At 40.7% G+C, this 72,089-nt stretch overlaps 2 protein-coding genes across 3 annotated transcripts; both read left to right on the top strand.

The window, feature by feature from the left end:
* Window positions 1–33,550: 33,550 nt before the first annotated feature.
* On the top strand, window positions 33,551–36,586 carry HMX2 (H6 family homeobox 2). Its single transcript, XM_070753997.1, has 2 exons — window positions 33,551–34,036; window positions 35,946–36,586. The coding sequence occupies exons 1-2, from the start codon at window positions 33,745–33,747 to the stop codon at window positions 36,491–36,493; spliced, it is 840 nt and encodes a 279-aa protein (XP_070610098.1). The 5' UTR covers window positions 33,551–33,744; the 3' UTR covers window positions 36,494–36,586.
* Window positions 36,587–42,082: 5,496 nt separating this feature from the next.
* BUB3 (BUB3 mitotic checkpoint protein) lies at window positions 42,083–57,606 on the top strand. Of its 2 annotated transcripts, XM_070752537.1 has the most exons (8): window positions 42,083–42,227; window positions 46,770–46,964; window positions 49,524–49,593; window positions 51,120–51,271; window positions 52,988–53,146; window positions 53,275–53,452; window positions 54,031–54,247; window positions 56,862–57,606. In XM_070752537.1, the coding sequence occupies exons 2-8, from the start codon at window positions 46,770–46,772 to the stop codon at window positions 56,869–56,871; spliced, it is 981 nt and encodes a 326-aa protein (XP_070608638.1). In that variant the 5' UTR covers window positions 42,083–42,227; the 3' UTR covers window positions 56,872–57,606. The 2 variants fall into 2 exon arrangements, with proteins under 2 accessions (XP_070608638.1, XP_070608639.1); XM_070752538.1 differs by lacking the exon at window positions 56,862–57,606 and having other exon boundaries at window positions 42,116–42,227; window positions 54,031–54,251.
* Window positions 57,607–72,089: the final 14,483 nt, after the last annotated feature.

Below are 72,089 nucleotides of genomic sequence, written 5' to 3'. Positions count from 1 at the left end.
TTTAGGATTTATCCAGCGTTAGTTCCAGGTAAACTCTTTCTCTTCCCTGTGATCTGTTCAAAAACCGAGATTAAATCCTCTCCCTCTCTCTCCACGCCTGCCAGATAAAAGTCTACCTAAACTTTTAAAGTCGAGGGTCTCTCTCTACCTTCCGAATCCACCCTACCCGAGACATGGAATTGGGAAACTGCGATCCAACCGATCGTCAGAAGATTCCGTTCCAGGAATTATTATCGATTAAATTTAATATAGCCGCCTATTGTATGGAACTGGGAGAGATGGGGATGGGGGGGGGGCGATGCTGGAATGCCTCCCGATTCCTCAGAAGAGAGGGCTGCTTTATAAGAAGGAGGGGGGGTCGTTGGCCCATCAAGGCTGCCTATTCTATTGCAGGTGCTTTGCGAAAGCCCCTTTTCTTACCCCCAAATGGTGGCGGGCGGATAGGTGAGCATTGGAGGAGAACAAGGGGTTAAAACCTTTCGCGCGTCACAGCTAAGAGACAGAGGAAGCCGGTCGCGGGGAGGGGGGGCAGGTAACAGGGGGCAAGAGCCATTCTGCGTCTGGTGGAAGGAAGGCGGGGTGCACCCTATGGAAGAGGGACAGCTTTCCTTCCGCTCCCTCCCCAGCTCAAGATTCGAACTCAGAACCTCAAATCCCCAGATTGGCCGAGATCTTCCGCACTGGATCTTTGGCAGAAACCACTGGGGGTGGGCGGTTTGCTTGTCCCTTTTCAGGAGGGATCCTAAAGCGCAGAGCCCAAACCCGCTGTGGGCTCCGGACGCTTGAAATTTTTGGGGCTCAGTCACAGCGCCCCAAAGTCACAAGCGCCACCTGAATTAGGAGCTTCGCCGCATTTGAAACCCGCTTTCACTGTCGTCTGAACGTGGTTTTAAGAGCGCAAAAACGAATTCTTTCTTCTGATCGCGGTAGAGTACCATCTCCGCCCCCCTCCCATTCTATAAGCCCTAAAAAATTACTTTTCGCTTTGTAAGGAACCTGGGACGTTCTGGTTTTGGGGAGAGGGGAAAGGGGGGCACGTCGCGTTCTCTCCAAAGCAAATCTTAATGGCCTTAGGAGGACCAACGTTGGCGATCCCTTTGCAGGCTTCTTCTTGTGAACTCAACTGGTTCTGGGCGTGGGCGATTGAGTACAATTCCTTTCGGGGCCTGCTTGGAGAGATAATATCGTTTTCCGTTTATAGAAAACTGGCATGAATCATTTTTGTGTGTACATGTATGTATACAGTTGAGGCAAGGTTTCATTAAAAAGAAAGGAAACGAGAAAAGAGAGAGAGAAAGAACCATTTATTTTCCTTTCGTTTGGGATTGAAACCTTTCGGCCTGCTGTGATAAATGGAAAGTAAACAGAAATTCGGAGTCAAAATACGATCTTCCTTGTGTCGCCTACAAACACCAGGATGCCTTTGGGCTGTTTGCAATACTAACTTTAGGCCAAGCCACCAGCAATCCATTAAAATAGCCTGTTGCAATAGCACTTGGCCCCCTTCTATTGGCCAGCGCCGGGACGCAATGTTATTAGACGCGGGGAAAAATAACTTCTCTATTTGTGGTTAGTGCCTTCAAAAACCGTTCCTGGCTCACTTTGCCTTTACTCGATCGGGAAAGGACCAGTTACAGGCGAGCGGAGCTTGTTGGGCAACTCGTACCCCCATCTTCATTATCTCGCTTTTTATATGTTTCACCTGCTGCCGCTGCTGCTGGCTACAAACTCCTCACACACCCCAGCATTGGAGTGGATTAAAACCATAACATGCCCCCCCCCATCAAGAACTTTTAAATTATGGGAGTGAGGGGGAGAGCAAAGGGAGATGGCTTTTGGGTCACTTGGACAATGAAGCAACCTTCCTCTACCTCTTCCTCTACCTCCTCCTCCTTCTCTCCTCTCACCTACATTTCCTTAAATCTGGTGGATTCGAATCTTGGTCCTGCTTTGGTAGGAAAACGTTTGTTCAAGTTTGGCTAAACTACACGGAGTTCTTGTTAGGGGTATCTGTAAAACTCAGCCTTGTTCCACCTTCCTCCTATCGAGCTCTTCTCCACCCCCTTCCCCACGCACACACTTTACAATCTGTGCCACAGGGGGAACTGAATCTATTGCACCAAGGGGCGGTGGGATGACCCCTATCAGCCTCGCAACTTAAACTTCCCTTTGGTCCAAAGCGCCCCAATTTTCCTGGCTTCTCCCCATCCCTTGGCCTGTTTTGAAAATGGACCCCCAAAATAGCCTCTCCAAGATCTGCTGAGATGTCCCTCCATGGCCCTTGTCCGAAATAACCTCTGCATCCTTTAAACAGCACTTTGTGGAGTATTTATTACAGAATGGACCATATTGAGTCCAAACGGTCTAGATGAGGTATCTCGGATCTTATGTAGGCAAGTGGTTCATCCTTGGCAGCAAGGGCAAAAAATTACTTCTTGCACGTTTTCCACGTAACTTGGTGCTGGTGTGGAGTTACAGGGGCTCAGCTGTGAAAGCCAGAATTACCCTCAAAACCACCCTTATGAAGAAAAGTTTAGTGAAATTTTCTTTTTCTTTCTTTCTTTCTTTCTTTCTTTCTTTCTTTCTTTCTTTCTTGTTCTCTCTCTCTCTCTCTCTCTCTCTCTCTTTCTTTCTTTCTTTTGGAGGAAAGGTAATGACTACAGTAGGGTTGGTTAACCTAAATATGAATGTTGGCTGCACTCTTGCCCTGTGCTAAGCCACAGAAAAAAATGTGGTATACATGGCAATAGAGTGATAGGAGAATTCAACTGAATTTTAATCAATGGAGTTGATTTAAGAGGTTGGTTTGAGAATCCAGAAAAAATGTGGTTCCTATAAAGGACATGGCTTGGTATGTGTGAGTAGAAATTGCTGAATCAAAATGGAAGAACAAATGGCAAATGAACAAATGAAACCAGAAGGATATTTGTATACCATAAGGGCTTTTTCCTGAAAGTGGAGAGAACCTGCTTGTAGTAACTCAAATCTTAGGAACCTCCCTCTATGACCATGCACTCTCCATAGAGCTGTCCTTGAATACCATCTGGATCCTGAGCTTGTCCAAAATGCAGTATACAAGGCATAGCCCTTGGCTCATTCATACAATACCACTATTTTTTATGGTGGCTTCCTATACGTTTTTGGGTGCAACTCCAGGTGCCAGCCATCACCCCAAAGGCCCTCCATAGCATATTGTTGAGTTATTTGTACCGTATTCCGTTATCTCTGCCAATACCTTAATAGTCGGTAGAATGGGCAATCATGAAAAATGATTATATAACATTTGATGGGACTCAAAAGATATGCCTTCTATGTCACTGAGTGCCTGATTGAATAACATCACCACCCATGCCGTCCAAGATTTGGATGGCCCAGAAGCTCTTGATCTTCGATATAAGGTTCTGTGATGCCTCACGTCCAGACATGAAAGATCTTGAATGGAAAAGTGACCTTGGTCATTCTGTTTTTCTGTCCCAGATATTTGTTGCATTTTGTTTTTCAAGCTTCCAGTCCAAGAAAGAAAATAAAACTCTTGGTGCATTTAAATTAATATGCTGCTCAAAAATAAATAAATAAAGGGAACACTTAAACAACACAATATAACTGCAAGTAAATCAAACTTCTGTGAAATCAAACTGTCCACTTAGGAAGCAACACTGGCAATCAATTTCACATGCTGTTGTGCACATTCAACTTTGTACAGAGCAAAGTATTGAAGGAGAATATTTCATTCATTCAGATCTAGGGTGTGTTATTGGAGAGTTACCTTTATTTATTTATTTATTTATTTATTTTTAAAGCAGTATATATTGTCCATCTTGGCCAGGTCACTGGAAATAAAATTCTGAAAACCTGAAAGTGCCGGGTGGTGGGGGTGGTGGAATGAACATACAAAATACCTACTGACCAACAGCATCTGCTTTAAACGACGGTGGTGATGGAGGGAGGGTGGGAGGGAGGAAGGAGGGAAGGAAGGCAGCGCTCATTCCAAGTGTATTTGTACCCTCAGAAACGGTTCAAAATATGCTCCTGGAAACGACCAAGACAAGGCTGTTTGGTCTCAATTCAAAGACTTTTGTTAACCTGCAGCCACTCTTCCGCCACTTCTGTTTATTGCTTGAAATGACAAATCTCTGCAAGAGAGAGATTCCATTTTTCACCCGCCCCTGCTCCATTCGGCCCCTCTCCTCTCTCTCTCTCTCTGGCCGCCTCCCTCGCCTCCTTCCTCCGGAGCCCCAGAGAACAGAACTGGCTCGGGCTGTTTGTATTAGCAACACACATGTATTTCTTTTATTTAGGCGTAAATAGAGAATCGCCGTGTTTAGCCAACAGCAGCGCCAAGTTATAAAACTTCCCGGCCCACCCGAGCTTGGCAAGGGGAAGAACCTTCTGAGCGGAGATTAGAACACAGGGCAGAGGCGGCCGGGCGAGCCACACGCGGCCCGCGCTCAGTTCTAAAGCAGCGGCGGCGGCAGCGGCAGCAGCAGCGGTTGGAGAGGTTGGTACTTGTTTGAAGCATTCTCTTCTCTCCTATCTTCTATTTTCTTCCCTTCTCCTTTCTCTTCTTCCTTCTCTCTTCTCTTCTTCTTTCTCTTCTATCTTCTCTTCTCCCTTCTCTTTTCTTCCCTTTTCCTTTTCTTTTCCCCTCCTTTCTATTCTCTCTTCCCTTTTCTTTCTTTCTCCCTTCTCTTTTTGTCTTCTTGTCTTCTTTCTCTCCTCCTTTCTCATCCCTTCCTTTCCCCTCCGCTCCCCCTCCTTACTCTGCTGCAAAGTGTCCCTTTCACAATCACTTTGCTCTATCGACGTAGCACTGACTGCTGCCCCCCCCTCACAAAAAAAAGGAGCGAGAAGCCCATTAAGAGTATTAACAGATCGCGCGCGGCATAATACAGCAGCTCGTATTGATCGCCAAACGTCTGTAAAATATGGTCTCGAATGAAGCTATTGTTCCTCGGCGCTCTTTTCGCCAGCGCTAATGACCTTGATAGGCTAGCAAAAGCGGGCAGGAAAAGTATCCCGGGTAAGGAGGTGTCTTCTCCCCCCCCCCCAACTGCTCGGCCTAGCGAGGGGGGGGGGGGGCTCGGGAGATGCGGCGGAGATATCCGGGCTGCGGTGGAAGAGCTCCTTTCCTCAGGCCAACTCCAAAATGATTTTCTTTGGCCTGCGGAAGGGGTCACCCCAGCTCACCAAACCGCGCTTTCATTCCGTCCGCATCTCAGCCCGGACGGGATCAAGGATTAACTCAACCCAAGCCCAGCCCACCGCGGGCTGTGCATCAAATTCCACCTCGGCACGACGCGATATAATGAGAACCCAGATTATTAAGGGCAATAGGCTTACTCTCTATAAACCGCTTAGAGGGGGCTGTAAAGCACTGCGAAGCGGTATATAAGTCTAAATGCCATTGCTGTGCTATTATGGGGTCCGAAAACAACACTCACTCTCCTCCACAACCCGGTGGGAAGTGGAGGTGAAAAATTGGGGGTGGATTTCAACTCGTTCCGAACTTGGGGGAGGGCACGTGAGTCGGGGATGGTGCCGATGCCCAGAGGTGGGCTGCTAAGGTGGAACGGTGACGTATGCTCGCCCCCCTGCTACATTTTGCTACTACACCTGGGTAGGTAGCGAAATCCTGTGATTTCGCTACCTGCCCAGGTGCAGTAGCAGAATTGAACTGGACTCTGTTAGCACTGTGTGTGTATGCCATTTGTGGCCAGCTTTTAAAGTGCCTAATACACCTTAGCTAATATACAGGACAAATGTGGCAACCTTGTTTATCCCTTTCCCTAATAGTATCAAACTGACTATAGACCTCACAGTTTATGGATTGTAATTTTAGTAGTATTGACCATGCGTGATTGATAGACTGGATTTTATCATGGATTTTATCTGTTATTTATCATTTTATCCTACATCCTTTGGTTGTGCATTTACTAAGTGTTTTTTATTTGTTTTGGTCTATGACTGTAATAATAAATTTGATTTGAATCTCACTCAGAGCCACAGGGGCGAGCACACACCACCGTTCCACCTTAGCAGCCCATTTCTGCTGATACCTTTTATACAAGACACCATCTGAAAAAGGAACAATCCGCCCTTGGACTCAGGGAAACTAGTAGGGGAGGGAGAAAGGTTTCCCCTGCTGATGTTTCGCTTTGCGTCGAGTTATCCCTGGAGGCGCAAGAAACGCAGCTCGGGCAGATGCCGGGCATCAACGCCCTCTTTCGGGTTGCAAAGAGCGTGGTGCCAGGAGGGCCCGATCTGGACAGAAGGAGGCATGCAATGTTTGTGAATCGACCCCTATACACACTACCTTCCAGCCTTCAGTCTTAGCCCAGCCTTAGCTAACCGCGCCACTGCATTGGAATCAATGGATAGAGAGAATTCTTTACTGGCCAAGTGGGATTGGACACACAAGGGATTTGTCTTTGGTGCATATGCTCTCAGTGTACATACAAGAAAAAAGATACAATGGGCATCTCTTTGACTACCAGGCAGAGTGGAGGCAACAGAGGGCCGAGATCAACATTGCCCAAGTTGGTTGCTTGCTCCCCTTCTGGGTGGTAACTACACAATCTAAAGAAAGTTGAATTCTGGGTATTGAAGTCCACAAGCCTCAAAGGTGCCGAGTTTGGGCACCCCTGTGTGTGTTTGGCAAACGGCCTCGAGACCGTTTCGCTTTTGATCGGAACTTGGTAGGGACGCGTTTAAAAGATGTACACTGCTCAAAAAAATAATAATAAATGGAGCACTTAAACAACACAATATAACTCCAAGTAAATCAAATGTCTGTGAAATCAAACTGTCCACTTAGGAAGCAACACTGATTGGCAATCAATTTCACGTGCTGCTGTGCACTTTCAACTTTATACAGAACAAAGTATTCAATGAGAATATTTCATTCATTCAGATCTAGGATGTGTCATTTGAATGTTCTCTTTATTTTTTTTTTGAGCAGTATATTTCCCAAGGTATTAAGTGGCGTTTAGCCCTAAGATCTAAGGCAAAATGCTAGGAATTCTGAGAATAAGCCTTGCTTATCTTGAAATAATGAACAAATATGCATGAGATTAAGCTGGCAAATATAAAGACAGTTTGAGTTAATCAGAGTTATTTATAGATATGCACAGAGGTTCCGCCACCTCCCCACACATTAGAAGAATAAGTGCACAATAATCAGGATATTAAATTAACTTGAACTTAAGCCATCTGATAACATTTCTGCTTGCTATACCTAACGTATCTATTTAAATACCCTGAGCTTGACAGGGCAATCCTCACCGAAATATTTATTCCAGCTCACAGTATTTCAAAGAGTTTGTCATTTAGCCACCAAATAGGATGCTGACCACTTCTTGCTATGAGTCCATGTTGAAAAATATTGAACAATTTTAAATATTGCATGAATTGGCCTTTTAAGAAAACCAAACAACTTTTTCCATTAGAGAGATACAATTTGTAGTATATTGACTAGACACAGCCTGGCTTGTGTACAAGGGCAACAGTTCTTCCAGTCATTCTCTTCGTTGGTGAATCTAGAGTCTTCTGGAGCAGATTTCAGCAACATAAACTGCAAGGGTTAATATTGCTTAAACTGCGAGGGTTGATATTCCCTCTCTGACACAATAGGAAGTGGAAAAAACCTCTCCCCTCTATCCCGGATGTTCTGGAACCAGAGCTTCCAGAGTGGCAGGATTTGTAGCTCAGTAACACCTGTGCTAGCTGAACTTGAGATGGAGGAATCTGAAGATGGGGTCGGTTTTCATTGGTACTTTAGAAAGGACATAGGTGAGATCAACCTGAGCTAATACAAAGCCTTCACTATGGCTGACCTTGTGCTTGGTTTTGGTTGTCAACACAAGACTTTTGCCCTTTGTCAGTTATTAAATGGTGGTAGAAATGAATTAAAGCAGTATTTACAATATTCTTGATTGCATATGTAAAAAAATCCTTCCTCATGATTTTAAATCAGAGAAAGACAAAACTGTTTGCAGACATAAACTTGACTCATCCAGAAAAAAAAGAAGTTTAGCGTACCTTTTTCTCCCAATGAACTACTTGCAGGGACAATTTTTAGGTACTGTGGTGTGGGCTGGAATTGAGAACAAAGTAGCATTACACTGTGCTTGCTCTGTTCTAACTACAGGTTGCCCTGAGCCACACCAATTCATATGTGACCAATTCACATGTGGACTCCGTTCAGTCCTGTAGCTCATTGGATATTCTTAAAACAATCACATACTGTCTGCTGGGAAAGATAAACGAAGGGTCCTGAAATCTTTGGGAAAGGATGGAAATGGGATCAACAGTCCCTGTATTTGCAGAACATATTAAGCTAATACAAATAAAGAATAATAGGTATGATTCCACTATTGCTGACGATGAGCATCCGAGCTCTTAATTATTTAAAAATATCTCTATAGCTTCCCTACTGAAACACTGTGATTCTGGGTAAAAACAGAAAGGGAGGGAGGGAGGGAAAGTAGAAAATAGAAAAAGAATTATAACTTCTATTATTGGGGAGTGGGTTGTATAATACACTGAATATTTTGAGATAAAATGTGGCCAACTCTTTTGTGATTCAGTGTATCACTGCAACCCATTCTAAATTCTAATGTGAAGTGTGGGCCAAGGCATCCTAACAAGTATCATGTGTTGGTTTCACATTAGCTATGGTTTGTAGACCGTGGTTTAACAATCAGCAATCTTGTTAAATGAGTTTTTTTTTATAGTTGCAAGATATCACTGTGCAAATGGTCATGGTCAGATAAATGTTAACAAATGTTAACAGATAACAAATGTTCTTTTGTTATATGGGACATTCTTTTCTTATCCTAACTTACTTGGAGAGCAAGTAGTCCAGTGACATTCAAACCTCTCAAGATAGTGAGCCTTTTATGGACAAAACCCATTGATACAAATAAGTGCACCACACTTTTAAATGCAAAGTCATGAGTATATTGAAGAAAAACGTCTTGGTAATGTAAATAATGGGAGCAAAGCAAGAACCTAACATGTGATTTCTAGCATCTTCTTGAGCCATCTAGTTTTTGGTGTGCTGAGTGGCATTGCATCTCCTCAACATTGTCTAGCTTATCCTTGAAGATGCTTTAAGAATTGCTCTGCTATACTGTAAAGGCCATGGCTAGTAGCTCTTTACAGCCACATTTTGAATCCAGTTACACACACACACACATAAATTATTTTTTAAAGGACCAAAGCAGATTTTTCCAGTTTGACCCCACAAGTTACACTTCACAGGAGTCCTAGATATGTATTGTCACTTTTTGATGAATAAAACACAGTATTAGGGGAAAGGGACATTTTTTCTACTTTACTCCAATAAGAATTTAACTGCATGGTGTTAGAATCTGAAATTCATAAATCAGCTATACAAATGTTTCAAATGAATAAGTAAATAGAATTTCCCCTGCTAATCCTCCTACGCTGAAATGGCCATGTGGTTTTGCCTATTTTGAAAGATATCATTGTTTTCCATTTATAGAAAAATAAAATGACATTTATGTGTGTACATAGATAATTATGTACCACTTAGATAAGATTTCATTAGAAACCAACTATTATTATGCTTACATTAATGAAAAGCAGTTTTACATTATCTGTACAATGGCCAGGTGGTGTTAAAAATGTTATATATTAACCCACCTCACAGGATCCTCGTGTGGAAAATAGGAGGATGGGACATTGGATATGTATGTTGCCTTGAGTTATTTATACAAATAATAAAGGCAGAAAAGAGCCTTCAGTATGATTGAAGTGTGAGTGAATATGGCTGTATGATTTTAAATGTGAAGTTTTAGCTTGCTTTAAATATTGGACTTTGATTTGGGTTTTGTATTTTTTTAATATGCCGTGAGCCGCCCTCAGTCCTTGGAGAAGGGCAGCATATAAATCCAATAAATAAATAAATAATAAAATAATAAAACAAACAAACAAGTCAAAACAGCCAACATCCCATGGAAGTTAATTATGGTTGTTTTGGGTGAAAACCACCTGTATTAGGTGAAGTAAAATCGCACCATTTCTTTTATCAGTCCTTTAGGCTGTTCTTTTAACCTCTAGAAAAACTACAGAAGAGACCTTTTGTGCCCAAGGGATTAGAGCAGTGCATGTTTTCCCCTCTAGGGATCTGTTTATTCAGAGAAAAACCTATATATGCAATGCTGGTATTGTCAGGAAATATGCAAGAAGCTGTGGATGTATTCATTGGTAAAGATTGTAATGTTATGACTAGCATGATAATGAACATTTGAACCTGTCTCCCAGTCAGTGGCTCTTCAGGATTTTCTCTCCCTCTCTGGAAGGCTGAAGTTGAGTGTCATTTTTGGTTGTCTTCTCTCTCAACACCCCCCCCCCCAATCAAACTTTCTAGATATGTTGGGCAACAACTCCCATTGGCACTATTCAGGTCCTGCCACAGATGCTGAGAGTTATAGACTAATACTCCATAAATAGGTTCAGGAAGACAAAGTAAACAACTGTTTATTGGAGCCTTCTTCAATCTCCATAATTCCTAGAGAGATTGCCAGTTGCCCCAGGACTTTTGAAGGGCTTTGGGAAGACCAGTTACTTCCAAATTAAATTTCACTGTGTTTGAAATGATGTGTATTAAGTGCGTCTAGATATAAAGCCCAGGAATACACGAGCTAAATCCCACCAAGTCCCATACCAGCCCCTTTCATTTCAGTTGAGTGCAAGAGTTTAGCTTTAACTGTGGACCACATTACCATAATTCCATATCCACTGCTATCATTAGTTCTTAAGCAACAACTATAGAAAGGATTGGAGTAATTCAAAGAGGATAGGTCTATTAATGGCTGTTCCCATGGCAGCACGCAAAGTGTGATTTCAGAGACATGTCACTGTTTCCAGAAACTGAAAGGGAGGGAGAAAGGGAGGGAGAAGCCAGGACAGCTCTGGAAAGCTTGCTAGTCCAATCAAAGTCATATGGGCACTAGCAAAGGATAAAAATGGACCTGCAGGTCAACCTTGACTTGTGGTTACTGCCTGGGCAAGTCTCTGCAGTTTTCTGCCATCTATTTCAGAAGTAGCTTGCAATTGCCTTCTTCCCTAGAACTGAGAAAGAGTTAGGGTGACTAGCCCAAGGATTGGAACTGACAAGTCTCCCAGTTTTCTAGCCTGGCAGTTTTACACATTTCCTGGAGTAAATGCATCTGATTAACCAGAGGTTATTTGGATTGCACTGATTTCTACAAATTGAGTTTGAAACATCGAAGCAGCCTTTTGTAGCCTCTAGAATTAGATCTGATGCCAGTTGCCCCAAAGTGGGGACATGGTTTTCTGTCATTGTTGAAATGGGAAACTATAAAGTGTATGCCCTAAAGTAGTGTTAACATACTTTATGTTAAGAGGGGGAGGTGGGGGGTGGAAATAGTGCAGCTGTCAGCCAGCACAATTCATTACATACAGCCTAGCCAACAAAAGGTTCTAAGAAGTGAATTAGGGTAAGCAAATCCAATGGCTAAAGGGCTAGTAGAGGAGAGGGTTAAACAAGATCTTCCTGTTTTCTCATGAGCTAGTTTTCTAGCTGCAGGCAATTCTAGCTTCTTATCACATCCCTGGAATACAGGTAATCCTGTATTCCTGTATTTAGGATCACAATCCAGCCCCAAATCTGTTTGTTAAAGCCAGACAATAAGTGAATTTTGCCCCATTTTAGGATGTTTCTTTGCCCAGGTTGTTAAGTGAATCCCTGCAGTTGGTTCAGTTAGTAGAACACTTGGTTAACGAATCAGGTTTCCCATTGACTTCACTTGTCAGGAGGTCAGAAAGAAAGCGATCAGTCAACCGATTGACTCTCCAACCATCATAAATATGAGTCAATTGCCAAGCCTCTGGATTTTGATCACTTGACCAGGGGGGCTGTTTTAATGGCCATAAAAGTGTAAAAAAACCCAGTCATGAGTCACTTTTTTCAATGCTGTTGTAACTTTGAATGGTCACTAAACAAAATGTTGTAAATCGAGGACTACTTGTATCACAATCCCCTTTTCCTGGTTTCAACCTCATGTGCGTGGATTCAATTGCAGTGGAATATAGTTTATTGGACTCCCAAAGCTGTAAAAGTAGAGGAGGGGTTTTTTTCCCCGCCTGCTGCATTTTTTTCAAGATTTCTTTAGATTTAGATCCCAATAAAAATCCAGTTGAAAAACACCCTGGGCAGAGCCCACCAAGGCCCGGAAGGATTTCTCTCAAAAAACTTGGCCTAGTGGATTTTTTAAGCTAGCCTCCCCTACATATGCCAGAACTGCCAAGTTCTGGAGCCTCGGCTCGCCAGCTCTGAGGGACTTTGGCAAAGCTAAGCGGAGAAGAGAAGCCTTCAGTTGCCTGTATAGGGAGAACTCCGGACGCCATTGGTCGCTCCTCCCTTGCAGGCCCAACCGCATTTTGCTTCCGTCTGGCCTACAAGAAGGGAAGCTGCGGAAGAATCTGCTCGGATTTCTATTTCGGTTGTTTAACCTTCACTGCGATCAAAGCGGCCTAAAGGAGGGGGGGGGGGGAGAGACTTCTTTGAGATAAATTTGAAGTGGGGGGGTTTTAGCCCCTTTAATTACAGATCATAGAAAGCGAATGTTAATAGGATTGGAGCAAAAGCGGCGCTCGGATGGGGACGGTTTGAAGCGCTGAGGGCCTTGTTGCGACCGAACGGCGGGAGCTTCTCGTGCTTTTCAAATACTCCCCCCCACCTCCGTAGGTGAGAATATCTATTATATAATTCAAATGAAGGCCTATTCCGAGGAAAGGAAGAACCGCGAAAAGCCTCCAATCCAAGTTCGCTCTGAACACACAAGGCCAGGCCATTCAGGGCCGGCGGGGTGAAGTTTAGCGGTCCGAAGGAGGACAGCTTTTCCCGTGCGGGAAGGACAACAACAATACAAATGCACATGGGGATCTTAATTTTAAAATGCTTCTCGGGAGCTGAAAGGGTTTAACGCGGGATCAGCTCTGCTTTAATCACAGAATGATCTCCGAGGGATTAAAGAAAGGGGCAAAATTAGGCATCCTCTCTCCCATCTCCACTCCCCCAATTCTATGCCCCAAAGGCAAATTCGCAGCTAGTTTGGAAAAGGCGCGTTGAATATAACTGGCACTACTAATTATCTCTAAATTTGGAGGGTGATTCCTGTGTAAACTTTCATTAGGCATTTGTACCCCTCTTTTGTGTGGTATCCCCCCCATCCCCAGCTAGTTCCACATGGCTTGCAGAGGAATCAAAACTTTCACATAAACTACTGTGCATGGGTGGATGGGTAGGGATGACTGTGTTTTCCAAATGCTACTTTCACAGTTTCATTAGAGATGGGAATTGTAGTCCAACAACAGGAAGTCCTCTGCTCATCAGCTAAAGCATTGCTAGTAAGTTATGGCGCATGCTGATCCACCAAGGCTGCCAGACATCTGAGGCCAGAAGAACATTCATAGCAGAAGAGAACTGAGCACTCCGCAAAGCCAGAGCTGCAAATGCTGTGACAATGATGCCCACACATGTCTGCCCAACATGTGGCAGAACATTTTGTGCCCATATAGGCCTTACTAGCCACCTGTGGACACATTGTGTACAGCCCACAACTCATTAGATGTCAAGGTCCTCTTCGAATACAGATGGAAAAACATCAAAGTTAGGCTATGGTGGAACTACTGAATCTTAACCAGTGGTTCAGTGATCAGGTCTGATCCTGAGAGTTGAAGGTAATAAGACACAGGCCTTGAAGGCATTCCCTTGATGTTGGTGGCTGTCTCCTCTGACTTCCTTTCTCAGGTTTGGTGGCCACCTGGTCTCTGTTCTATTCTCCTACTTAAAATAAATCCAAAGAGTCTCTGGCTTTTCTAAACTAGTGCGGCTTTCATGATGGAGTGGAAGCATCAGATTTTCATCAAAGTTCTATTAAGTGAAACATAGGTTGCGGGGCACCCTCTGATTGAAACAGTTTAAATTTTAATTGTGTTTTTAATTTGACATATAGTTGCAGAAAGGAATGACACTGCGACGCCAAGGGGCGGTCGATTTTCTTAATTTCTCCCTGAGGAATTGATGAGTCTATCAGGCCACTAGATTGGAAACACATTAAAGCTCTCTGGTTAGGTTGTTAATTGGAACTTGATGGATAGGGGGCTTCGGATAGGCTATGCTGATCCAATCTGCCTGACTTTTCTGTTTTCCAATAAATTACACAATTCATTTTCCAGCCACAGATTACATAAATTGTAGACTGCAAGAACTCTCTTTTTTTCAAAGGGAGGGGGCCTTCCCTGCTTTCCCCCACCCCCACCACTGAAACCTATGGTGAGATGTCACTGGCACAAAAAAAGAAAGAATAGGGGTTGGAGGGGGGGGGAAGAAGAAACCCAGCCAGCATAGCCTCTTGAATGAAAATCGAAACATAATCAACGTTTATACTTAGAAAATTTATTGAGATCATTTTCTCTGGTATTTCCTTATTTTAAAGTTTGGACGCTCCATATATCATAATCCACACGTGGCAGAGGGAGGGAGCCGAGGGGGGGGGGGAGACTGTGTTTAATATTTATCGAAGCTTGATTCGGAGATCAAACTTGTTTATGACTTCATCTGTCATTTCAGGAGGAAAACCTGCTCCCAATATTACAGGCTCTCAACAAGCCTATTTTCTAGGCGCTGCAAAAGCAGGGAAGATCAATTTTTATTAGGGACCTTTGAAAGCTTGCTCGGGGCCACTTGAAGAACTCACGCTGCTCCTAAGCTGCAGGATCTTGGCTCCCAACGTGTCTTTCCTGCCTCAGCAAACGAGTTGCTTTGCTTTGGTTTCCACTACTTTCTATTAAGTAAGAGTGGGATGGAATAAGCAGGACCATTTTTAATGGGAAGGAGGCCTCAATGAGGGTAAATTGACTCCTATCCAAAAAATGGCGCTGTGTTTCAAACAGCCAGGTAGATTGGCAATATCATTCAAGACCAATAGGTGCAATCAGTTTAAATACAATGAGTCCTAAGAACTGCCACTGTTTCTGGTTTCTTTATCATTTATTTCAATAACGAGGATGCGAAACCAAAAGGAAAAACTTTCCTACCGCTTTTAGAGAGAAGAAATTTGAGGACACGAGTTGTGGCAAATGTCCTTATGTCCTTGCCTATGTTTTAAGCACCCTGGGCTAGCTGGGGTTTTCTAGATAGGCCCTAAAGTGTTGCATTTAAGAACCTTTCTTAAAGGCTTTGGATTTGATCATTTTATACTCTTTCCCTGTCCTCTTGAACTACAATGAATGTGATTTCATTCACCTTGAAACCTAGTAGGTTTGTGCTTCCTCCCCCAGTATGGTCCTGGATTTTCCTCCCTTCTCCCCTGAAACCTGCCCTATTAGGGAGAGCAATTAACTCCTGGATGTGCAGAATATTTTCCCCCTTACTGATGGTCTTTGCTAAATTGGACCTTGAATCAGCACACAAACACCGATAAAACATTTGTTGTATCCACCACTTATTTTTTTGCCCATGTTGCAATCCTTCTGGTTTGAGCTGCTGTCTTATGACTGTACCACACACATTGCAGTCCAGTGGATTAGCTTTCCTCTGACTTTGGGGTTGTTGGGAAGGATTTGCCAACTAGAGTCCAGAAGAGAGGAATGGGTTTTCTGAATAAGTTTCCATGGATAAGTTTGTGCTCCTCTTCTCCAGCCTCCCTTCCCCTCCTCCCACACGTACAATCACCAAATCAAAATACAGTCAAATAAATAGAGAAAGACATCAGGGTAGAAATAGTCCTAGAGAGGGATGTTGGTGGTGATAAAGAGCCTGTCTCAAATATGTCACCAGGAAGGTCTAATAGAGCAGGAGAAATGGAACCAAAACTAGCAAGGCAACAATTTGGGTGAGGAACGGATTAAAACTGATGAAACTGGCAAATACGTAACCACCTTCTTTTTTAAAAAATGCAGATCATGATGCTGAGAAACTATATATTGCATCCTAGGCAGAGAGAAGACAGCCCTTCTTGGAAACGCCAAGAGGCCTAAGGAGTAGGGCAAAAGGGAAACTCGGATAGTAATGTAAAAAAGAAACTTTTGAACAAGACCTTTCCAAAGTTGACGTTTTGAAATTTTTAAAGCAAAATAAAACAAGCGGGCAACTACCCCTTTCAATTATGCCTGAAGGTCCATAGTGATTGAGACTGTCCAGTGATTCCTCCAAACAGAGTATCTCTTTTCTTCCCCTTTTCCCCATGAAGGGTGAAAGGGCATTAACTATCTCCCCCAGGACAAAAGGCTTCATCTGCCTCATCATTGGGCTTTGGATCTTAATGTCTCTTCTAACCCCACCTGGGAGTGGACACACACTCACACTCACACTCACATCCACACCCATACACACACTCCTTGAACATTAAAAAATGATATATTTTTTTTAAAAACCCTCATTTAAAAAAAATCATTTTAGAGTGTAGGGCAGCCAGGCCTTTAGTTTGAGTCTGCTTCAAAGCTGAGAAAAACACCAGCCTGGAGTCAAGGAGGAAGAAGGAGGTGGGGAGGGAGACGTTAACCCCTAAATGAAAATCATAATTCACCAAGCTGTAAACCATCTTTGGATTCAGTTCCTTCCCTTTATTGATCAGAAAGTCCTAATCAAAAGGGCTGCCAGAGACATTTCCACTCTCAGAGAGTAGAGACTCGCCTCTCTTCCCTGACTGAACAAAAATCCATAGAGTAAAATGACTGTTTGGCAAAGATGATGATTTCCAGGCATCCATAAAGGACATCAACAAAAGCTTCCTTGCTTGCTAGAGAGGCTTCTCTCTTTCTCTTCTGACAGATGTGGCCATTTAACAAGTTTAGGCTGAAACGGGTGTGTAAAATGCACCCATTTAGCTCTGACAGGGCAGATTTCACGCCCTGTCTGGCCTGGTTGTAAATTCTCCTCCACCTCTTCTCCAGGCCCAATCTATCACCATTTCACCCACGGCTCCTCCTGACCTATTGGAGCATATGCCTCGCTCGCATTGCACTCACCGTGCCTGGATGCACGTCAGAAAAAGCCTTGCGCTGGCTCTGGGCTGAAAGGACTTGATTGCTTCAGGGAGGGAGTGGAAACCAGGTGGATTCAGAAGCAATGGCTGGGGGAACATCTGAGCAAACTTAATTGAGCATGGCTTGCAAAACTCTGTGCATATGTGTGTTCACACACACTAAACCTTATGCACAAACCTTTCTTGTTTTCTCTTTCTTCTGGTGAAGTATTTATGTCTCCTGCTGTAGTCTCTGCGTGATTGGATAAGTTCCACGCCATTATCTTTGGACTGGACAATTGAATGAAGAGCACAGGAAAATTCATAGAAGAATTGGTCTGTCTACAATAACGTGTATTTGTCTTTACACTTTCACAGCTCTTTGCTTTTGGAAAAAAAAGTCAGAACTAGAAAACGTATCAGGTATTGAAGGGCAAAATTAGGACAGCTTCCCGAATGTCACAGAAGCATCTTCTCCCTGTTGGAAATAGGATTCTGGACTAGATTGCTAGGAATGTCATCAAAGAAACAATTGGGTTTTACTGCATCCCTTCACTTTTGGGTAGCACTTTGAGCTAATGCTTTTCCAGATAGGTATAGTACTAATGACCTAGGCATCTGTAATTCTAATTGTTTTGTAAAAGGGGATACATTTCTCTCTCCAGAGAAGACAGCTACAAAAATTCCTTGCTACACAAATATGATAGAACCATGGACAGATGCAAAAGAGGAATTGGCTCTTGAATCTTCCAAGTGTCCATCTTCCATCCAGTTTGCAGTGTTATATTACTTCTAATGTTACCCACCATAAGGATAGGGTGCAATTCCATTTGCGTCTGGAGGAGTTAAATTCAGTCTTCAAAATGCTATTTGAATCTCAGAAGCTTCCTATATTATTAACTTTTACGCTTTTCTTCTGGATGTTTAATATTTGTAGCCAGGTTCCATTCATCATTCCCCTATCTCAGTTTATATTTGCAAAGTATTACAATCCCACCTATTGAAAATATCAGTTGATGCAGAGGCGGTCCACTGACTTCTAATACATACAAAGTATTTCATTTCAATATGACTTTTCATCTATCATTACTCTTTCCAGTGTTTAATACTTCCTGTTTGGTCCATGGGTGTTCTCATACACGTGTGTTGGAAAAATACTAAGTCTGTGCAAGGCAGTATTTTGTGTCAATGAGGACCTTTGTGCCAGAGAGGCAATGTGACTCTTCTTATTAATGGAAGGAAGTGAACAGTCCTCAATAGAGTGTTTTAGATTGTCTCGAGGTCATGTCTAGCAGCTCTAGTACCGTAGAGTAGAGTAGAATAGAATAGAATAGAATACTTTATTGGACAAGTGCAATTGGAAACACAATGAATTTGTCTTTGGTGTATATGCTCTCAGTATACATAAGGAGAATAAAATATACTGCTCAAAAATAAAGGGAACACTCAACACATCCTAGATCTGAATGAATGAAATATTCTTATTGAATACTTTGTTCTGTACAAAGCTGAATGTGCACAACAGCATGTGAAATTGATTGTCAATCAGTGTTGCTTCCACAGAGGTTTGATTTACTTGGAGTTATGTTGCATTGTTTAAATGTTCCCTTTATTTTTTTGAGCAATGTAACTCATCAAGAATAAAAAGATGTAACAGTGATAATCATGGCTGCTAATAAGCTATCAAATTGCACTAGGAAATAAATAGAAACAATATAAATTGAAAGGTACAAGCAACATGGTTATAGTAATAAATGGGAAGAGATAGATATTAGTAAGGAAGAGAAGAATTATAGTAATACAGTCTGAGTAAATTATTTGACAGTATTATTTAGCAGAGTGATGGCCTTCAAGGGAAAAAGTACCCTTGTGTCTAGTTGTTTTGGTATGCAGTGCCCTATAGCATAGTATTGGGGGTAGAATTTGAAACAATTGATGTCCAGGATATGAGGGGTCTCTAGCAGGAGTGAAATTTAGCAGGTTCTGACAGATTCTGGAGAACTGGTAGCAGAAAGTTTGAGTAGTTCAGAGAACTGGCAAATACCATCTCTGTCTGGCCCCAGAGTGGGGAGGGAATGGAGATTTTGCAGTATCCTTCCCCTGCCACTTCCACCAAGCCATGCCTGCAGAACCAGTAGGGAAAATTTTTGAATTTTACTCCTGGTCTGTAGTTATTTTCACAGCCCTCTTTTTGACTGGTGCATTATACAGATCCTCAATGGAAGGCAATTGTTTTTGTTTGTTTGTTCTAATGATCCATTGAAGTTTGTGTTTGTCTTGTTTGGTTGAAGAGCCAAACCAGACAGTTATGGAGGTGCAGATGACAGACCCAATAATTCCTCTATAGAACTGAATCAGCAACTCTTTGGGCAGTTTGAGTTTGCACAGAAAGAACATTCTTTGTTGAGGCTTTTTGATGATGTTTTTCATGTTAGGCGTCCATTTTAAATCTCAAGATGCTTCTGTTTATGTACCGCACCTCCACTGCATTCTCTTCTGCCTGGTGAAATGGTCCAATGAAAGGCATGAGACAATGTAGCTTCACTTTTAGTGGTGGGAAGTTCACGAAGAGCTTCAGAAAGATTCCTTGCCTAAACTTTCATTGAAATAAAACAGTCCTTCCAAGTATTGGTCAGCAATAACAATAGAGATGTCCCCAATACCACCTGACAATATAGTTAGTCCTTGATTTACTATTATAACTGGGATCAGTAATCCAGTCAGAAGTAATTATGCTTATGAGGCACCCATGGGACATGAAATAACGATTTATCCTTTTTGTGGCGATCATTAAATGAATAGCATCATCATTAAGTGAATTTATTTCCTTGAATAGGAGTGGGGTGTTTTTTGCCAGAAACTGACAAAAATGCCAGAAACTGACAAAGCTCCCTCTCCCCACAGAATGCAACAACGGGTGGCAAAGCTAACCCAAAAAGTCACATGGTTAGCTAGTGATGGTCTGGGGATGGTTTTGCAAGCTGCAAAGCACCTGTTCCATATTCATTATAATTTTGAATGGTCATAAAATGACCAGCCATAAGTCGAGAATTACCTGTGTGCTCTCATTATCTTTAAGATGGTAAGAAAAATAAGTAACAAACAGGTGTGCAACTCTAGGAGAAAATATTGCCATAAGGATTGATGTATTCTCACATGAGCTGAAGACAATAGTATTCAAGTTAGGAGAAAGTTTTTTCATCTTTAGAGACGTGTAAGCTTTGATGCACTGAGCAAGCATTAAAATACCACTTAGAAATAGCAATGGGAATATTTTGTAATATAACAGGGATGTGAATTTTATATTTTAGCAGGATTTCGCACTGCCAAGTCCAACATAATCTCATTTAATTTTGAAAGAGGAAATGAGATGATTCATTGAAAGGAGGGTCAAGAGGTCAAATACCTTCCGGAAGTTTGACATTATTTAAATTCACAATAACAGAAGCTCAGATAAAATATCATACCCTAAGATAAAACAGGTTCAAGAGGGTCCAGTAACTATAATGAGCACCATCTAGGAAACTATACAAGACAAGTAGGTTTTCTTTGACCAAGAGAAAAATGAAAAGCAGAAACTTTAGCTAGTTGAAATTAAGATTAGCCAATGGTAAGAAAAATGAGAAACAAGTTGCTACAAGTATTGAAATGAATAAAGTTCTTTGTATATATTAGAACGTGAAATACTTTGGACTCTGAATACATTTGAAATTGGAAACTATCCAGGGAGAAGGTAAGACATAGAAAGAATAAGTTATTAATGAAAACTGAAATGCTTGCATTAGTCTTTACTTGTGACGTCTTGGATAGACAGGTTACCTTTCAGATATGGTATCCCAAAATGTCCAATTATAGCAAGATAGAAAATTCTGAGGTTAATAGTCAAATTAATAATTAATAAGCAAATGAGAATGAGAGCACAAATCTGAAATTCTAAAAGAGCTGAATAATAAAATTGTTAATCTATTCACAGAAAAAGGAGAACTTCATACAATTGCTGCCTTATTATAGGAAATAATAGTAAACAGAATACTTTTTTTAGAAATGGGTTTGGGAAAGTGAAGGAATGCAGATGTGAGTATCTAACTTCAGATTAAGAAATGAAAAATTAAATTAAATGTGGAATAATTAACAATGCAGGGGGGAAACAATAATTGTATCCATAAAAACTTTTCCGCTCGCTCCAAAACATTTTAAATTTATAGGGTAAAGCAAAAATAATTCTCCCCTATAAAGATAGCGTAGGTTTACTTGTAGCTTGTCATCTTATTTTAGTGCTTAATGCAGAAAAGTTCACAAATGCTTTCATTTTAGATAAAAATATATCTACCCACAGATAAGCATATTTTTATAATCAAACCTCTAAACATCTGGTACTTTTTCATGTAACCCAAAATCCCTTGTTTGAGGCTGTCCCATTCATCTTAGTAACAGAGCTGGTATTGTTCCAAAGAAATTATATATTTGGGTTTTACAAAAGTTTTAATAACCACAAGGCTGGTATTTTACTTTTACTTTTACTTTAAAATTTGAAAAAAGGGGGGGAGTTGAATGATAATTTTCACAGTGGCACTAACTAAGATTAATTCTATTTAACATTTATAAATAAAGTCAAATTGAAAATAATAATCTAAGTATTTTTCTTCCTAGTGATTTATAGCAGGGCCCAGCCACTATTGTGGTGATATGAAGTCTGTGTTCATTGCTGCTGCTATATCACCAAAGTAATGGTTGGGTGAAACTGTAAATCACTGGTAAAGAAATGGCTTTGGACACATTTGCAACTGGGAGTGACAACCCAGCCAGGCTGTAAAGGTTCAAAAGTAGTTTTTCAAACCAGGATACTCCCGATAATTATGAAGCCCATAATAAAATAAAAATAAAGGAATATGTTGGGTTTTATTTAGTTCTGTAACTAAATAGAAGGATTAGATAATAAATGTTTCATTCTGAATGTGTTCCATTCATTTGTTCTGGAATGATGACTTATGCCCTGATCCAACCTGACAGCTTACCTCTTGAATCAAATTATGAGGAGCAAATTTTCAACAAAGATCCTATGGTAAAATATTTTGGATTCTCCTACAGCCTTTCCTAATTAGGCATATTTGATAAAATTCACCCCTTGCTGTTTTGATTATAACCTTCTGCCAAGTTAAGATAAAATGCTGGGCCAGGTGTTTGTAGATACTGAAATAGTTATTGTCACTGATTAGTGATGGGCGAACCGAACTCGCACAATTCGGGTCCACACCAAATTTTGCGGTGTTCGGTATGCCGAACACGAACACGAAATTTTTTCAAACTTCGGGCAAAGTTCGGGGTCGTGTTCAGCGTTCGGAGCTTTGACGTCACCGGCAGGTTGCTAAGGACGCCAAGGTGATCACTTCCTGGATCCATGGAATCCAGGAAATGATCAACTTGGCGTCCTTAGCAACCTGCTGGTGATGTCAAAGCTCCGCCCCCCGGAATCTTTTCATGGGTGGGATTCCCCGTTCGGGTTCCAGTTTGGGTTCGGTTCGGGTTCGGCCGAATTTTGCATAAAGTTCGTCCGAACTTGCCGAACCCAAACACCGTTGGGTTCGCCCATCACTATCACTGATGTAATGGTGGAAAGGATGTATTGAGGACATTGTTTTGCTGATGAATAGCTAACTAGTAGCAGATAAATCCTGTCTTCCTTAAGATAAAGACCCTTCCCAGGAACTTTACTAATGCCTACTCAAGGTTGATCTGGTCACAAAAATGTACCTTCTTGAAAAGGGGGGGGCAATGGATTAATTTAAGCTGTAAAAAGTGGCTGATTTATGGGAGGAAAAGGATTGGTATCAGAAATAAAATTGGTGATTGAAAGATGTATTTTAGATAGAAGAATAATGATACTATTGCCAAATAGGGACAGGTTATTTAGGTTTATCTAAAAGCGCAGCCCACCATAATTAACTGCATTGTTTCTTTTGTAAACATTTCTAGAATTGTAAGAAATATACAGTAGTATCTCTACTTACAAACTTAAATTGTTCCGTGACCAGGTTCTTAAGTAGAAAAGTTTGTAAGAAGAAGCAATTTTTCCCAATGTAAAAGCAAATAATGAGTATGATTGGGAAAATCACAGGGAAGGTGAAGTCCCTGTTTCCTCCCAGGAGATTCCTAGAGAGGCCCCATGGAGGCTTCTCCCTGTCTTTTCCAGCGCTGTTTCCTCCCAGGAGATTCTTAGAGAGGCTCCACTGAGGCTTCTCTCTGCCTTTTCCGGTTACAGTTTCGGAGGCTCGGGTTTGTAAGTGGAAAATGGTTCTTGATAAGAGGCAAAAAAAATATTGAACACTATGGAATCACTGGGACAGGACATTCTTTAGCAAATAAGTGGATCTCTTAGTAATCAACAGTTTGTTCTGTGCAACTTCTGGCAATGGTCATAAGAGGACTACGAAGGATTTAATTAGAGCAATGCAATGAATGGGTCTTATATCATGTAGTTCTTCTGACCTTTAATTTTATAGTGAGTAACAGAAAATAACAAAAATAGATCTTGAATCTAAAGTACCTTCTACCATAGATGTATTCTAGCCAACATGGACTTTGGGAAATTATGAGAGCTGAAGTATAATATATTTAGAAGGCAGCAAGTGCAAAAGGTTGCCTTAGTGTTATATTTTATGGCTTTCATGCACAGGTTCAATGGTCCATTGTATCATACTACAGTCTTCCTGCTTCTTCTGAATGAAATGGATTATAAATCACGAAAACCTTAATTACCATAAGGTTTAGGCATATTGGCCTTTATTCAGAGACCCATGGATTAAGCAGACTATAGCTAATAATCATGTGTAGGCCCAGTGTCAATAGGGGTAGTTTTCATTTATTTTAAGTTAACCATGGATAATTCTCTAGTTGTTGGAATTGCCTTTAGCGAGTTATATTGCTATCCACTGATCCTTGAGTCACAGGAAACCCCTTCTAGCATTACATTTATTCTGCCCACTGCCAATCCCTTTATGTTTTTCTTTCCAGTGATTGATCATTTGTTCACCAAAAACTCATGACATCTTCTAAAGTTATCCCACTATCACTGTGCCAAAATAACAGTAATGGATTTCTTTTGTTTCAATAATGGTTGGGGATGCGGCAGAGAAATCAAAATGTGACTATAGCAGAAGTGGGTTTCAGCAGGTTCTAACCAGTAGCAGAAATTTTGAGTAGTTCAGAGAACTACTGAAATATCATCTCTGACTGGCCCCACTCCCATCTATTCTCTGCCTCCGGAGTGCCAGCTGATCAAGAGGAAATGGGGATTTTGCAGTATACTTTTCCTGCCATAGCCAGCACGCCACGCCACGCTCACCAAACCACGGCCACAGAACCAGTAGTAAAAATTTTAATACCATCACTGGACTACAGCCACCTCTACAATCAGTCTCATGATTTTGCCCCAAGGTTGGATGGTGTTAGAAAAAAAGAGGGAAATATTATATGGAATGGTACAGCTAAAGTCAACTTGGGCTTAGACTCAAATGAAGGAAGTGTCACCGGGACAGAGCAGAAAAGAGATAATGCTAAGATTATGATTATAAGATTATGATAGTAGGTGATGATGCAGTCCGATTTCTAGGGCAATGAAGTTGCTTAAGCTTTGGGGTAAAACACAGCCATATCCTGCATGTCATGACATCATTACACAAATAACAAGAATTTCACCATTTGTCTTTATGTGATAAAATTATAGCTACATGGCATCAATTATCCCTGTGTCCTTTCTGCACAAAATGATGACATCTTTTTCACAATTCAATTTAAATGAAGATCCTCCTATTCAGGACTGTAAATAAAAAGTTGGTTTAATTCAAATCTTTATTCCATCTCATTTCTGGAATGCAAAGGTTTAGGATTAAAGCATTAGCCTAAGATGCTGATGATTTATAATTTGGTCAGTGGTAAGGTTAATTCAATTAATTGTTCTTAAGTTAATAAATTATATATTGTATAAACATAGATAGCAAACATAGCCACTTGATCTACCAGCTGATACAAACTGAAATGAAGAGTTGCCAATATATTGTCTTTCTATACTTTTCTCTGCCCTTAAGGCTGAACTGATAACAAGAAACCATGACAATATAAATAGGTTTACTTAGTTCTTCTGTATTTTAACGAATACCTTCCATAAAACTGGCCACACCTTCCTCGATCTGTGTCAGTTTTTGATAATACTTTCATGGAGAAGATAAAGGGAAATATTTCTATTCCCCACCCATTTTTAAAGGGAAAGTGAACATTAGGTTAGACAAAGGGCACAACCATGAAACTTGAAATTCAGAGCAAACTTTGGGTTTTTGGTTAAGGTTTTCGCTCCATTCCCCTTATTAAAACACATCAAAGTTAGGGATAGAAAATGTGATGGCTATTCAAGGAAAAATAATTTTCTTTAACACACCGAAGCTAAGAAAGCAGTGACTGCTTGATGAGATGGAAAGTCCCTTTTCTTCCACAGGCTTCGGAGGCAATCTAGGCCCAGCCTGCAGAGCGCAGTGAAGGACGATCCCTTACATTATGTTTCAATGCGAGGTCTTTCCGGGTTAATGAGCTGACATCATGATTAAAGCTGACCATTTGTAATATGTCTGGGGCCTGTTGAAAAGCACTGAAAAGGTTAATGCGGTAAAACAGGACAGCACCTGCCCCGCACGAGGAGGGGAGGAGCCGGGCCACACTCCCTTGAATCAATTAGGCCCTTTAATGAGGCTCCTGTGCAGCCAAGGAGTGACTGATCGCCCCGTTGCCTCCGCTTGGGCTGCAGCTCGCTCCCCCTAATTATTTGATAAGCGCTTGATTCAATATGCCGGCCTTAACGCGGGGGCTGGGAGTTAACGAAAATGTCATGGGGAAGAATCTTGACATTTGTCTGTATTGATTGGGATCTTGCTTTTATCTCTCCTTGTGTATTTTGAGGAGTGGGAGGGAGAATTGCCCCTTAAGAAAGCTCAGCTGAGCGAAAAATGGATTGGTAGGTGGGTGGGTGGGAAAGGAAAGAAGAACAGGAGCCCCTCCCTCCCCTCCTCTCTTCTTGTCCAGGCTTCTTCCATCCCTGTGATTTGGAATTACAAGGATAGAGCTGGGTTGGGATGGAGGACATGCACTTAAAAGTAAATGAACTGCAAAACAGTACCCTTGGCCTGGCCATTCTTTGCCTGTTTAGTTTCACCACTTTGTGGTGTGTGCCTTGTGAACTGAGCCCCTTTCCTTCACCGATGGCTCCCTATATTCTGTTATCCCTGGTAATCCAAGTGGCAATCAAGAGAAGCACCTTCTGCAAATCCTGAGTTGCAGCTCCGGTTGGAAACCACTGGAGTGTTGCAAGGCCATTTTCTTTGAGAGAAAAAAGGCAAGAGTGATTAGGGCTCTCAACATCCTCCCCCACACCAGCACTACATGTGAATGGACTAGCTGAACTCAGTAAAGCACCTTGCAGTTATTGGAGAGCCACCACAGTCTTTAGCCCACGTTCAGAGTTAGTGCAGAACTTCCAACAGTTTCTGGATTGTAGACTGGATTGTAATGTTTTGGACCACATTTAAAAATTGCAGAATGGGAAAACATACACTTGCTGTTAGGAGAGGTAGGATGCCCTAAACCAGGGGTCCCCAAACTTGGAAACTTTAAGACTTATGGACTTCAACTCCCATAATTCTCCAGCCAGCATACCTGGCTAGAGAATTCTGGGAGTTGAAGTTTACAAGTCTCAAAATTGCCAAGTTTGAAGACCTCTGCCCTAAGCCATAGATCCATTCTATCTCAAGAGATATGGGGTATTCCAATAATAAAAGCAAACGCTTTATTGACAGTCTAGTAGAAGGAGCATTCAGGTATCTTCCTACTTTATTATGGGATCTAATGTATTTTTGAGCTCTGTATGAATCATTCTCAGAGCAAGCAATACTTTTTACGATCCTTTTCAATATTGTAACGGGAAACAATGCTCATCAGCTTTAATATATTCAGTACTAAGTCTGACTTCCTGGTAGTATTAGTCCTGCCTTCACTCCAAACTATAAAATAGTTTTTTTCAAATCTAGGGATCTTCACCAGAACTGAGCTAAATCTAGGGATCTACAAAAGGGTTGGAGTCCAGTGGAACATATTGTGACGTTCTTGGTGCTCTCTGACTTGTTTGTTTGCTTGCAGCTATTAAGTTACCATACTAGGTAATATCTTTGGTGCTAAAAGGAGTAAGATATACTCCTTTTAAATATATTATTTATATATATTATGTTTATGTATATCTATATATCTATATCTATCTGTCTTTCTTTCTTTCTTTCTGTCTGTCTGTCTGTCTGTCTGTCTGTCTATCTATCTATCTATCTATCTATCTATCTATCTATCTATCTATCTATCTATCTATCTATCGAGACAATATGTGGTTAGTAGAATCCAAGACCAAGCTACAAGGAATAAATTGGAATCACTTTATAATATGTAAATATATATATTGCTCTTGAGTTAAAATGGTATATATATAAGAAATACCCCCAATTTGGTGGAGGGGTGTGAATGTTTGTCTGGTGGTGGGCACCAATCACTGAGCACTTGTTGTATGTTGTGTGTGTGTTTTATATTCTATATTTTAAAATCAATTATATATATATATACACTGTATATATATATATACTGTGTATATATATATATATATACTGTGTGTATATATATATATATATATATATATATATATATATATATATATATATATATCTCCCCCCCTCTGCCTCCCTCCCTCTTCCTCTACATCTCTCTCTATATTTCCCTCTCCCTCTCCCACTACATCTACATCTACATCTACATCTACATCTACATCTACATCTACATCTACATCTATATCTATATCTAGACTGTTACCCAAGCAGCAGATCCTCCTGGAGTCCCTAACCTACCCAGAGCATGGGAATCCAGAGCATGATACCATGGTCTTATGAGACTGAAGGATGTCAATGCAAATCTCCCTCTCCCTCTCCCTCTCCCTCTCCCACTACATCTACATCTACATCTACATCTACATCTATATCTAGACTGTTACCCAAGCAGCAGATCCTCCTGGAGTCCCTAGCCTACCCAGAGCATGGGAATCCAGAGCATGATACCATGGTCTTATGAGACTGAAGGATGTCAATGCAAATCTCTCTCTCTCTCTCTCTCCCCCCTCCCTCCCTCCCTCTCTCTCTCCTTTCAAGCAATGTAAGAGATCACCCAGGACTTCACAGTTCAAGCTGAGCTACATATACTCTCTTGTATTGGATTCTGTACTCTGATCTACAGGGAGATTTGCAGACTGCATAAATTTGTTAAGCAGCAAAAAGAGCTTGACGATTACCAACAGTAATTCTATATAAAAGGGAATTTGAAACTGATTGGAACCTTAGGTTTTGTTGTTTTGATTCATTCCGCAGTCCAGAAAAGCTAGCATAGAGAAGTCCTTTGCCTTTCTTATGCCAGACAGTATAAGAATTGGGGCATCTATGGATCAATTTATGACTTGTGAACCCCAAGGGATAAATTCCAAGGAGACTAGCATTGTCGGCTTCTGACTGAAGCTTAAAACAACCAGGCCTCTTAGCCTTAACAATTTAAATTGCACCGTTCTTTAATGCAAGATGCAATTTCTAAGGCGATTTCAATGTCAAATCCATATAGCTTGCTTCATTTGTATTTGAACGGTCTCCGATACCACTTTCAAGCAATGAGTGCTCACATCCACAAGGAGACTGTGAAGAAACAAGAACGATGCATCAACAAGCTTTTATTTCCAGCAGTATAAAATAAAAGTCAAGCTCCTTTATTTCCTATCCACCCCCAGACTATAGTCTCTGGTAAAGGAAATAAGCAATCTGATAACACTGAGCATGCTCAAGGACCATGAGTTGTTGAATCAGTAGAGAGAAAAGAAAATGCTCACAAGAAAATATTCAGAAGTGGAATAGAATGGAGTGGTTCCTTTAGAATTGCTTAGCCATCTGAAATTAGGAATAAAAGGATTGGAATAGATGACAACTCTTTAATGAAGGCTGCTCTTTTACTGGCTTTTTACTTTTTTGCTTTTATCCTAAAATCTTAGACTTCTTATTCAGCGGACCATCTAAATAAGATCTGCCATGCCATATGGGAATGACTGACCCACGCTATCCAAAGAATTCACATTAGAGGGAAATAATTTGTATATGTCTCCTATAGTTGTTAGGAATCAACCACCCCTTTGCTCTGCAAATATTATGAGAAAACGTAATGACATTTCTGATGCTTTTAGATGCAATCACAACTTGCAATAACAGAGGGATAGGATAAAGATCATGTGATGTATTAGTACCACTTCATAAAACCCGGGTAAGACCACACTTAGAATAGAACACCACACTTAGATGACAAAAATATAATAGAATATCACGTTTTTGTCATATTATTTTTAAAATTGTAGAGACTCTGGAAAGAAGAGTGCAGAAAAGAGCAACAAAGATTAGGGGACTGGCAGAATGGGATTGCAAGGATTGGATTGGTCTTGTTGGGTATTTTGATTATTATTAATATTATTTGTATTAGCAGAGTTCAGCTGGCTTAATTTGCAACGGAGTTAGCATGGCAAGAAATAACATGTGGTTCAGAATCCCATTTGTTAGCAATGAATGATCATTCCTTCATAAAGATGAAAAATACAATCTTTACTTACAATTATGTTGATTCATGCAATTGCAAATTGCAGGCAGATAAGTTTATATTCCAGTCCATATTAATAACTTCTGGATGGTCCCATGTGTGAAGATGGCTTTGGATTTCATCTCACACATGTATCCTCAGCTGAGGACAATGGGGCACATAGGAGGTGGACAAGGAAGGGTCATCAAGGCAAAAAGAGTTCAGAAGAGGGGGGGCATCTACTCTGCAGAGGTTTATATAGTCTGCAGAGTACCTGTCCCTTTTGGTCATCAAAGGGTGACACACTGGTCAGTTAATTGTGACCTGACCATAGAGATGTGTTTACAAGACAGTGCAAGCATGTAATAGAGTGGTTAAACCCAACAAGTCTACTACTCTAGTGAATTTTTCAAGGGGTGACATGATAGCAGTGTTCCAATATCCCAGGAGATGCCCCAAAGGAGAGGGGGTCAACCTATTTTCCAAAGCGCCCAAAGGCAAGGCAAGAAACAATGGATGGAAACTAATCAAGGAGAGAAGCACCCTAGAACTAAAGAGAAGTTTTATAACAGCGAGAACAATGAACCAGTGAAATGGCTTTCCTTCAGAAGTTGGGGTTGTTCAATTATTGGGAGGTTTTGAAGAACATCTGGATAGTAGGTATAGGTGTAGGGCAGTGATGGCTTTTTTTCCTTGGGTGCCAAAAGAGTGTGTGGGAACACTATCACGCATGCGCAAGTGTCCACAGCCATAATTGAATGCCTGGGGAGGGCAAAAACAGCTTCCCCCACTCCCCTGGAGGCCTTCTGGAGGCTGGAAATGGCCTGTTTCCCAACTTCTGGCAGTCCCAGTAGGCTTTGTATTTCACCCTCCCCAGGGTCCAAAGGCTTCCCTGGAGTCAAGAGAGGGCAAAAACGCCCTCCCCCATCCCCCAGATGCTCTGTGGAAGCCAAAAACTCCCTCCCAGAGCTTCTGTGCCAGCCAAAATTCAGCTGGCCAGCACACACATGCACGTTGGAGCTGAGCTAGGGCAACGGCTCACATGCCAGCAGATATGGCTCCGCAGGCTACCTGTGTCACCTGTGCCATAGGTTCGCCATGACTGGTATATGGTCTCCTGTTTGTGCAGTGGGTTGGACTAGAAGACCTCCAAGGCACCTTCCAACTCTGTTGTTCTGTTCTTGTGGACCACATGGCTCTGCTGAAGTTTATTTATTTATTTAATTTATTTATTAGATTTGTATGCCACCCCTTGTACAAAGGCCAACAAGCACGTATGGTATCATTGATTTATTATACTAACATGTACCAGTCTCACAATGCTTCTTCCATCAGTTAGCCTATTTATCCAGGGGTGCATCTAACCTCCTCTGCTCTCTAGAGAAAAATTGATGAAAACTTTTAGAAATCAGGATTCCCCCACCCTTTCAATCTCCCTCCCTGCCCCTTTGCTCCCCTCCCACTTTTTTTACCCTGATCAAAGATGGTACAAATCCGGAGGAAGCAGAGCGATTGTGTTACAAGCGATGGGAAGAAGGTGTGTCAGTCCAAGTAGAAAGGCCATCTAATTGCTTATTCTTAGACGGTCCTGATAATCATCGCCGTCCTGATCCCACTGGGAAAGATTACACCCCAAGGGGGGGAAGGTTAGAGCTGGATCTGTCAAGAGTTGGAGAAGAGAAGATAATTTCTCAGTTTGGGTTGCCAGCTAAGCCTCTGCCGCCCCCCTCCCGTTTCTCTCTCCCCCCCAACCCAATGCAATGCGTGCTCCTTGCCTAGGCATCTTGGCGCCAGGCAACTTGAATGCGCGTCGCCTGCAATCTCCCATCCGTGGAAAAGCGGTGTCTTTGCCCGGCTCCCGAGGGACGGAGATGAGTGACGATCCCGTGCGCTGGAGGGTTTTAACAGCGGGGTTCAAACGTCGACTTTCATTCACCGATGAAATCGTCGTGCTCCCACCTCTCCATCCTCCCCCCCCCAGCAGTTTTCAGCTAACCTTTTGGGAATCGTCGGGTGGGGTGGGATGGGGACGTTTTATTGCTTACAATGCTATCTTGGTTTAAGCGTTCCCATTCAGCTCTTCTCTTCTCGTTTAAAATTATTGCAGCTCTTATTTCTGGAAGCGAATTCAGAATAATTAAACCAGAGGCGCGCGGGAGGGGTGGGGCGAGAACATTTATCCGAGCAAAATAAAAGTATAGAGCAGGGGTTAGTAAAGTTGTTTTTTTTTAAAAAAAATATAATAATAATAATAATAATAATAATAATAATAATAATAATAATAATAATAACAACAACAACAACAACAGCAACAACAACAACAACAATTTATTAGATTTGTATGCCGCCCCTCTCTGCAGATAAAATGCAAAACATCCCTGAATAGTTGCTGGAAGCATCCCTAACGACATTTACTCGGAAGTAAGCTTCTCCTGGCGTCAGCAAGTGTGCTTCAGGGGGCAACTTCTGTGCTTTAGAAAACACCTATGACCTGCCTGATATATGGGACTAAACCCTGGTTCTCGTTAACCGGCTGGGAAGCAAGGTGGCCATTCCAAAGTCTCCATTCCATCTTTTAAACCAACGTATTCAGGGCCATGTAGATTTACTTAGACTCTGTCTGAAGTGTCCAGAGAACACAGTGGGGTAGAGAAAATGGAGCTCCACCCCAGAGCACCCAATTTTCACTGAAAGATGTTGAAAGAAAATGCAGGGCATCCTGCATAAGCCACGCCCACAGTGTGGTAGTAAAAATGTTGCTAGTCCTTTCACTGGGTGTATAAGGTGTTCAGGGAGGGATAGCATCTCTGGTGTAGGGGCATGTCATGTCATTTTACGGCAGCTCATTTTAGGGCAACTTTTAGGGCAGCTTTTGGTTGTCGCCTGTCACTCTGCTTTCACCTGTGACTCCTAGTAGCTGTATCATGCACAGGGGCTACAACCCTGGACAAAGCAGGTTGAGAGTAGCCGTTGGGTCATTGACCTTCGGTGAGATAGGGACTTGTCTATCCCCAGCATGTGAAGATAGATTCCGGTGGACTGAGCAGGTGAAATCTACTAGAATAGGACTATGGTCATGAAGGCGGTCTCTGCAAGCGATGTGGTACGTTAAGAGCACAGCAAGACACAAAAGATGCCCTGATCCACCACTGCGCTTAGTCCACCTCCAACTATCTTGACTCTGGGAAGAGAGAGTGAGGCTGACTATGCGTGTCTCTGCCTCACTTTAATCCAATTCACGCCCAAGTCTTGACACCCTGTCCCCCCAATTCCCGTGAAAAGCCCTGTGGACCGACACATCACACCGGTCTGCCCAACATGTGGAAGAACATTTCATGCCCATATAGGCCTTACCAGCCATCTGCGGGCACATCTTGGACCGCCGGCAAACCGTTAGGGTGCCAAGGTCCTCTTCGAACACGATGGATAACCATCAACATCGTCCTAAATGGGTTACAGCAGGCGCTGAAAAGGAAGGGGACGCGTCAAAAAATGTTTATTTTATTTTATTTTTATTTTTAATTTTATTTTTAATTTTATTTTTAATTTAATTTTATTTATTTTATTTATTTTATTTATTTTATTTATTTTATTTATTTTATTTATTTTATTTATTTTATTTATTTTATTTATTTTATTTATTTTGTTTAGGAAAGCTTCTCACCGCTTCTAGCGGGCTCGCTTTTTTAAACGAGTGTTTTCTGCAGTCAGCTGTCTTGTCTGTGATCTAGAATTTTGAAACTTTCCGGGGCCGCTTGGTGGCTCGTGATTGGCCAAGGCGGAGGTAACCTCCATGCAAATGAAGCCCCGCCACCTCGCGGTCCGTAGATCAAGAGAGATCCGAGAGGAGAAAGGAGCATGCATTCAGACTCGGCCAGCTCCAGGAAAACCTGCCCAGGCGCGCCAAAAAAGCCCCCCAAACCGCTCTCCCCAAAGCCAGGCTAGGCAGATCCACCCCTCTATACCCAGACTTGATCCCCCCCCCCTCTGCCTCCCCAGCGCGCCTCTAAACGCCAGCGGGTCTTCTTCTCTCGTTTCTTATGAGCCCAGGATGAGCAACAAAGAAGATGCGGGCAAGGGGTGTCCTGCGCCAGCTCCGGTCTCCAGTTTCACCATCCAGTCGATCCTAGGCAGCGGCACCGCCTCGGGAGGAGGAGGAGGCCGGGAGCCCGGCTCCAAGCAGACCGCCTCCGCCTGGCCGAGCAGGAAGAGGAGCCTGTCGGTCTCTTCCGAAGAAGACGAGCCCGACGAGAGCTGGAAACCTCCCGCTTGCTTCTGCCCCGACTCGCAGGGCCCGGAAGAAGCGTGCCACAAGCATCGGCCTCTCGCTTTCACGTGTCTCGGTGAGTGTTAGCCCCGGGATGACGGGGAGCGGGGGTGGGTGGGGGGATGGCAGAGAAAAGCCACCATTTGGCTTCCTAATTAGGGAGGGTGGTCTCTAAGGTGCATCTTATAAAGGGGTGGGGGTTGTAATAAAAGTTCAGCCTGCCCCCTCCCTTGATTTTTTTTTTAACTTTGAGTGCACAGTTACACATAAATCTGGTTTCTACTATTCTGTTACTCTTCTTTTAGAGAAGGCGGTGGGTTAAAATTAAGACATCCTTGGGTGGGGATGGGGGAATTCAATTTTGGATAGTCTCTCCTCTCCCCCTTTCTCTTTCTTTCTCTTTCTCTCTCTCTTTCTTTCTCTCTCCCCCTCTCTCCCCCTCCCCCTCTCTATTTCTCTCTCTTTCTCTGTCCCTCCCTCTCTCCCCCTTCCTCTCTCTTCCTCTCTCTCTTTCTCTCTCTTTTTCTTTCTCTCTCTCTCTCCTTCCCTCTCTCTCTCTCTCTCTCTCTTTCTCTGTCCCTCCCTCTCTCCACCTCCCTCTCTCTTTCTCTTTCTCTCTTTCTTTCTCTCTCTTTTTCTTTCTCTCTCTCTCCCTCTCTCTTTCTCTCTTTATCTTTCTTTCTCCCCCTCCCTTTCTTTCTCTCCCCCTCTTTCTCTCCCCCTCTTTCTCTTCCCCCTCTTTCTCTCTCTCTTTCTCTCTCTTTCTCTCTCTCTCTCTGTCTCTTTCTCTGTCTCTCTTCTCGAGGAAGCCTTCTTCGCTATCTCAATAATTGTTTCCAGTGCCTCCTCCCTCTTTTAAAGAACGATTTAGGCAGAACAATTTTAAAAAGTTACTGTATGTTAATAATGCCGCCCGCATCCCCCCCCCCATCTCTGTCTGGATTTTCTAATATCTTCCTAAAATAAGAGAGCGCGGAACCTACAGACTGCGCTCCGAATATTATTTTTTAAAAAACAATCAAACAAGGCAACCGGCCCTCGTAATTCCTCGGGAAGAGGAGAGTCTGAATAAATCCCCCCCTCGGTTCCTTTCGTTTGCTTCTCGGAGCTCGGTAGCGGAGAAGGTCGGAAAGAAGGGACCGCGGCCCCAGTGGGAGGCAGGACTTAGAGGAGAGCAAAGCCCAGCCGCCGCGGTGGGGACTTCCTGCCCAGAAAGCGCGCCTGGGGAAAAGGCTTGGCGCGGTCTAGAAAGTAGAAACGGATCTAAACAGGATGCGGCGAGCTGAGGAGGCTCGGCTCGCGAGTCTAAGAGCCGCAATTGATCAGATTGGTTTCCCGGAAGAGCTACAAATAGGATCCATACACAACCATTAAAGAGATGAAGGAATGGGGAGACCAATGGACTCACCCCCCCCCGCCCCTCTGAAGTTGATAGGTAGATAGATACATAGATTGGCATAGAGGTAGAGATAGATAGATAGATAGATAGATAGATAGATAGATAGATAGATAGATAGATAGATAGATAGATCTCTTATCTATCTATCTATCTATCTATCTATCCTACTATCTATCCTTCTATCTATTCTTCTATCTATCTATCTATCTATCCTACTATCTATCCTTCTATCTATTCTTCTATCTATCTATCTATCTATCTATCTATCTATCTATCTATCCATCCATCCATCCATCCATCCATCCATCCATCCATCCATCTACCTACCTACCTACCCATCTATCTGTCTTCTTTCTTTCTTTCTTTCTCTCTTTCTTCATTTCATCTCTCCCCCCCCCCCCCCATGTAGGTGGATAGACAGACAGATAACAGCATAACAGCATTATTTGGAAGAGCTGGGGTTTAAAACCCCAGCGGTTCACCCCCAGTGTGTGTTATTTGAGGTGGACTATGGTGGATTCCCCCTCGCAGTATCCATGCCCACTTCTCCTCTTCCTCCTCCTCCTCCTCTTCCTCTCGACTCCAGGTAATTCCAAGGGGACCGGCGCGGCGCTCCCTTCCGACCGGACGCCCCCTTTCCTCTCTCCGTCCCAGCCGGATTTTAAGGAAGAGCGCGAGAAGCCGTTCGCGCCGACTTCGCCCGCCTGCTCGGCGGAGCGTCAACGGGACGGGGCGGATCGGCAGGCCGGTTCGGCCAAGAAGAAGACGCGCACGGTTTTCTCGCGGAGCCAGGTTTACCAGCTGGAGTCCACCTTCGACATGAAGCGCTACCTGAGCAGCTCCGAGCGGGCCTGCTTGGCCTCCAGCTTGCAACTGACGGAGACGCAGGTGAAAACCTGGTTTCAGAACCGGCGGAACAAATGGAAGCGGCAGCTCTCAGCCGAACTGGAGGCGGCCAACATGGCCCACGCCTCGGCCCAGACTCTGGTGGGGATGCCGCTCGTTTTCAGAGACAATTCCGTCCTCAGGGTGCCCGTGCCCAGGTCCATCGCCTTCCCGGCGCCCTTGTACTACCCCGGCAGCAACCTCTCCGCATTACCTCTCTACAACCTCTACAATAAGCTCGATTACTGAGACTATCGCGGAGGCCAGCCAGCCAACCTGCCTCGACCCAGGCCGGGACTCTCGCGCCCTTTTCTTCAGCCATCAGTCTGCTGTTGATCGGAAAGAAGAATTGTGCTTTTGGCATTGTTAAGAAATACACCATGTGTATTCATTGCTGTTATATTATATTATATTATATATATATATATTTAAAATATTTATGGGAATCCTCTTTGGGGTGGTTTCTTTCGGTTGTTTTCTAGGCTGGAGAAAGAATTATGACCCCTCCCCTCTCTTGTTTGGTTTCGTTCCTGGTCCAGACGTACCTAAGCCAGCTTGGGGCTCCTTTTTCAAACCAAACGGGCGGTGTGTGTGTGTCTTCGTGCGTCGATAGGCAAAGTCAGCACGCTGGAACCGCTCTACAGTTCCCGAGGCTCTTCCTACCCTTCCGCTTCACCCCGAGAGTTAATTTATACCTTTGCGGAGGAAAAAAGCAAGCAAAACGAAGGGTTGGGTGGCGGGGGCGATGGTGGGGCGCAAGAGAGGCGCACTTCCGACCTGTACATATTTTTAAAAGAAAAAAAATAAAAGGATTTTAAAACGTCGTTGGCTAATTTGGGATTTTAGATTGCTTGTGACATGGCCTTGCTTGCTTTCCCCTGTTAAAGCGCTTGGGAACTTAAGAGGTTTCAGCTATTCGAGCGGGCAGCTCTGGGGTTTTGGAAGCGCAAAGTTTTGGGTGCCGGAGAGAAGTTTCCTCTGAACATAATTGACTTCTTTTTTTTGGGGGGGGGGGGGGCGAGATGTTTCCTCTGACCATAAGGGACTACTACTACTACTACTACTACTACTACTACTACTACTACTACTTCTTCTTCTTCTTCTTCTTCTTCTTCTTCTTCTTCTTCTTCTTCTTCTTCTTCTTCTTCTTCTTCTTCTTCTTCGAGAAAGAGAAGAAGGCAGGGAGGACAATCAGGGAAATTTTGAGTAGTCTTCAGTGTTCCAAAAATCTGGCAGCATTGCTTGAAAACCAATGGAGCATTGATCAAACCAAATGGGAAATACTGTATTAGTTATTTCGGAATTCACAGGGGCCTGCAGCGTAGCTTCCATAGACCCAGATGAGGGAGGAGAGGGATAAGGAAAATAAATTTGCCTCTTTCTTAGGTAGGTCTTAGGTAGAAGTAATTTAATTGTTTGGCTCAATGAGCTGGTCTGCTTGGTAGTAAATATCTCTGAGCTCCTTAGACACATACCTCACCTTTCTCTTACAAAGTGTACTGTGTACGTCTAAAGAAGTAGACATCTCCGTGACCAAATCGTTAGAATCCCTTTTTTAAAAATCATTTAAGCAAGGTGATTGATAAATACTGTATGCCCGCTCGACGGTTAAGGATCGAGATTGCACAATCAGGCATTTTGACTCGGTTACAAAAGACAGAGGGTCCTTTCGCAAAGCAAATCTGTTTACATTTTGTGATTCGAGCTCCCCGGCGGGTGGATAAAATTAAGTTTAGGAGTCTCGTTTTTAACAATTCTGGCCGCGTGCTCAGTTCATCAGTCCTCCTTGGTTTTTACCCCCCCCCCAATCTATTTCACCCAAATAGAATTTATTTGAAACTGGGTCTGTTTTATTTATATGCCCCCCCCCCCCCCCTTTCCATCTTACCTAGGGCTAATTCCTTGATTTAGAGAATTTAGAATCTACGTCAGAATTTAGAGGCTTTTATCATTCAAGCAACAGAGAGTAACCTAATTTACAAAATTGTGACTTGGATCATTTTTCCTGGGAGGGGAAAAAAAATCTCAGGGCAGTATAGATGCTGAACTAATATAAACCGTTCAGTTGGAAGAGCTCCCTTTTGAAATCAATAGGACGATGAGTTAAAGGCGACAGTCGATTTGAATGGCTTTAATCACATTGGGATGACTCAAACTAACATGCTATTTTCAGCCAGTCTATTGATATTCACGATAGCATCTAGGTCTATTTCTCCCAGAGTTATAGAAATAGGCAGTTTGCTCATTTTCAACTGCTATTGACAGCTATTTACAGCTATCGCCCCATTGAAATGTTCAGGAAAGTTCCAGTGATAAAACAGCAGGCGTGCAAATTTCAGTGGCCCCCTGGAAAGAAGCGGTTCCTGCTGATTTTTATTTGAAAGGAAGGGAGGGTGGGAAGGTGTATCTTCTCTATTAAGTGATCCTAATTGACAAGTGTTTCCGGAAATGGGCTTTCTTCAGAATTTGAGGCGCGTTCTGTTCAATGCCACGGTCTCAGGTAAAGTACTTTCACCAGGCCTTTTAAAACCAGAAAGTGACATTATAGCTCACCCGTGATTGATCTGAGCGTTCATCCAAGCGCTGAAAAGCACCTGCAGCTTCGCATCGGCCGCTAATCGTTTAAAACAAAAAGGAAAGCAAATGGTTCATCGAGTGTTATTTAAATCGCAGGAGTCTTTTAGGTGGTTAGTGCAGCCACCTGTTTTCCTTGGTTAGTTTCGGATCTGAAGAGGCAAGGCTATTTGAAAATGCAGCGACTATTTCCGCTCATCTCAAAATTTAACATTCACGATATTTTTAAAAAAGGAGATGGGGGGATTAGAGCGTCCATATCCTCAACGGGATACGTATTTTTGGGAAAAGTAATATTTTAAAAGTAGGAATCCAATGTCTCTTTGCTCAGATAAATAAAACATGCTAGCGAGATGCTTCGTATTAAATCCATGTATTCCTTCCACAGCAACAAATGGTTTTCTATATGTGGTAAACCGCCCCGAGTCCCCCGAAGAGTAGCGGCATATAAATAAAAATAAATAAATAAAATAATAAAATAAAATAGTAGATTAGCTCTAATTCTGGGTTTTCTATATGTGGTAAACCGCCCCGAGTCCCCGGAGAGTGGCGGCATATAAATAAAAATAAATAAATAAAATAATAAAATAAAATAAAATAGTAGATTAGCTCTAATTCTGGGTTTTCCAGGTCTAGCAATACAATAAAACAAAACAAACTTAAACGAAAACATTAATTTCCAGCCTGGGGAAAATGTATTTTTCAGCTTCAGGCTATCTTCAATACGTGAAACATTGCTAAAAAGTTTGCTTTGGGGATAATTAAATATATAAAAGCCTAACGCTTTGGAATTAATTCGTTTAGGTTCCCCCCCTCCCCAATCTCCAGATAAAGGATGTCCTATAGAACAGCTATTGATCTTGTGAATAGTAACTGCTTCCAATATGGGTGCTTAGTACTGGGCTCTTAATGTCGACCCTCTTCCACTTTCAGTCTTTTAAATAAAGGAATAGTGTAGGTGTTTACTCATTGTCCCTTCCTTATTATAATCTAAAACAGAAGTGGAGTTTTTATATAAACTGACTGCATTTTTGTCACATTTTAAAATGCCTCTCCCCATTACTCACAATGCATATATTCCTTCTATTCCATGAATCAAGACACTAATTCTTGAATAGCAACAGTGTGTGTGTGTACATATGTAAATTGTGTCTCTGTCTGTCTGTCTGTCTATCTATCATCTTTCTTTCTTTCTTTCTTTCTTTCTTTCTTTCCTTCCTTCCTTCCTTCCTTCCTTCCTTCCTTCCACCCACCCACCCATCCATCCACCCACCCATCCATCTGCAGACTAGATCCACAATATCCAGGACCGAACCCTTTTAAATCAAAACAAATATTGTTTCAGATAAGGCAAGACTCTCATCTCTTGTTGCAACATCACATCACGGATTAATCTTTGGCACTTAAAAAACCTGGGAACTGATTGTGCTGGGTAGAGCGACAGTGATAAAGAATTAAGAAACACTTTGGACCTAAAGCTTTTAACGGAAATGACCGAAAACTAAAGAAAGGAGGAAAAGACATGGGCGCTCGCTTTGAATCAGCGACAAAGCCAGACTTTGGGGAAGAAAAACTATATAACTTTCTTTGTAGATGATGGATTCCCCCCCCCCCCATTAAAGCGCCTTTAAAATTAATCTATCTGTAAATGTGAGGTGTCCTGATTCATCCACAATCACAAAGGCTCACTGAGCTGCCTTCTTTCCAAGTGGAAAACTTTTTCCAAATTTTAAAAAAATTAAATTAGGAAGGGAAAAAATGTAAAGAAGCTCCTTTCCCGATATAGGGCATGAAACCTCTATTAATCAGTAGTTAATTCTCTTTAATTAGGAAACCATGCAAAAGCCTAGAGGATTTTTTTAAAAAAAATACATTTTTATTAACAATAAGAAAGTTATTTTTGTTAATAGTTTCACCTGGAGAAAAGTGCGAAAATTCGGAGAAACAGAAGCAGCCCACATCCTGGTATGATTTATGAAGAATCAATATAAACTGCTCAAATAAATAAAGGGAACACTCAAATAACACATCCTAGATCTGAATGAATGAAATATTCTCATTGAATACTTTGTTCAGTACAAAGTCGAATGTGCACAACAGCATGTGAAATTGATTGTCAATCAGTGTTGCTTCCTAAGTGGACAGTTTGATTTCACAAAAGTTTGGTTTACTTGGAGTTATATTGTGTTGTGTAAGTGTTCCTTTTATTGTTTTGAGCAGTGTAACGGCAGAAAAGAGGGATTGAAAATAGTTCTCTTTGGGAGGCAATGACAAGTGTATTAACGGGCAATGAGATGTTTATTTCACATCCTGAACACAATGAAAAAAAAAGGTAGGATTTGCTTTAAAAAGATGTAATAGGAAACATGAGTTCCTCCCGGAAAAATCTGTGCCATTTTTATTTTCTTCTGAGCTGGAAGGGATACACGGTAGACTTTTCTGGAAATGCTGGGCTTCTCCAGGCGAAAGGTGGCTTGAATGTGTGTTTTGCAGGAAGACACCGAAGAACAGAACTGGTTCTATTTAGCCCGTGATTTTTTAAACGACCGGATGGCAAAGGGTAAAAAAAATTCTACTCGTTCCTTTGATCCGAATTCTGACTAAAATCAAGAGAACCTCTGATCACAAGTGTGTGGTAGTTAGGTCAAAACACAAACCCTACTTTATGTGAAACCTTCGCTTCCCAATGGGAGCTTCCTGATAACGGGTCTTTTATCTTGGCTAAAGAAGACTAAATTTTGTTTATTGTAAAGAAGAATAACATTTCCGTTTCCCAGGAGTCTGCTTCTCCGAATGAGGGAGGTTTGCAATCATTCTCCCCTTCTATCCGCCTGCCAATTAGGTAGACAGATAAACGAACATTGGTTTGACAGGGGTTAACTGGATTTCGGATTTTTTTTTTTAAATCGCAGCCAATAAGAGACACAGCCTCTTCAATGCCGTTTTAAAGTCCGAAGATCGTCCGACGAAGGGGGGGGGGGGGAACACCCGCAAACTTAAACCGGCGGTTGCTAAAAAAAGTTATCCCTCAGTTGCTTTCGTCCCGAGGCTGAACGGCGCCTGTTGAAAGCAAGGGCTTGCAAACCAAACTGACACGGAAGGGAAACGCCTCTTTTTCCCTGCTCGAAGCAAAGGCGGCCAATCAGAAGCTGGAACGCACTGCATGACGGACGTTGTAGTCGTAGCTTCACGGAGCGTGCTGGTCGGGCCCGTGCGTGCCCGCTGAGTCAATTCAAAACCAGCCAATCCCGGCTTAAGGAACTCGTTTATGGACGCTGAGGCTGCCGGGAGGGGAGAATCGGTCCGGTGGATTTTGCGCGCGCGCGTCTTGCCTTTCATCCACGTCTAGTGCGGTGCGGAAGAGCGGTTGGCGCGGGAGGCGTCGTTCGGAGTAACGCTGGAGGACAAGGTAGACGGGGGAGGAGGGGAGAGAAGCCTCGTGGTGGGTGAGGAACGAGGGGTGGGGGGTAGGTGGGAGGTCTCCCCATTCAAATCCAGAGAGTGCCCCGTGGAAAACGAAGTAGGCCTTTTAATCCATCCTCAACGTTACTGGTGGTGAGAGCCCCGGTTTCCTTTCCCCTTTCCTTCCATAATCCCCCCCTCCTCCCTCCCTCCCTCCCTCCTCTAATTTATTCATTTATTTTATTTATTTTATTCTATGCCGCCCAATCCCGAAGGACTCAAGGCGGCTTACAGCAATATAAAAAGATACGAATACAGTAAAAAAGAAGTCAAGTATAAATATCTAAAACTATAAACCCTAGTTAAAAACCCACAACTCAAACAATCCACACACATGCATACCGTTCAGTGTAATTCCCCATGACAAATGTCAAGTTTGTGGCCCCCAGGCTTGCTGGCAAAATCAGGTCTTCACAGCCTTTCAGAAGGCCAGTAGGGTGGGAGCAGTATGGCCATGGGTGGGGGAGTTGGTTCCATAGGGCTGGGGCAGCCACAGAGAAGGCCCTCCCCCGTGGTCCCACCAACCTGTATTGCTTAGTTGATGGAACCTGGAGAAGGCCAACCCTGTGTGATAAGAGGTAATAACCAACACCTTGAATTGTGACTGGAAACTGGTAGCCAGTGCAGCTCGTGGAGTGTAGGTGCTATATGACTAATTGTAGCCAGTGCAGTTCATGTGGCTGCATTCTAGACTATTTGCAGTCTCCAAACACTCTTCAAGGATAGGCACATGTAGAGTGCATTGCAATAATCAAGACAGGAGGTGATGAGGGCCTGAGTGACTGCGTAAAGCATCCTGGTCCAAATAGTGCCTCTCACCCTCCCTCATTCCCTCCTTCCTTGCATCATGATTTCCTCCCTCCCTTTACCTCTCGTTTCCTTCCCTCCTTCCTTCCTTGTATCATGATTCCCTCCCTCCCTTCTTTCCCTTTTCCTGCCTTCAAGGCTGCCTAAGGCAGGGCAGTCTTTGGCCTCTTAAGTAAGCATGGAGAGTATCCAATTGGATGATTTTCTCCTATGGGGAAAGTAGAAAGGCCACCCAGGCAGGTCATCAGCAACCTACAGTAGATCACGGGCACTAAACGAGAAAAGGATACAGGTAGTCCTAACTTCCAACAATCCATTTTAGTGACCATTCAAAGTTACAGTGGCACTGAAAAAAAGTGACTTTTGACCATTTTTCGCATTGCACTGTTGCAGCATTACTGTGGTCACGTGATTTACATTCAGATATTTGACAACTGTTTCATGCTAATGACGGTTGCAGTGTCTTGGGGTCTGACAAGTAAAAGGCAATGGGGAAACCATATTCACTTAACAACCATGTTACTAACTTAACTGCAATGATTCACTTAACAACAATGGCAACTAATGTCATAACATGGGGCAAAACTCACTTAACAGATGTCTCACTTAACTTCATAAATTTTGGGCTCAATTGTGATAAGTCGAGGACTATCAATTGTAAATTGAGGTCACTGTAATAAAATTGTTATGCTATGACAGATTTTCATCATCTGAGACCTTTTAGAAATTTTAGGGCCATTTCCAGAATCTTCATATTAGGAAAAAGTTGATCCAGAGTGATAAATACAGAATGAGTTTTAGAAGAAAATGCTTTGCATTTGAAGAGATGAAGGGCTACTAGAGCTGGTTGTAAACATCTGAACAATTTGCATATGGCAGCCAGGCATTAAGACTTTGCTGTCATTTATAGTAGGATCATCTAGGTTTTTATAGGCCAGATTTAGTAGAGGGTAGATACTAAAAGACAAGATCTAAATGTAGATACTAAAAGACAAGATCTGTTGCTGTGCATGTGCATATTTTTGTTTTTGTTTTGAATAAAGCCCAATTTTGTTTACTTGTACTTTGTTAGAGTAGTTTTCTGTCCACTCCCCTTTTAATTATTTTTATTTTAAGAGAATTAGTGGTATGATTAGTGGAGTCACTTTGGTCTAGTGGTTGATTATACAGTACTAGAAAGTGGGAGAATTGAGTTCTAGTTCTGCCTTAGTGTTTGAAAGTCAGTTGCGTGACCTTGGGCCAGTCACACTCAGCCCAACTCACAGGGTTTTGTGGGGACAGAAGAAGGCAAAAGGTGTGTTGGATATGTTTGTAGCCTTGAGTTATTTTTTTAAATAAGGAGAGATATAAAAAAAATGATTGCAATGAATTTGTTTGTGCAGATGTCAGTTAACCGTGTAGAATAATAATAATAATAATAATAATAATAATAATAATAATAATAAATAAAATAAAAATAAAAATAATTATTAATCCAAATAAAGAAATAAATAATTATAATTAAAATTATAATATTCCCCACTTAAAGAGCAAGTTGAACAAGATTTCTAAAGTAATTTGACTTGAGTTTTATCAGGAAAGAATCTGGTGGGTTAAACAGTAGTCCAGGTCAACTGTATTTCTTTCTCTGACTGACAGCATTAAAGACAGCTTTGCAGGTTTGCTGTAATATGCAAAATAACATTTCAGATTCTATTATTACGAGAGAGAATGCCTCATAAAAAGATTTTATGTGTAGGACAGACCTGTCAAAATGGCGGCCTACAAGCCAAATTTGGTCCATGCAGGCTACACCCACCTCAGCTCCGCAAAGGCAAAATCATCCTGATATATCACGATATGGCCCGTGACACTGTTGAGTTTTACACTTCTAATGTAGGATAATACGGGACTCTTTTTATATAATTCTTTTTAGGCAAATGTAATTTCAATAATAACTTGTCTTTTTAATAAACAATATAGTCTTTGCTAATATAAGATAAAAGTGATCAATAAATTTGAAAACTTTATGGCTAGAATGTTTTTCTTTTTTTTTAGTTTAAATCATAACATAGTTTTTACAACATATAGATGCCACATATGTATCAATGGAACAGAATATATGTAGCTCAGGGTTTATTATTTATTTATTTATTTATTATTTGGATTTGTATGCCGCCCCTCTCCGAAGACTCGGGGCGGCTCACAGCAAGTAGTACAAATCATAAATAATCCAATCAGTTAAAATATTTAAAGCTTTAAAAAACCCCATATACTAACTAACAGACACACACACAAGCATACCATGTATAAATTAAACATGCCCAGGGGGAGATGTTTCAATTCCCCCATGCCTGACGGCAAAGGTGGGTTTTGAGGAGTTTACGGAAGGCAGGAAGAGTAGGGGCAGTTCTAATCTCCGGGGGGAGTTGGTTCCAGAGAGCCGGTGCCGCCACAGAGAAGGCTCTTCCCCTGGGGCCCGCCAACCGACATTGTTTAGTTGACGGGACCCGGAGAAGGCCCACTCTGTGGGACCTAATCGGTCGCTGGGATTCGTGCGGCAGGAGGCGGTCTCGGAGATATTCTGGCCCAATGCCATGAAGGGCTTTAAAGGTCATAACCAACGCTTTGAATTGTGACAGGAAATTGATCGGCAGCCAATGCAGACTGCGGAGTGATGGTGAAACATGGGCATACCTAGGTAAGCCCATGACTGCTCTCGCAGCTGCGTTCTGCACGATCTGAAGTTTCCGAACACTTTTCAAAGGTAGCCCCATGTAGAGAACATTACAGTAGTCGAACCTCGAGGTGATGAGGGCATGAGTGACTGTGAGCAATGAGTCCCGGTCCAGATAGGGCCGCAACTGGTGCACCAGGCGGACCTGGGCAAACGCCCCCCTCGCCACAGCTGAGAGATGGTTTTCTAATGTGAGCTGTGGATCGAGGAGGACGCCCAAGTTGCGGACCCTCTCTGAGGGGGTCAATAATTCCCCCCCCAGGGTAATGGACGGACAGATGGGATTGTCCTTGGGAGGCAAAACCCACAGCCACTCCGTCTTATCCGGGTTGAGTTTGAGTCTGTTGACACCCATCCAGGCCCCAACAGCCTCCAGGCACCGGCACATCCCTTCCACCGCTTCGTTGACTGGGCATGGGGTGGAGATGTAGAGCTGGGTATCATCAGCATATTGATGATACCTCACCCCATGTCCTTGGATGATCTCACCCAGCGGTTTCATGTAGATGTTAAATAGCAGGGGGGAGAGGACCGACCCCTGAGGCACCCCACAAGGGAGAGACCTCGGAGCCGACCTTGAATTGTATTAGAGTGCTTCATGCTTTCTGAGCTTGGCTGTTTGTGTGCAGATATTTCATTATTTAACTAGGTAACATCTGTGCCACTGGCATGCATATTAGTATCATTGATAACGTTACCTAGTTGGATGATGAAATGTCTGCAAGCAAACAACTTACTTCGAGGAGCAACAGTGACTCCATTGTCACAAATATGCATAATGTGAAATTGCACTCATAAAAATGAACAAGGACTATAATAGTGCAGGCGTATGTTTTGATATTATATAGTTAAGAATTTTATAATGAAATGACTGAATCAATAGTAATTGCACTTCCAAACATGTTTAACTAGAAATTTTAAGCATTAATTTAAAAGTACGCATCTAACTTTGCACAATTTTATCAGATGACTGGATCAAATGAATTTAAACTGAATCAGCCTCCAGAGGATGGAATCTCATCAGTAAAATTCAATCCAAACACATCTCAGTTTTTGCTTGTTTCATCTTGGGACACAACTGTTCGATTGTATGATGTTCCTGCTAACACCATGAGACTCAAGTATCAGCACACTGGAGCAGTACTTGACTGTGCTTTTTATGTAAGTTTTTTCTTCTCATGTTTTGAAATTTGAAAATAACAAGAAAACACAAAACAAATTATTTAGTTCATCTAATAGGTGATCAGAACTTTGGGCTGGACAGCATTCTGAAACGTGTTGGTGTTTTGCACCTATGTGGACTTTCCAGTTCTTCCTTTCTGGAAATAGTCTATATCAGGGGTGGGCAATTAATTTTGCCATGGGGCTGCATGAGAAATTGGGATTATTTTAGAGGGCCGGACTAATATAATTAACTCAGTTCTACCCTTTTCCTTGTTTTCTTTCTCCCAAATTACTCCCCCACCCCCCCAATACACACACACACAAAGAGCACAAACCTCCCCCCTGTTCCTTATTTATTTATTTTCCCCTCTGCTCTCCTCCCCTCCTTCCTTCACTTCCTCACTCGAACTGCCCCTCCCCAGCAGCCCACATCCCCACTCCCAGCTGGCCTGGCCCCCGCGTTATCACAATAACACTCACTTATGGCACAATAACACCCAATATGGCATGAAGCTGCCCGCCCGCCTTCCTCCCCTCTATGTCGGTCCACCTCCGCCTCCCCCAGCAGCCCTTCGCCCTTGCATCCTATCTTCTGGACTGTTGTCCCATCGTCGTCGTCCCCCCCACCCCGTCTTGGCTGCCCAGCCTGTTCCCGCCGCAGTTGGGCTGCTGCTGCTGCCGCCCTGAGCCTCAGTAACTGCCCCTCTCCCAACCCGCTGCCTTTTGTCTGGTACCACAGAGAGGAGAGAGCCGTGAGGAAGGAGGGAATGTTGCTTTCCTGTGGCAAAACGGAACTAAAAAGGGCAACCCCAATTTGTCCCGTGACAGTGGGGCTCTAAGAAAGCCTTGTTGGGTGCTTTTTTGTCCTGTTCATTTGAGTCGCTTGTTCCACCCACCCACCCCCACTCCATGGCTTTCATGTCCAGGAAACCGGTTACAGATAGTGGACGGGCCGGTCACAGACAACAGGCTGCCCATATGCGGCCCACAGGCCACACGTTGCCCAGGTCTTCTCTATATTATTGTCAGAAATTTTTATATTTCTACATGGGTTATGTTCATCCAGGTCTTTAATTAATTGGTGAAAATATGGACTGTTTGTTATGTATTGGTATAATTCTGGTGGTTTTCTTTATATATGTACTGTATACCGCCATATACAAATGAGTTTAGATATTTTACAATAATAAAAGCAAACCTTTTTTTAATTTGGGGAATTGAAAAAAGCCAAGTTTCAGACTGTTTATATATAACAAAAGTGATATTGTAAACTCGAAGATGGCAACTATCTAAAAGACATAAAGAACAAGGATGAAAATTTGGAGGAGAAAAACAAAGTTCTTCATGCTAGTTGCCAATAATGTTCAGCTGTAATTTTTTTCTTGCTTCATTCTTAAAGTCTAGGCAACAGGAAGAATGTGTGCCACAATTTTAAAAGGCTAAAAGCTGAAGTCTAGATCTGTTCCTGACCTCTTGCTTTTCAGCCTGGTGGGATTACTGTTAACTAATTGATAGTTGAGCAAGAACACAATGCAGATTGTTTTTCAGAGGTGCTGGAATAATTTTTCCCTTGTTCTTTAATTGTGTAGCATGTTGGAATGGTCGTTGCTAGGTGACTATTGAAGGATGATTAAAGGAGCTCATTTTAATAGGGGTGATGGAATAGCCTTATTTCCAATCTCCCCTTTTATTTTGCATCTTGAAATAACTCCCAGATAATTGGCTTGTTGTATTGAAGATTTTGAAGTACATCAGCATATAATACAGTAAATCAAAATAAAATTGAATTAATGACAGTCAAAATTGGCCTGACCAAAATTTTTAATGTACATCTAAGTTGGAAATAACTTTTTATATCACTTTTCATAACTAATAATTTGTTCTTTTTCATAATTGGTGCATCTTTGGTTAAGGTTAATTATTTTTGATTATGATGAATCTTGTGAGGAAAACCTCTGAAATGTAGTTTGATTATGATACTTTAGTAGAAGTAGCCCAAATTACATAAATAGTGGATAATTGTTTTAAGTTTTCCAGAACATTTAATTGGCAATGTGCTTTACTGGTAAGAAGAATAAAAAAGCAAAACAGTTCAAAATTTTGACAGAATCAAGTCTGTGAGATCTGTAGAGCACTTAATTCTGAAATGATAACTCTTGACACAAAGATGGGTACTCCTTAATCCAATTAATATTGTTGACAAATGTATTGAATGAGAACTTATGTTTTAAACTTCATTTTTTAATTTGTTTTGCCCACTGATTGAAAATAAACTCATCTCTAGTAAGTTGAGCTACCTATTCCTTCCTCATATACTATGAGAGCCTTACATAACTTCCCTGATGTTTTCTGCTTATGTGTCCTATTGGCATTACCATAAAATAACAAGGGAACCTAATCACAATAATTAATAAGACAGCAACCTACTAATTTCATGTATGAAATATTTATATGCTTTAAAGATTTATATATATCAATATATATCAACATATAATTGGAGGAAAAAGTGGCTTTCTGCAATTATAGAACATGTGAATAATTTCATTTGTTTTGAAGGACCCTACACATGCCTGGAGTGGAGGACTAGATCGGCAGCTGAAAATGCATGACTTGAACACTGATCAAGGTAAACTCACCTAATAGTGTCATAGAGTCTGCAGTCAGAAAGCAGAGTATGCTTAAATAGCTAAACGATGAGGGACACCAAACTATTCCTTATTATCTGAGAATAAACTTTCATACAGTGGAATTTATTTCTGAGTCAGCATATGGGACTTCAATACAATTCAACAAAACAGAAAATTCTAGCCAAATTTGTACATTATTGCTATAGATGTTTCTGAAAGAAAAAATGTTTTATTTTTTTAACTAGCTGCAGTATAATTTTTAAATTTTAAACTTTATCTAATTCATTTGTCTAATAAAACATGGGGAGGTGACAACCAATATTTTATCTCATACTGTAGACAGTGATTGTTTAACTTATTCTCTTTTCTAAGTTGTATTCACGGCAATTTAACGTCATGGGCTTCCTTATCACAATATTCTATTTGCTGAGATTGTGGAAAATAGGCATTCATTCATTCACCAATCTATCAATTAGTGAAATACCATGTCTGTGTGTACCCCACTATTTGACAGTTTCTTATTCCAAATTATGCTATTTTTTTCCTTTCAGTTAAAACAAAGAGGAACTTTCAAATATTAGTGAATTTTATATTTGGCTGACGTTTTCTTTGAAAATTTTTCATGAGAGATTTTCGCATTTTTTAAAAAAATAATTGGAGGCTAATGGTGCAATCTGAACAAAGCAGCTTATTAAGTTTCTGATACATGTGTAGAGTATATAGTTGCAAAATATGTAACTTATTAAGAGTGTATCTTCCAATGCTCATCCTCATTATTTTAAAAACTTTATTTAAATTGATTTTTACCTGTGTTATTGGGAACTATGATCAGGCACTTAGATATCTGGAAGTAGATTAGCTGAATGAAATGACATGCTGTGACATAAATTAATAAATACTTTCCATAGGATGTTTGCATAAATTGAAGATATTGGAAAGCTTGGCTGCAACTTTGAAGGAAAAAGCTATTTAAATCAATAAAAGATTTTAAACTAAAAATTGTATTAAACATCATGATAAAAGCTTCTATACAGTTTGATACTACTATGTTGATAAACTGAATAGTAGTGTAGGAAGAGGAGCTTATCAACAATGGTTGACATTGTTCTGTATCTTAAATAGTGGCAAAGGCATGCACTAATGCTGTCATGTCACATTCACCAATTATTAGATCTTCCTGATAAGCCGTTCATGACTGGAATTTTCAGTTGTGTCCAGCAGTTAGGTGCATAAATATCTTTTATTCATTTGAAAATCTCTGCATGGACACCAACTTCCCTGCTAAGCTTCTTTGAAATAGTGAGTTGATACCTATTAGTCTACATTTAACACTTCAGGAGTGTATATCAGTTGCAAAGATTAGAGGATCAAGCATTCTTTAAAGGATACCCCAGCATCTATGTAGACTAATGAATGGACTGTCAAACCTTGATACTTGTATGTGAAGATTGCCTTAATCCTTTTATTACATTTCACTATCCCTGAATCCAGAAAACTTAAAGGCATTATTTTTTTCCTCAAACAGAAAATCTTGTTGGCAGTCATGATGCTCCTATAAGATGTGTTGAATATTGTCCAGAGGTAAATGTAATGGTAACAGGAAGTTGGGATCAGACAGTCAAGTTATGGGATCCAAGAACACCTTGTAATGCGGGAACATTTTCTCAGCCTGAAAAGGTTTGTTTTTAAATTATTTAGAGTTCTGTAAATCATTTCAACAAGGATTAATTCTACCAATTACCAGGGATATCAATAAACATAATTGCATAGTGGGTTAAAAAAACGAGTGTAATAGAGATTGCGCAAAACATACTTTTCTGTGAATGAAACATTCGTAGAACAACATATCTGGATGTTCCAAACAAGTATGATCGGGATATAAAATAAAATGTTCAATATTCTCAAGAATGTTAACTTGGAACAGTTAGGTTTGCATGCAGCTAAATTTTTTTTGAGCAATTAAAATGTCTCCTAGATTAGGTCATTGTTTTGAGATTATACATTGTGAAATTTACTTTTCCTATTCAGGATAAAATGGTGGGGGGAAACTGGAGATTTACCCTTGGTGAGAGTGCTTATATGTTTGCATGTTTGTTTTGTCTTGTGAGTCAGAGGTAAATGGGAAGTGGGTAAATGAGAAAAAAAATCAATGCAGTTCTTTAGGTAGGACTTTGAGAAATTGCTTGCCATTATCATCTTCTTCAGAGAGAGAAACAGACAGAGAGACTGGTCTAAGATCACCCAGCTGGCTTTCACAATTTCCTTGTTCCTAGTCCAACATCTTAAATAACCAAACTGGATCTCTTAAGGTGTATTGATTAGCTCTAAAATTGCCAGAAAGAAAAGAAAATTGTGGTTTAAGCTACTTGATTTGCACATTAAATTTCCATTTCTGAGTTCTGAATGGTATTTTTTTATTATTTTTAGTTTGTGTAAACCAATAATATAGTTAGTTAGCCATAGTATAATATTCAGCATAAAAGTATTCCTTAGATATACTGCAACATTTCCCCTCAATTTCTTAGTAAAGTCCTTATCGGACCTTTGCCTATTTTGGGCCAATTGCTATGATTCTTTAAGGTTCTCTAACAGTTCTCTCACTGTTGTTTCACTCCCACACGAACCACTGAGAAAGATCATCTGTTAATTCTGGCTATCCGGTCATCAATATCAACATATTACAGTATGGTTTAATTTGTTGTCTTTGGGAACTGCTATGTGCATGTTATTGTATGAGATTAGCATTAGATATTACATTTAAATAGATAAAATTAACCGAACATTTATATGGTAGGATAAATTCCTTAGAATATCCTTGGCCAAATTTATCTTTCATCTTAACATTTATATTTTTTTCTTGAATGAGATTTATGATGCAGGTAATCTTTGATTTACAGTAGTTCATTTAGTGGCCATTCAAAGTTACAATGGCACTGAAAAAAGTGACTAAAAACCATTTTCCGCATGACTGTTGCTGCATCCCCATGGCTGTGTGACAAAAAATTGGACTAGTTCATTTTTATGATGGTTGCAGTGTCCTGGGGTCATGTGGGCAACTTTGGTGACTTACTGACTGGCAAACTCAATGGGGAAGCCCAATTTCCTTAAAACCATGTTATTAACTTAACAAATGCAATGATTAACTTATAGCTGGGGCAAGAAAGGTCATAAAATGGAACAAAATTCGCTGAACAAATGTCTCAGCAACATAAATTTTGGGCTTCATTGTGGTAAGTTGAGGATTAGCATTTTCTTCTTTGGGCCTGTTTGGAAAACATATCTGTATTATCTTTGAAATGCTGGCAAGAGTTTGATTCTTGGTATACCAAATGTTAGCAGCCCATATACGAAAAGTAAGTATACTAATGCAATATTTTGCATCTTTTTTCCAAGGTATATACATTGTCTGTATCGGGTGACAGATTGATAGTGGGAACAGCTGGTCGAAGAGTTCTGGTGTGGGACTTACGGAACATGGGCTATGTTCAGCAGAGAAGAGAATCAAGTCTTAAATATCAGACCCGTTGCATCAGGGCATTTCCCAACAAACAGGTATTTAATGTGTATAGAATTGTTTCAGATTTAAGCACATGAAACAAAAGATGCTGTTGTTATTTCAGCTGTCTCCTGGCTTATTGAAACTTTTGAATTTTGCTATTTTATCATTGTGTGCTCAATAGGGTTATGTGTTAAGCTCCATAGAAGGTCGGGTTGCAGTTGAATATTTGGACCCAAGTTTGGAGGTGCAGAAGAAAAAATATGCTTTCAAATGCCACAGATTGAAGGAGAATAACATTGAGCAGATTTACCCCGTCAATGCCATCTCTTTTCATAATGTCCACAACACATTTGCTACAGGTAATAATTTTCTTATTGTATCACTGGTAGTAGATATTCAGAACTAATTTGTACGGATAGTGATCCTGGTTTCATATGCAATATTTCATCCATTTTATTATTTATTTGGTAGTTAAGCAGCATACATGGGTTATTTGCCTTCCACTACAACTGCTCTGTTCAGCAATTTGATTTGTCCAGAGTTATAGTGAGTTTCTGTGTCTGAGGGTTGGCTTGGAACTTGGATTTCCTCAGGAAGCCCTGAATCATTTAATGATCTTTATATAGAAAATAGGATATTGTGATGTCTTGCACCAGTATTTAGCCCTCAAACCTATTTTAGTTGGCCATAATTGCAGTTCCTAAACATTTGCTGTGCATGTTAAATTGAGGGGAGAGGGATGTACAGAGGGCAATGCCATTTTAACTTTATGATTGAATTGCACCGATTTCAGATTGTTGGGTATGCTTCTTTTCTGGATTTTTGTTATAAAGAAAATTAGTAAAACTTTTTGCAGGAATCTTACAAGTTTGCAATAAGGTTACAGAAGAATGTAAAATTAGTTCCTAATATCTCCCTTCTTACACACTATTTATAGGTGGCTCCGATGGCTTTGTCAATATTTGGGATCCTTTCAACAAAAAAAGACTCTGCCAATTTCACCGGTACCCTACCAGTATAGCTTCACTAGCTTTCAGTATTGATGGGACTACTCTTGCAATAGCATCCTCATATATGTATGAAATGGATGACATTGAACATGCTGAAGATGGTATCTACATTCGCCAAGTGACTGATGCAGAGACAAAACCCAAGTAAGTATGCTCCACTTATATTTGAAATGTTCTTAATGCTTATTCCAAGGTTTATTAAGTTTCCTTAATTCATGAACATAATTGATTACTGTGGAAAATGCATTTTCACCATAAGACTAGAATTAATTTTCTCTTCTCTCCAAACTCTAGATATTTCTAAGCGATTAGATGACTGAGGGATAAAATTGTCTATTTGTTTTAGGGAAGGAGGTCAAAATTTAATTCTTTCTGAACGAATTATTGTATTCTGGCTTATTGCTTTCAAATGAAGCTGAACAAGCAGAGATAACTACCATAAGCAAAACTAATTATGTAGTATTTTCAAGCTATCAAGCTATTGTCATTTTTGCATGTGTGTCAGCTCTCAACTTTAATATGTTGGGCCTAAATTAGATACAGCAGCTGGGTAAATTAAATACATTTAAGTCCTTTGGTATCCAAAATTATGCCACCACTGGTAACCCAGACAAAATGGGGAGGTGCACAGATTTCATATATGTATTCTCTCCCCCTCATTAGTGTTGTTTAGTTATACAGTATATTGTTTCTAGTGTATATTAAAATAAGAAAATGTACTGCATATGCTTGTAAAGTTTGAAAATAGGATACTAATTGCTGTCATTAGCTCACAAGTATCTGACTGCCATTGGCATATGGATCTTTTGGAAGGAAAGGTAGGGCAGGTACGGATGTACAGTTGCCTAGATATCTGTAGGAAAGGTAAATCTATTAATATAAAACCTGAACAGTCACATATTATTAGAAAAAAGAGATAAATATGTACATTTCCAATTTAGAGTTAGACTGCATTTTGAGCTCTTGTGATTGGGAAAACTTTGAGTGATCTTTCTAAATTGTGTCTGTTTAAGAGACTTTGTGAATCACATATCTTTCATATCATTAAAATTTGTAATTGGATCACAAGTATCTCACAATATAAAATTTAACCTTATTTGAGACAGGCTATTTCCAAAGTCAGTCAGTCAGTTAGAGTGATGCAGAGTATTCAAGCAAAAAAAAAACCACTAGAATTATGAAGAATGTTTAGATTTCAAATATTATTTATTTATTTGATTTATAAAATGCATTATGTTTACCCAACTCTACCCCGAAAATAAAAAATAATCCCAAACCTCATTTCTGAATGCAGTATACAATAAAGGATTAAAGAGATGACATTTCCATAAGTTAATATAAAACTGCATGTTGTCCTAGAATTCAGTAATATAAAACTGCATGCTGTCTTGGAATTCAGTACTGTGTACATTTTGTCCACTGAGCTGTATCATCTGCTTAAGTCTATATGTAACATTGCATTTCAAGTCATATTCTTCGAGAACTCTCTTTAAGCAGCATCACATCACCTTACAATGGAGCCAGTTGAAGATTGCTGGCAGTGCCAGCAAATGTTCCTTACATTCTTAGTTAACATATTCAGTGATTCAATCTTTTGTAGAGAAAGACCCCCAATAGAAAATTTTAATATTTTAGCTGGGTAAAATTGAATATTAATATGAGATTTTTTTGGTGAAAATTTGTTGCTGTGCTTGAATGTATTTCTTTAAAAATATTGTCAAAAATGTTAGAGAGCGCCACAGCATTCCAAAATAGCACTGTAGCAATAGGACTTAGACTTACTGTATTTTATATGTCAATCATAATAATTCTGTACGCACGCATACACCCCCGCGCATACACACACACAGTCTACTTTTGTGTATCATCAATTATGATTGGCATAAAGTGCAAAATCAGCTTAGTGCAATTGTTTTCACTTATCATATTATCTCTTTTCTAATGAGCGTCTTCCTGTAAATTATTTGCTTTGGGAGAATTTAACATGGGAAACTCTCTTAGTGGAGTGAAGACAACCATATGACTTTACATTCAGCTGTTTCGATACTTGTGTTGTGCTTGATAATTATAGGGAGGCTTCATTGTGCTTTTCGAGGAGGTTAATCTGCAATTAAACAATATTTCCTCTTAGCTATCCATTATTTTCTGAAACAGATGGTTCATCATTTCCTGGGCTGTTAAAAACAGCAAGGTTAAGGTTGGACTCTTGGGAATTGGTTAGTTTTGAATCTTATTACAGGATGTAGAAGCAAAACTAATAAGAATAGCACTTAATATCATTTTGTGGTTGCAAACAATTATTTATTAGTAAACAATTGATCCCAGAAGGGCAAATTGTTTGAATTGGTAACGAGCTGAGACAAGGCAGAGCATTCTGTATCTGTTTATTTGCAAAATAATTGTAACATAATTGCAATGCATTTAGACAGGCATCTATTTGGACTTGTTTCTCTCTATAAATGAATTTCTGAAAGTTTAATTTATTTTTCTACATATTTTTTCCTTTCTTCAGCCAGATGCGATAGAAACTTTATAGTGATCCAGTACAATAAACACATTAAATAATAGCTCCTTATTTTCTTCTTCTATTACCATTTCTAAAATTCTTACAATGATTCTGTTTTGACATATTTTGAAATACAAGGAAACGCTAAATCTTTTTGAGATTTTATAAAGATCTGCTGCTTTAAAAAGTTCAAAATTATTTTTGAATGTTACATAAATGCAAATATATGTCTAAAATCTTTCTTTGTTGCAGGTCAACTTAATCTTGATCAGGAATTTTTACTACTAGCAAAACAAACTAATCCTTGGATTAAATGAAGATTTTTCAATGTTGTCATAATGTTTTCATTGGGTATTGTAAATCTTTTCTAAAAAAAACCCATAGCCAAGAATTGTTATTTTTGTTCACTTGTTTTTGAAATATTCCTGTAACCTGGTTCATTCTTTTGAAATGTGACAGTTGAATTTTTGTAAAGATTAATGGTGGCCTAATTGTTTGAATAAATATTTTCAACCCAGTCTCCCACCCACCCTTTTCTATCCCAGAAGCCATACTTTCAGCTGCAATAGCTGTAAATGTTAAGTCCTGAATTTAATAATGGCATCGTTTTATATGTACTAGGTTTCTACAGCAGCAGCAGCAGCAACAATGAAAACATTTTGATTTTTTTTCAAGCAGAAAGCAACTTAAATTTGATTATGGTTAACTCTAACTCTTCCTTGTTTATTTTTTATTGTAGTTAGGTTCGGTGGTCAGCAGGTTTAGGAAAGTATGTCTTGCAGATTTAAGGAATTCACAGCCTAAATTGAAATTTTATGGTCGCTGTTAATGTTCAATGTCTGCCTTTGAAAATTGATTTCTGTTCTTGGAAAAAAGTATATTTACCACACCTCAATTCCAGAACAGATATTTGTATCAGATAAACATTGTTTCTACAAATGTGTTACTTGTAGGATATTAATTTGAAATGTAATAAATTCAAGACGGTGTTATGGTATATATTCTATATGTCTAAAATTTAGAATTTGTAGACTTTCTTAATTCTTGAAACAATTTTCATTTACAACTAGAGCTATATTCTGATGGCAATAAAATATGCAATTAAAAAAAGTAAGAGAGATTGCCAAGAATATCGATCCATAGAGTCCATGTGACAATTTTGATAAATAATTATTTGTAGATCCCAAATTATGCCATCTCTGAAACTTTTCCTGAAATTATATTTTTGGGAGGAAGCTTTGGGTATTTGCTTTGTTACTTACACTTTATTAATTTGATTTTAGGATGTATTGTTCCATTTTTATTATGATTTTTAGAGAGGCATTTGTTGTGATGAAGCCCATTCATCCCTGCTCTAGAATTAGTAATAGTTTACATTGTTATGGAACATGTTTGGTATCTTATGTTTATTAGTAATCTTTACTTCACCATTGGATCATCCGATTATCTTTATATTGCCGCAACACCCTAATGGTTAGTTCCTGCCTTGGCTGTGTGATTCAGATAGCCCTGAAAATATATTTCAAGAATAAGTAGCTATCAACTATTCAGTTTCCATTAAAAAAAAGTTATCAATGTATCATACTTCAGCCTTTATTCCGTTAAGTCACATTTAGCTTTGCTCCAGTTGTAGTCTGTCTAGATGGTCTTCAGATTAATGAAGTAGAAATGTATGGCTTTTGTACTTTCAGAACAATGAAATCTTAGTAGCAAGGGTTATTTTTGAAATAGAAAGCCTTTCCATTTTATTCCCTTATGAGTCATGAAAATTAATGCATTCCATTTCTTCAGCCATTTGCTATTGCCACAATTCGCAGCCTTTGAAAATGATTGTGAAACTGTCAACCGATCAATGTACTCTACTCTAATACTAAACTATAGCATTAGTACTACTAGATATTGTAGGAAGCTTATACATGGCCTATTGCAATATTATACCTTCAATAGAGGCATAACAAAAGGGGAAAATAAGAGTAGGTGAGGCCAAGAATGAAATTCAAACAGGAAAAGTGATGCAAATATATTGGAGGATTTGAAAGTGCTCAGCCAATAAAATGCCGGTGAAATTTAAATAGCAGGAAATTTGAAATAGAATATGGGTTAGACATTGATCTATATGATACCAATACACAAATGGTCATGTTCCAAACCAAATACAGTGATCTCTCATTTTTCACGGGGGATGCATTCCAAGACCACCCGTGAAAAATGAATTTCCGTGAAGTAGAGGAAAGATATTTTTTTAATGTACTGTATTTAACAAATATTTGGACTTTTAAAACCCACCCTTTGCCTTAAACAGCCATTCTGTAATGTTTCTCAGCTGGAACTACAAGTGATAGCCTACCATATTCTTTAATAGAATACAGTAGTACTGTAGAAGAATTTTATGAATTTTTAATTGATTTAAAATTTTTAATGGATTTAAGCCCCCTTTGAAAACCCATGAAATAGCGAATCCGTGAAAGATGTACCGTGAAGTAGCGAGGGATTACTGTAAGTGTGTTTTCAGTAGTTGGGAACTATTTCTGACTAGTAACCATATCCTCATTTATTACAGGTTCAGTTAGTAGAAATGTTATGCAATTTGAAATGTATAAGTACTATAGCAAAGAATTCTGTTAGGACTGATAAAATTGGATAGATAATTCTGTTAGAAGCAGTATGCAGTTGCACATGCAAATATGTATATGTGATGCATTCCTTCCATGAAGGAATTATCTTTTTATTCTCTGAACATATGAAGGCAAAATATCACAAACATTGAGTAATACATAGTGAACTTGATTTTTGCTGTATGAGATAAAGCAGAATGATTCCTCAGCAGTGTAATTGAGCTCTGAAAAGTCTTTTTAAACAATAGCCTTTTGTTGAAGATTAGAGGGCTTTCCAGAACATACTGATCATTCTAATAATTCCTTCCATCATCCCAGACTGCACACATTGTAAAAATGTTACAAGGTGGTCTCTCAAAAGACTGTACCACGGTCTTTATAGGCGAGGACATCTGTATCCCAAATGCTGTGCTGTCACATTTCAACAAATACAATATTCTGATGAATTAGGGTAATTTTAATATATGTAAAATTTATAACTTAAACCTATTGAATACAGTCTTCTAAAAAAGGAAGCTTAGGTTAACAATACAAACAGGTTCTTTTTTCTTGCATGGTTATAAATTTGCATTTTGTACCCAGTCTTGCTCAAATAAATTAATGGCCAAATTCTGTAGAACTTGGAATCATATTTTAAAAATAAATGTACTTGAATCTGTTTGTTGTAAAGCTGTGCTGAAAATGCAATGTGTTTTCAAAGACTTAGATTTCATGGACAGGAAAGCAGGGGAATCAATGCAGATGCATTTATCTAATTTATATAGCTGCCCATCTCACAGGCAAGTGACTCAATCTCGTACCTTTACTTTTATTTCAATTGCTTAGATTTTTCTCTCTCCTATCCTTTTGCTTCCCAAAATGTTAAATGATTTATAAATGACGTTTGAATATGGTGACTGCCCTTGCTTACATCAAGGATCAACCAACATTTCAGATTCTTGGCACTCATGTCACTCATTTAGTATCTTTGATATTCTCATGAGATCTTTTACAAGAACAATAATATCTCAAAAGATTATACAATTCTTTTATATATTCTCTACATTTATGTATCAGTTAATTGTTACATTCATTTAATTTGGATGCTAAGAATTGATGTACAGCATGATATCCATAACCATTATTTCACATCAGGTTGCTTTTTTTTCCTGTGCCTCTGCCAATCGATGAATGTGTAAATTTAAATTTCATTTATTTGGTGTAACCATATTCAGCAGTGCAGTTAAGCTACTATGTTTGCCCTGCGCATACCATAGTTGTAATTTTGTATTTCTGTGGCATCCATTGCATGTAACAAAACTAAGAAGTGTTTGGGGTTTTTATGATTTGATGTTATATTCTTGGTTATTTTGCATGGATAAAAATCTTCCCTCCCTCTCAGTACAGTGGAACCCCGACATAAGAGCTGCTCTACTTAAGAGCAACTCGAGATAAGAGCTGGGAGGGGAGAGATATTTTTGTTCTACTTACAAGCCCAAATTCGAGATACAAGCGCCAAGGAGCTGTCTCCTGAAGCCAAACGCTAACTTCCGCATTCGGCTTCAGGAGACAGCTGCGAAGCGGCGCGCGTGTTTTAAAAGGTTGCAGCCGGCCTGGGGGGCTCGGGGGGGTGCTTGCAGCTTTCTTTCTTGCTCTTTTTCTTTCTCTCTTTTACCTTCCCTTCTATTTCTTCTTTTCTTTCTCCTTCCCACCTTCTTCCCTCCCTCCCTTCACTCATTCCTCTCTTACTCTCCCCTTTCATAAGTTTCCTTGCTTCCTTCCTCTGTTCCTGTCCCTTCCCCCTTTCTTTCTTTCTTTCTTTCTTTCTTTCTTTCTTTCTTTCTTTCTTTCTTTCTTTCTTTCTTTCTTTCTTTCTTGCTTGCTTGCTTGCTTGCTTGCTTGCTTGCTTGCTTGCTCTTTTTCTTTCTCTCTTTTACCTTCCCTTCCTCTATTTCTTCTTTTCTTTCTCCTTCCTACCTTCTTCCCTCCCTCCCTCCCTTCACTCATTCCTCTCTTACTCTCCCCTTTCATAAGTTTCCTTGCTTCCTTCCTCTGTTCCTGTCCCTTCCCTCTTTCCTTCCTTCCTTCCCACCCTCCGTCCATTCATTCACCCATTCCTCTCTTGATCGCTTAAAGCCGGTCCCTGGTGCAAAAAGGGTTGGGGACCTCTGTCCTACAGGATTGGGTGGCAGAGAAGTTGAACATATGTAAATTTAAAAGTTTAAGAAAGTTTACAAGTTAAGTGAAAGAAACTTCATTATTCATTTATATGTACATGTACATTTCTTCATTAAAAACATGTCTTTCTGCATAATTTAGACTAACTTTGTGAGTTTTTTGAGGGCTGGAACCAATTAAAATTATTTACATTAATTCCTATGGGGAAAAGTCGTTCGAGATAAGAGCTGCTCGACTTAAGAGCCCAGGTCCGGAACGAATTAAACTCGTATCTCGAGGTACCACTGTACTTTGCCCTTATGTTGCAAATTTATGTTTGATCTGTCCACTGCCCTTGCCACAACAATCACTTAGCTTGCTAACTTCATTCCCTTTTCTTTGCTTCCTTAGTGGTAGGGTAACATTTCCTCTTAGATACTTTAGCTGATGTTCACATATGGTATGTACGGTTTGATTATTTAATTGGTATTCACCTTAATGAGCTTTTATAAAGCAAATCATTTATACTTAAGATGCTGTAATATCACTATCCGAATCTTAGGGAACTGGAAGACCTAATATTTAAATCATTTGTAAGGCCAAAGGTTATTTCAGTGTGCCATCTAGTTTCCTTTAAAAAAAAAGATATCTGATTTACTGAAAAAGTAAAACAGTACAGCTAAAATTCTCAAATTTTAACCCCAGCCTCCAAAAATAATTATAAAAGAACCCTTGATTTCAGAACAAATACTATAACTGCTCAAAGAGCAGTTCCATACATAATGTAAATATGTACAGTGGGTACGGAAAGTATTCAGACCCCTTTAAATTTTTCACACTGTTTCATTGCAACCATTTGGTAAAAGCAAAAAAGTTCATTTTATTTTTCATTAATGTATACTCAGCATCCCATCTTGACAGAAAAAAAAAAGAGAAATGTAGATATTTTTGCAAATTTGTTAAAAAAAAAACCTAGCAAGAGCGAAGAAGAAAGGGTGCTGCTGCTGCAGGAGGGGCATGCGAAGGAGCGAGACAGAACGTGGCCTCAGCTCTTCTCCAAAATGTAAGGGCCGGGGTTGGGCATGCTGCAAGCATGGGCGACCGTGAGTGCCAGGCCTGAGTAGACTGCGAGCGCTGGGACTGGGTGGGCAGCGAGAGGGGGGCTGGGAGGGCAGTGAGCACGGGGCCACAAGCACCGGGGCTGGACTTACCTCGTTTTCATCCATTTTCAGCCTTTCAGCATGTGCAGAAGCAAAATAAAAGCAAAAATCTCGTTCTCACCTGAGATCCGACTTTTGTGCATGCAGAATACACACAAATGGTCAGGTTCCAAACCAAATAAGTTGTGTTTTCATTCTGGCATGCAGGGAAATGGTGGCCCATCATTGCCAACACCCCTTTTACAACACCACTGAGATAATTGGGGAAGGATCTAAACTTTCAACCTTTGCCAGTTACAATCTCTGCCATGGAAGGAGAAAAAGGGATTGTCACTGCTTTGTAACTCCTGGCAGAGAACAAGAGCAAAGCGGAAGATTCAAATCTTTTCCCCTCTACTACCATCTCTATAAGGATTGTTACCTGATTTTTTTGTTTGCTGTCCAGTGGGTAGTTGAATGGTGAGGAATTTTGGACAAAAAAATGCTTGGGGATCTCATGGAGACAGGGAGCCTAAAAGATGATTGTATTATCTGTATAACATTGGCCCCTTCTCCAAGTCTTTTAAAAAAAATTATGTGTATTATGTGTGTATTTAATTGTTTTGAATGGTTATTTTAGACTCAATTATTGTTTTATTGTAGAGCAAACTCATCCATAGGCCACACCTACCCTGGCTCCTCAAAGGCAAAAAATGTCATATATGTCATGTGACACAATCTAGTTTGACACCCATGTTGTAGAGTCATTAGATGGGTGGCTATATAGATTTAATTGATTCATTAGTTTGTAGATTACCTATACCTGTTGAAAAGAAAAAAAATATTCTTAATACCTGATATAAAGTGGGTAAAACAAAAATTGAACTGAACAGAAGCATCTATTTTATTTAAAGCATTGTGATATTTATTTTTTTCTTAACTACAGTTTTTAATTTCAAAAACAAAAGTGCATTTGAAGTCTCAGATTTGGACATAATTAAATCATTTCCCCAGCCCTCTAATGTCCTTAATCAACCCCAAAGAAGTATACATTATTAAACATCTTTTTGGGATTAAAATTTTATTCCTAATTATACACAAAAGATATATATCATAAAATATTCATCATATAATCGCGATTTAAAATGTACAGTCTCCCAAAAGATGTGATTAGCAATTTTAAACACCCAAAACTTAATTAAGTAGGTAATGGATGAGAACTGAGACTTTTAAGAGGGCGAAAATATTTAATTTAAAAAAAAAGGTTTTATCACTAGGTCTAGGATGTCAAGGGACTACCCAGTAAGAAATACAATCAAATTTAAGTCAGTATTAAACTCAGCAGGAAGTCAGAAGTCACAATCACGTCTTGCATGTTTACAGCACACTCCTTTGCAGACAGTGCTGGGTAACATACCCAATGCAAGAAGCTACTACTGTAAGGCAAAATGCAGTAAAATCTTAAAACTTTACTCTTTCGTATTCCAAAAAGTTACTGCTTTGCAGAATTTGCTTTAGGGTAAATTCTGGTATTGCAACCTGATTTGAGGGTTTATATTCTAAGAGCTGAAGCTGTACCAATTTTGTCCTTGATCAAGCAGTGCTTGAGATGATTACTTTGTCATTATTTGTTCCCCATTCCTGCTAAACAAATGGGCAGAGGCAGGGAGGACAAGCCCACTGCTCTTTCTGTTTGTCTCTCTTAATGGAAGGCAAGCCAAAGGGAGCAGGCAAATAAACAAGAGAGCAGGGCTGCCCATTTTCCATAAGGGGAAGCCGTTCTTCCCCTTATGGAAATCATCTTGTCCATGAACCTTCCAAAATCTAAAGGTTGCAATTAGTGCTTAATAGTTTTGTACAATTGATTAAATGAATCAAATATTTATCCACATATAAACACTCAGTGTATTTTGCAGTATCCTTCCCCTACCATGCCCACCAAACCAGTAGTAAAAAATGTGTATATATACATATATACACTTAGTGTATATATATACTGAGTGTGTGTGTGTGTATATATTTATTTATTTATTTATTTATTGGATTTGTATGGCGCCCCTCTCCAGAGACTCGGGGCGGCTAACAGCGACAATAAAACAGTGTACAATAGTAATTTGGTATTGATGATTAAAAATCAATTAATATAAAAACCAAACATACATACATACATACATACCATGCATAGAATTGTAAAGGCCTAGGGGGAAAGAGGATCTCAATTCCCCCATGCCTGGTGGCAGAGGTGGGTTTTAAGTTGTTTACGAAAGGCAAGGAGGGTGGGGGCCGTTCTAATCTCTGGGGGGAGTTGGTTCCAGAGGGCTGGGGCCGCCACAGAGAAGGCTCTTCCCCTGGGTCCCGCCAGGCGACATTGCTTAGTTGACGGGACCCGGAGAAGATCCACTCTGTGGGACCTAACTGGTCGCTGGGATTCATGCAGCAGAAGGCGGTCCCTGAGGTAATCTGGTCCGGTGCCATGAAGGGCTTTATAGGTCATAACCAACACTTTGAATTGTGACCGGAAACTGATCGGCAACCAATGCAGACTGCGGAGTGTTGGTGTAACATGGGCATATTTGGGAAAGCCCATGATTGCTCTCGCAGCTGCATTCTGCACGATCTGAAGTTTCCGAACATTTTTCAAAGGTAGCCCCATGTAGAGAGCGTTACAGTAGTCAAGCCTCGAGGTGATGAGGGCATGAGTGACTGTGAGCAGTGACTCCCGGTCCAAGTAGGGTCGCAACTGGTGCACAAGGCGAACCTGGGCAAACGTCCCCCTCGCCACAGCTGAAAGATGTTTCTCTAATGTCAGCTGTGGATCGAGGAGGACGCCCAAGTTGTGAACCTTCTCTGAGGGGGCCAGTGATTCTCCCCCCAGGGTAATGGATGGACAGATGGAGTTGTCCTTGGGAGGTAAGATCCACAGCCACTCCGTCTTGTCTGGGTTGAGTTTGAGCTTGTTGACACTCATCCAGGCCCTAACATCCTCCAGGCACCGGCCCATCACTTCCACTGCTTCGTTGGCTGGACATGGGGTGGAGATGTATAACTGGGTATCATCGGCGTATTGATGATACCTCACCCCATGCCCTTGGATGATCTCACCTAGCGGTTTCATGTAGATATTAAATAGCAGGGGGGAGAGGACCGACCCCTGTGGCACCCCACAAGGGAGAGACCTAGAGGTCGACCTCTGATCCCCTACTAACACCGACTGCGACCGACCAGAGAGGTATGAGGAGAACCACTGAAGAACAGTGCCTCCCACTCCCAACCCCTCTAGTCGGTGCAGAAGGATACCATGGTCGATAGTATTGAAAGCCGCTGAGAGGTCAAGAAGCACCAGGACAGAGGACAAGCCCCTGTCCTGGGCCCGCCAGAGATCATCCATCAATGCGACCAAAGCAGTTTCCGTGCTGTAGCCAGGCCTGAATGCAGACTGCTGAGGACCTAGATAATCGGCTTCGTCCAAGGACCGCTGGAGCTGAAGTGCCACCACCTTCTCAACAACCTTCCCCATAAAGGGAAGGTTGGAGACTGGACGGTAGTTATTGAGTATGGCTGGGTCCAGGGAAGGCTTCTTGAGGAGGGGGCGCACAAGTGCCTCCTTATAAGGAGCCGGAAAGGACCCACTCCCCAAGGAGGCGTTGACAATCTCCCGGACCCAGCTCCGCGTCACCTCTCGACTGGCCGAAACCAACCAAGAGGGACACGGATCCAGTAGACAGGTGGTGGAACACACAGCTCCAATGGCCTTGTCCACTTCTTTAGGTGTCACCAAGTCAAACCTCTCCCAGACAGATGGACAAAGACGTTTAGCCCCAGTCACCTCGACTGACTCGTTGTCAGTTGACTCTGTTTTACAATTGGAGTCGAGGTCCGCTCGAATCCGAGCAATTTTATCAGCGAAAAACGTGTTAAAATCCTCGGCACTACTCTGCAAGGACTCCCCAACTCCCCCCTGGTTAAGAAGGGAGCGGGTTACCCTGAACAGAGCGGCCGGGTGGGATTCCGCTGATGCAATCAAGGTGGCATGATACGCGCATCTTGCTGCCTTGAGTGCCACTTTGTAAGTCATAATATGAGCTCTTACAAGTGTGTATATGTATCACATAATTTTTGCTGAAATTTTAAAATTAAATTTAAAATTAAAATTTTAAAATTGAAATTTAAAATTAAGGGAGACTAGGATGGCACCATTTCGGCCTTGATCCGGCAGCTTCTGCCTTGTAAGGCAGAGAATTAACAGAGCTGAAGGGATCAGGTCTGGTGACTCAGCTGTTAATTCTCTGCCTTACAAGGCAGAAGCTGCCGGATCAAATCCCAGTAAGGGTGTGGCTAGCTGATGAGGCCAGAACAAGGCTGAAATGGTGCCATCCTAGTCTCCCTTAATTTTAAAATTTCAGCAAAAATTATGTGATACATACAGAATATAGTTGTCGGCTATGAATAAATTAACTGCCTTGAAATGGCCCAGGGTTGGGCCTAGAGGCAAAAAGGAGCTGTGACGTTCCTTCAATATTTTTTACTGAAAGAGTAGTAGATCCTTGGAACATACTTCCAGCAGACGTTGTAGATAAATCCACAGTAACTGAATTTAAACATGCCTGGGATAAACATATATCCATCCTAAGATAAAATACAGAAAATAGTATAAGGGCAGACTAGATGGACCAGGAGGTCTTTTTCTGCCGTCAGACTTCTATGTTTCTATGTTTCTATGTTAATATACCAGGGTGATCCGACATAAAAAACATATATATATATATATATATATATATATATATATATATATATATATATATATATATATATATATATATATATACACACACACACACACACACACACACACACACACACACATTTTTTACTACTGGTTTGGTGGGCATGGCTTGATGGGCATGGTAGGGGAACGATACTGCAAAATTTCCATTTCCATCCCACTCTAGAGCCAACCAGAGGTGGTATTTGCTGGTTCTCCGAACCACTCAAAATTTCCACTATCAGTTCTCCAGAACCAATGATGGCCTGCTACTGGAATGGTAAGGTGCTACATTCCGGTAGCAATTTTTGGGATGCCTGCACAGCTGCACGCCCCCGATGCATGCACATGCACCCCTTCACAAGATTTCGCTTTTGTGCAGTCACAGCCAGCATTCCTTGTAAGCTGCACGCGTGCGCATGCGCATGTCCCAAAATACCCTCCCTTTTCCATGGGCGCGCGCTCCCCATCCCCCTGTCAGCCCGCCGGGGGGGGGGCAGGGGCGGGGAGGTGCCGGCAGTAGGAGGAAAGGGAGCCACAGCCCCCCCTGCCTCCCCACGGTGCTCACCTTTTATTGGAAATGGTTCAAGAGTTCACACACACACACACATACACACACACAGACACACACACACACAAAGGGGGAGGAGACAGGGATGGCAAAAGAGAAGATAGTAATAATAGTAATAGATTTTGGTTTTCTTTTATTATTAATTTCTTTTAATAAAAAAGAAGGGAATTTTTTTCTATTTATTTATTTGTTTGTTTGTTTGTTTATACTTCTATGCCGCCCAGTCCCAAAGGGACTGTCGCTCAGACACTATACTTTTCCGCCCACACCGAAAAAAAATTAGAGGGAACATTGGTCACAGCAAGTGAATTTTCATGTGAAGATGCTCCTGCAAATGAGATTTTGGCGATTTTTGCTGGTTTTTTGCTTCTGCGGATGTGCGGAAGCAAAAATATTGGCAAAAATCACGGAAATCTCGTGTGAGCGTCTTGACATGAAATTTTGCTTGCTGTGCATGTGCAGAAGAGAAATCTCGCCCTGATAGGTGTGGAGGGAGCACCAGTAGCACTGAAAATGTCAGGCCTTCACTGTTCAGAACCTATCAGAACCTACTGGATTTCACCCCTGCATACATTCCATTTTTTTTACAACAAACTACGAAGCAAGGGAAAAATTGATTATTATACTGAAATATGTAGAATTTTGTTTTTATTTGCTATCCAATTATTACTTTAAACAAACAGGAAATTCTACTTATACATGGTATACATGTTTACCAGAAGCACACACAGATAATTGATTCAGCTGGTTTCATTAATTTCTTTACATACATAATAACAGATGAGTATTTACAATACCAGTAGCAGCGTTCTTCAATATAGCAACAGTTACAAGTTCAGAGTTCAGAGCAGATAGATTGGGCTAAGCCATGCCCACCCTTCTAGTTTAAGTTTCAGTTTCAATTCTATGCACAGATTCAGATGTGTTTAGCTCTCATTGGCTGACTTAGTTGCTATGCCTATTCATTGGCTGACCTTGTTACCATGTCTCTCCCAGTTCATGAATATTTTAACAATGTTCTGTAAAATTACAGGTAGTCCTTAAGTTACGACCACAATGAAGCCCAAAATTTATGTTGTTAAAACATTTGTTCAGTGAATTTGCCCCAATTTATGACCTTCCTTGCCACTGGTGCTAAGTGAATCACTGCAGCTGTTAAGTTAGGAACACAGTTGTTAAGTGAATCTGGCTTTTCCATTGACTTTGCTTGCCAGTAGGTCGCAAAAGAGGATCACATGACTCCAGGATATTGCAACTCCAGGATATTGCAACCATCATAAACATAAACAGTGGCTAAGCATCTGAATTTTGATCATGTGGCAAAAGCATTTTTCAGAAAAATGCAGTTAGGTTCCTGTCATAATGTTTTTGTCAACTAATTAATAGATATTTTTTTGCTTGATGTGTGTTTCTGTTTATTAAACAAAGAGTAAGCATTTTAAAATAATAAAAACAATACTTTTGATGGGCATTTTATCCAGCAAGATCACTGAGAGAAGATGGGCGTGCGCAGAATTGTGACTCAAAATTTTCCCCGATTTGCGCATGTCCATGAGTCACTGAAAACATGTCATGAGTATTGATTTGAGGATTACAAATAAATTTTAGGGAATAGACAAATTTGCAAATACAAAACCCACAAATAATGAGAACTGACCGTACTGAGTTAGGCTTTATGAGATTAATTCCCATAGGCTATTTTCTGCTACATGTGTCTGTCTCCATAGGTTTCTAAGCATGAATTTTGAATTCCATTGAAGAAACCTAATGGGAATGAAATCTGACCAAAGTATATCTGAAAAATCAATACGGGTAAGTCTTCACCTACCAACCATAACTGGGACCCCAACTCCATCGCTAAATGGCACAGTTGTTAAATGGTCATCATGTAACTGCACTGATTTAAGATGTTAGTTACGGGCTGTGATCATTAAGTGAATCAGCATAAGTTGTTAAGCACAATGTCATATGATTGTGATTTATAACTTCCTGCTGGCAATCCTGTTATCATTGGTTGATGGAAACCAGCTGTGAGGATTATGTTGCTGTAGGATGCTTCAACTGTCAATTGCATGTCTGAATCACAATCACATGACTATGAGGATGCTGCAATTGCCACAACTTAATGAGGACAGGTCATTAAATCTTGTTCTTCAGCACTAATTAGTATGATCATTGGACAAGTGTCCAGGATGGAAGGACTATCTGTATTGAACAGCCTTCTTTACTTTGCTATTCAGACTATACTGTTTCCCCTAAAATAAGACACAACAGGAAAATAAGCCCTAGCATGATTTTTCAGGATGCTCACAACATAAAAAGACCCAATTAAGATTCATTTTAGTACTGTATTTCCCTAAAAAAGAGACTTAACCAGAAAATAAGCCCTAATGCATCTTTTGTAGAAAAAATTAATATAAGACCCAGTCTTATTTTCTGGGAAACATAGTTAGATCCCTTCATAAAAAAAAATAAAGAAAAATGATAGTTTGCCAGATATCTCCCATCAATTTGGTTGTAATGCTCAGCTTTGACTCAAGGTCACATCCTGAATTTGATGGAAGGTTATTAGCCGAGAAAAGACAGACGTCTTTTATGTAGCTGGTTTTTTTGAAAGGTGGGTAATTCTTTGGGTAGGAAAAAAAAAATATGAGATTTGAGAAGCAGCCATATTTTTTTCTTATTGACTGAATAAATATTTGTATTTATATTTGTATTTATTAGATTTGTATGCTGCCCCTCTCCGAAGACTCGGGGCGGCTAACAACAATATAAAAAGACAATGTAAACAAATCTAATATTAAAACAATCTAAAAAACCCCAATTTAAAGAACCACTCATACATACAAGCATACCATGTATAAATTCTATAAGCCTAGGGGGAAGGGAAATTTCAATTCCCCCATGCCTGATGACAGAGGTGGGTTTTAAGGAGCTTACGAAAGGCAAGGAGAGTGGGGGCAACTCTCATATCTGGGGGGAGCTGGTTCCAGAGGGTCGGGGCCGCCACAGAGAAGGCTCTTCTCCTGGGTCCCACCAAACGACATTGCTTAGTCGACGGGGCCCGGAGAAGGCCAACTCCGTGGGACCTAACCGGTCGCTGGGATTTGTGCGGCAGAAGGCGGTCCCAGAGATATTCTGGTCCGATGCTATGAAGGGCTTTATAGGTCATAACCAACACTTTGAATTGTGACCGGAAATTGATCGGCAACCAATGCAGAGTGCGGAGTTAGAATTATTAGAATTAAGGGGACCAGGAGTTGGTTTCCCTGCCCACCTATTTGTTCATCATTAGGATAACTCTGAAAACAGACCAGGATTGTCCCCATATGGCAGTGGGAAAGAAACTGGGAGAGAAATAGTGTTAAAACTGGGTTAGATCCAGTCAGGAGTTGCAGAGAAAATAGAATACAAATATTTTCCCCCGATTCACCCTTATGGGAAAAATGGGTGAGCTTCACCTTGGAATGATGGAGATTTCTCTATTCTAAACTCTCCTTTCGTGATCACATGTGAGAAAAAGATTATAAAGAGATGTAAAATAATTCTACCAGCCATGATCTTTCCCCTTTCTCAACCGTATTTGTCATCTTTTAACTCATTGTGAAACTAATCATGGTGGTGCAGTGGTTAGAATGCAACATGACAAGCTAACTCTGCCCACTGCCAGAGGTTCAATCCTGACTGGCTCTAGGTTGACTCAGCCTTCCATTCTTTTGAGGTTGGTAAAATGAGGAGACATGTTATTGGGGGCATTATGTTGACTCTGTAAACTCCTTAGAGAGGGCTGTAAAGCACTATGAAACGGCATAGAAGTATATGTGCTATTGTCATTGTCCTGAACCCAAAATTTTGAACATTGTGTTAGATTCCAAAATATCCTTTCTAATGTCTGAATTTTATTTCAATAATGGAATGGAGAACATAATGATTTCAGACCAATTCCAGTTCCAGGCTTTTTGTTGACCTACTTAAACCTACTTTTTACTGACCAGTTCCACATAAGCATGGTACCTAGAACACCAAATTTCATCACCCAATAAACAAGTTATTTGATATGGCTTTCCCTTTTTTTTTTGGTTCCAGAGAATAAATAGCTTTCCTGATAACTACAAAAAACTACAGCCTACGGCTATATTATATATATATATATAGTGGGGCAGCGGTTCTTTAGATATGCAGCCATCTTACTTTATAATCTTTCCATCCAGCAGCCTCATTTTAAGAAGATGTGGAAAGATTTACTTTTCACTTCAA

This window comes from Erythrolamprus reginae, chromosome 5 (genome assembly GCF_031021105.1).
Source record: "Erythrolamprus reginae isolate rEryReg1 chromosome 5, rEryReg1.hap1, whole genome shotgun sequence".
In the NCBI taxonomy this organism is placed as follows: Eukaryota; Metazoa; Chordata; class Lepidosauria; order Squamata; family Dipsadidae; genus Erythrolamprus; species Erythrolamprus reginae.
The sequence above is the reverse complement of the archived record's forward strand: the minus strand, read 5'-3'. Positions and strand labels throughout refer to the sequence as shown.

Bases quoted from the DNA above. Each gene is read 5' to 3' on its own strand.
- HMX2 (XM_070753997.1), top strand. From the start codon at position 33,745: ATGAGCAACAAAGAAGATGCGGGCAAGGGGTGTCCTGCGCCAGCTCCG. The intron at 34,037-35,945 runs GTGAGTGTTAGC...TCTCGACTCCAG, and splicing joins TCTCGCTTTCACGTGTCTCG to GTAATTCCAAGGGGACCGGC.
- BUB3 (XM_070752537.1), top strand. From the start codon at position 46,770: ATGACTGGATCAAATGAATTTAAACTGAATCAGCCTCCAGAGGATGGA. The intron at 51,272-52,987 runs GTTTGTTTTTAA...CTTTTTTCCAAG, and splicing joins CATTTTCTCAGCCTGAAAAG to GTATATACATTGTCTGTATC. The intron at 53,147-53,274 runs GTATTTAATGTG...TGTGCTCAATAG, and splicing joins GGGCATTTCCCAACAAACAG to GGTTATGTGTTAAGCTCCAT.